Here is a 72,089-nt window from a genome sequence, read left to right as displayed (position 1 = left end):
CTAATGCTATATTTTTGCATTTGTTGTTGTTTAAAGTAAAATAGAACAACTTTCCAAGCTTGATCATGGAGATGAAGACATCGATTTTCTTAATTCATATGAGTAATTTTGAAGTTTGGAGGGAGGGAGCGATTGATGGATCTCTTATTTGGAGGAAGATGGGGCTTGTGCTGAGACAAGAAAATGGAAAACTATGGGAAGATCAAAATGTTTAGGTGGGAGGGGTACACAATAAATCAGTCTAATTTACAGAAAAGTTCCAAAAGATTTTCCATTTGCCACAATTAAATATTCTAATTTGATAATGTGAACATATCTTCAGTAGAGGGTAATTTTATTATAGTCTCTTCTTAAATAGAAGATTGCAGAATGCTGCTTACTCTTCAGTTGTGTTTCTTTCTAATTTTGCCCAGATACATTTTGGTTCCTGGTTTTATTGATTCTGTCTATGAGCAAATGGGACTGAGAACAAAAGTGAACATGTTTTGCTGATTAAAACCCTGTTCATGAACATTGGGATTTTATTAATTTGGTCTTACTTCTGAGTAATCTCACCCAGAGTACTTCCTATTGCACTGGTCTGAAGACATTTCTACCATGTACTCAATGGCAAGAAAACAATACTTTCTCAAATTTGCATGTGTCTGAACTGCAGAAATAGTCATAAGTATTTTCTTCTGCTTTTCTCTTGGCCAGCTATTAAACCATTCAATATTGTCAGTCAGTGCCGAAGAGGAAATTTGCAATTACTCACTGTCTAGACAAAGATTATGTGGAAAATAAAAGGGTGATTAGTGAATACAAGTAGTTCTTCAAATTGCCCATATATTTACATTTTCTATGAATTTTTTCACTATGGGCCTTCAATGAAGAGATCACTGTGCCACTGAATTAAATTACATGTTTTCGTATTAGCTATAAATTTTCTGCAATGGAGCTCCCCATGGATGGGCCCCAATTTAGATAGATTGAGCATCATTTCCTCCTTCTAGCATCATTTCCTCCTTCTAACCCCACCCCAAAGAAAATTAAATGCTTTTGTTTATTAAATTACAAATGCTTATTGTATAGATACAGCAGCATTTGTAGTAGTGCTTGTAAGAAATACTGGTGTTTCAGACCAAAGGAGGAGTAAGGCCTGGAAGCAGTGCTTGACTTTGGCATCTGTATGCACTGGGCACTTGGCAGGTCCCTGTCTCTCTTTGAACTTTATATCATTCATCTGTATGCTGGCAATGGTGCTATCTACAAGATCTACTAGGTGGTGTACAATCAACCAACAAAAGTAAAATAATATGTGTCATAAAAGTAAAATAATAAGTGCTTTTAAAACTCTAAGGCATCAGGGAAAAAGATGGCAGTGTGAGAAGGCAAGGCAGAAACATCCTCCCAATATCACGTAGGACACAGAAATACACCAAATAAAACTAAACCTGAAAACAACCTGAAGACTGCAGAACTAACTACCTACATCTGGGGAAGAAGACACGTCATAGAAAAAGTGTAAAGTGGTGAAGCTGCGATCTGGTGGGACCCAAGCCCTCAGCAGCCCACAGGTGGGAGGAAGAGGAATGGAGTGGGGAGGAAATAGGAGCCCAGGACCACTGAATAGCTGGTCCTGGAGATCTGCTCCAGGAACACTAACCCACATTATATGGTGCTCTGGTGATTAGTGGGGCTGGACAACAAAGAGGTGGGACACTTGGTGAGGCTGAGTTTCCAGCCACTTGTGGAGAACAGGTACACTCCACCAGTCCCATGAGACAAAAACAAAGTGGACGCTTTGAAAAACTTCCCAGCAGCAAGAGAATGCCAGAGGGGCAAGAATTACATAGTACTCTGTTTAGGAAAAAGGGCAGGTGGACAATACCTCCCTGGCCCACCCTCAGCCCAACAGGTTAGGAAAACTCAGGAGCCCCAGATGCTCCATTCCCCTCACTGGCAATGCAGCCTCAAGGCTCCTTCCTGCAGCATGTTTCCTGCTGGGTAGACAGAAGGAGACTCTCCCAGATTTCTCTGCCCCTTTTTGGGCCAGCTGGGGAACTGCCTGTGGAAGCCAGCCCCAGGAGCTCCTTCCTCCCATCAGGCACTGGTCCTGCTTTCCTGTGGTCCCTGCCATTGCTGCAGGTTGGGTGGTGGGCAGCTCTGCCCAGAGCAACTCCAGTGGCACAGCCCCAAGTGGTCAGCCTGCTCAAACAATCAGCACAGCCTGCACAGCCCACCTGGAATAGGTCACCACAAGCCAGATAGAAATGTGCTACACCCACTGCACACCAATAACAGGCTCCTGCACAGGAAATTGAGCTTCTGGGCACTGGAGAGCATCTCCTCCATAAAGCTATTATTCCATAGGAAACACTTAAAAGGCAGAGGTATTTTGTCCAAACAAAACTATGAGACAAAAGAGCAGAAAGAGGACTGAGTGAGATTGAAATCACAAGTCTTCTTGATAAAGACTTTAAAGTAAGTCTCATAAATGTGCTCATGGATCTACAGAAAAATAGTCAAGCTCTCAGGGAGGACCTCAACAAAAGATGACCTGCAAATCAGAGCTGAAGAATACAGTATCTGAAATGTAAAATACAATGGAGGGATTTAATAGCAGGCTTTCACAGGTTGGAGAAGTTGTAAATGATCTGGAAATTAGGGATTAAGGAAAGCCAGAAAACAGAAAAAAGGAATTTCTAGGAGTGAAAGAATAATAAGAGCTGTATAACCAATCCAAACAGAACAACATTCCCATAATATGGGTAGCAGAAGAAGAGTGACAAAGGGATAGAAAGTCTCTTTGAGGAAATAATTGTGGAAAACTTCCCCAGTCTGGGAAAGGACATAGACACTCAGGTATGGAAGCACAAGGAACCCTAGGAAGAGAACACCAAGACATATTGTAATTAAAATGGTAAAGATCAAGGACAGAGTATTGAAAGCAGCCAGAGAAAGAAAAAAGACTCTTATAAAGTAAACCCCATCAGGCTGTCAGCAGACTTCTCAGCAGAAACTATGAAGGACAGAAGGGAGTGGCATGATATATTTAATGTAATGAAACAAAAAATCCTCTGCCCAGGAAGAATATCATTTAAATTTGAAGCAGGTATTAAACAATTTTCAGATAAAAGTTGAAGGGATTAACTACCACTAAGCCAGCCCTATAGGATTATTAAAGGAATTGCTCTAGATGGAAATACTCCTAAGGCTAAATAGCTGTCACCAGAGAAAATAAACTCACAGTTCCCCATCCATATCAGTCCCAGCTCCCTAAGCCTGAGCAGAGGTAGTGGATGCAGGTGGAGGAGGGAGAGATTAGAGGGAGTGGGAGCTTTTATAACTCAGGTGAGCCTACAGTGTTCATTCCTGGCCAATTTTGGCAGTGCCCCAGTTCCTCTTAGCGTCTGTCCTCTGGATTCTACAACCTTGTGTGCAGGCTGTGAGCACTGCCTTGGGACTGATCCCACTTGGGAGTGAAATATGGGTCCCATGTTAGAGGCCTCAGCAGAAATTGTTCCCCAATGGCTACCTTGTCTCCAGCTATAGGATAAAATGAGGTATAACTGGAGGTTCCGTCAAATAGGCCCCTCCTGCTCCTTCTATTAATGGAAGAAGCCCAGTCCCTAGGATGTTTTCTCCTTTGAAATGTAGCTTACTGAAATGCTTCCAGAGTGCACTTGCAGCCCCAGATGTGACTGTCATCAATGCTTAACTGTCCTATCCACAGGGTGTCTCATTTCAAGAGATGAACATTGCAGGACAAGAGTGTCATTTACTCCCATGTCATTTACTCCCTACCTGCCCCTGAAGTCCCTTATGTTATTGCTGTGGAGACAGGTCTGGCTGAGGTGTGGTGACTTGCCCAGGATCCACAGCCCATCAGTGGGAGAGCTGGGACACAGATGCCTTCACCACTCTTGTCTCCACACCTTATTGCTCCAGGTGATGACTCCAAATTCAGTACTACCATAAAGTTGGGGTTGGGGCTTTGCAGGCAAGGGAAATGTTACAAAACATCCACAGTTTAGTGTTTCACTCACATAAATTCCATATATGAAAGGAAAAATCATGGAAGCAGAAAGATGAAAATTTTATACTTATTAGCAAAAAGCATATTTTTATGCAGCTTCTGGAGAAATTTTGTTTAAAATTACATTTGTAAAGGCCTCTGTTTATTGGTTAAATTCATATTATATGTTAGAAGAAATCTGTGATAAACTTGGAGAGTCTGGAATTTATTTTTGCTTCTTTTTGCAGTAGTGTGATTAAGAGGATTGTGCACTTAATTATATCATCTTTCACACCGAGTTTGTGAGACCCTAGAAAAGGAGAAAAGTAAATATGTGTAACATTAATATTAACACTTTTTAATGAGGAAGGATTTGGGAGGGAAAAAAACATTTCCACTGTCAGTATGTTGATAAATAGCTCCTGTGCTCCATTTAATGGAATCTAATTTCTCTTGGAATTTTAGTTTAAGTGGAACATTAGTAATTGCAAAAGAAATGGCATATACCTAGGTTTAGTAGTAACATATTAATATGCTGCTTCTACATGTAAAAGTAGAAATAATGAAGCATGCATTTTAAAATTATGTATTATGAGTAAAGTGTTTTATTAAAAATCTTATTTGTCTATGCTGATGGACAATGACTGTAATGGGGTATGTGGGGGGGACTTGATGATGGAGGGAGTCTAGTAAACATAATGTTCCTCATGTAATTGTAGATTAACGATACCAAAAAAAAATCTTACTTGTCTAGAATTACTCCTTAATTCTGAAAGCATTCTATGTAGGCTTTTTCTCTATACAGTAGTAAGATTTCATGCTATGATAAAGATTCACACAATATACTTGGTTCTTTTTACATTTATAATACTTTAATTTGCATTGCAATTATAAAAAAGTACTTTGAAGACTAATTCATCTTAATAGATTATGCAAATAGTATGAATTGATATATAGAGTGCTTTGAATGTATAAAAGAAAGGCTTCAGAAGTGATTTAGAGTTCAATAGTGTATATATTTATGGAATGAATTCCTTGTCATGTGCCCAGCACTGTGCTAGAAGCATCCAATAATATGTAATCATATGCTTGTGAAAAATCTCGCTGGTAAAAAAATTTTCCTTGTCAGTTGGTCTTTTAAGGACTTATGCTAATCATGCTTTCACTTGGCTTTTAATTACAAAATTCTTAAAAGTTATTAAGATTAATAAGGTTTTATTTATTATGAGAAATTGATAGAAGCTCCTTATAAACTTCTCAAATTGAGTTTAAAAGCAAAGACATATAACTCTAATTGAGCTTGCTTGTTCTGCCTTGGAGTGTTGGTCTGACATGTCCATTACTGAAAGGCATGGTAACATGAAGTGGCTTGGTGGGAATGCTGCTTCCCTGACAGCTGCTTCTCTTGGGGAAAACAGTAATTTGGGGGAGGATTCTAGGACAGTGCAGTTCCCCCTCCTCTGGACAGTTTAACCCTAAATCATGTCATTTTGTTATCAGATCATTGGCCTACATGTAGTCTGACCAGAGGGTAAAAACTACTTTATCTTTATTCTATTGATTTATTTGTTCTAGAATATTTGGAGTTTTGCTGACCTTTGTGGATTTGTCCCTCATCATTACAGACCTAATTGTCACTGATAACATGTATATTTCTTTGGAATTTCATTCAATTTCTTTAGCTATTGCTCTGTTTTATTTAATGGATGTTCTTCTTCAAGTATCTGTAGAAGGGTAAGTTTGATCAGTTTTTTAAAAACAGAGTGATTTTGCACTGCTATGAAAAGCATCCCCAAATAATTACTAGCTCACCCCACCAAATGAGTTCCTTTTCATCAAAACAATCCCCGTGAATGCATGACCCACAAGAGAAACAACAATCCAATCCCAGTTTCTACTAGTTTGTGCTTTAATATCATTGTTGCACCTGGTGCTCTGCTGGCCAACGATGTGTTCTAGATGGTGCTTTGGACAGGTAAAGCTTAATGGGTTTGCAAAGTGGGGCCAGGCAACTAATGTGTCTATATGTACATTATTAAAAGGAACATGAATGTGAAGTGTAGATACAAATCCTTTCATTAAGAGTTGAATGTAAATAAAGCTGGCAGTATATTAAGTACTGGGTATTAGATCATGAATAACTGCCTCCCTCAGTTAAAATAAAAAATTTTAAGCTACCCAAGAGATCTGGGCATGCTCATTATGTGAACTTGGTAATGAGTCAACAGCTGATTTTCTGTATTTGCTAGCTTTTTGCGGAGTCAAGTGGAGTGAACCAAACCTTGGAGCTGGATTGCTGTGGGATTCAGGAACCAAATCCCCCAACTTCACTTCCTCCAGAGCATTTCAGAAGGCAGCTTGTCTCCTCCTCTGCTGAACTTCCATACTCAGGCCTTTGAACGAAGGACAGCTGCCGCTCCTAGGTTACCGAGAGCCTGAAAGGAGCTACCCCAGAACTCAGAGCTTTCCCTGGAGCACCAACAGCCATGGCTGTGGGGCCAGTGCTGGGAAGGGAGGCGCGGTGGATGGAAGTACAGCTCGGCATGGAGGAGGCCACACCAACCCATTGGGATGCCCCTGTGGGATGAGTCTGTGGGCCACAGCAGTGCCCCCACCCCTCATCAGCTGCAATCCTCACAGTCCTGCTCCTCTGAGACTGGGACGCTTGGTGCTTCCCTGCCTGTGGTGCTGTCCAGCATCCTGCCTTCTTCTCCCTGCTGTATAAAGGCAGTGCAATGGTTTGCTTACATTTCTTACTATACTTAAATTGCCATATTGATGCTTTTGTCTTAAACATGTATAAAATAGTGAATATGAATATTTTCCCTTTAGTCTAGTCTATTAAATGCAGTTTAAATAATTCACTAGAGGAGAATTCTTAATGGGGATGAGTCAGATGATCTGTGCTCTTAAATTTTCCCTCTCTCTTCTTTGGGAGAGCATAAACTTGTTTGTTTTTGTATTACAGGATACGATTTTATTTTTCTGATAAACTTAACTCCTTAGATGCTGATATTATTGTGTTAACTCTATTGGTTGATATTGTTTATGTTTTTTATGACTTTAAGGTTCTTAAAGATATTCCCAGCTAAGAAACATACAATTCACCTCTCAACATTTTTATTTTTTATTTTGTTGCATTTTCTGTGGATTTTATTGTGTATAATCTTTTAAACTCTGAATGTGCTAATGTGTGCCAAATAAGCTGCTTGAAAATGAACTGTTTAGGTGAATTTCTGTATACTTTCAAACTAAAGGATAGTGGGATTTAGGGCCCAGGGAAGGGTGTAGAAGCTGAGTGATATTAGCTGAATGAAGAAGATGGAACACCCAAAGAAGAAACAGGGACTTTGCCTCTTGTGTTAACTTTAAATTCTCTACATTTTGACATCCCTGCTAAATTCCCATTTGAGCTTCAACCAAAAATTCCTTACACATGAAATTCCTGGGTTTTCCCTCTAACCAGGAGAATATTGGTTTGAGCATATGCAACATTTAGTGACTCCCGTGATAATTCTCTAAAAAGGGCAGATGGAAAAGAAAAACAGGTGATGGGAACAGCAGCATGGAGTAGTTTAGTTGAAATGAAGAAAGCTGAGGCAAAGCCAGAACTGCTGGGGATCAGGCAGCTGAGAGGCGTGTGGCAGGCCGACGGCTTCCTTCCTCCTCGTTGTGCTGTAGCAGCGAGGAAAAGAGCAACTGTGTCCTGGGGCGCAGGTGTCTGGGCTCACTCACTAGTCAGATAGTCACTCCTTCCTGGGACCTCACTTCAGGTCCCGACAAAACTTGACGTTACATGGTAAGCTTTTGGAGTTGTTTGAAAATAACTGGAGCTGATATGGTCCTCTGATTGGCAATCTCAGCATCACTTAAGAGCTTGCTAGAAATACAAGAGAAACACCTCAGTCCCCACTTTAAACCTATGAATTAGTATGCACACTCAACTTAGAGGAGCACTAGTCCAAACCCTCAGTTCTTAGCCATTGTATTTCTTTCTGATGAACAGAGAGACACGTTAGCACACTTTGGGATTATCTGTCTGCTGTCTGCTTAATGTGTGTTAGCAGCTGTAATGAACCTCTGTTAGTGATGGGAGTAATGAGGCAAACAAGAACCTTCAGTTTGTTTTGGTACAAAAAAGACTGAAAAGTGCTTTTCTTAAACCACAAAAGCTAAATCCACACATTTTTAGAGTCTATCATATAACTATTGCTCTGAACCAGTTTCTCAATAGACCTCTTGGTATTTTGGACCAGATAACTCTTTGTTATTGGGATTTCCTGTGCATTGGTTAGCAGCCTCTACACACTAGACACAAGTAGCACCCCTCACACACATTTGTGACAACTGAAATGTCTCCAGACATTACCAAATATCCCCTAGGTGGATGGGTGGGAAGCCTTGGCAACAGCTGAGGTATGCAAAACTGACCCTGGTTAAGCACTTAGTCTAGAACTTCTCTAAACTAACTCTGTATTGGCAAACTCTTGTTACTGAATCAAAAATGTATCTTTGTAATTTATTGTTAGACTGTCAATTTTATTTCAATTTCTATGACTTATTCTGTTAAGAATTTTTCATCTGGTTTATCAAAAAAGACATCTTGAAAAGCTGTGCAGAAGGATGGTAAGTGGCAAAACATGTTTGTAATTTCAGAAAAATGTTCATGTTTCAGTAAATACTGGCAAAGGTTGTATACATCTCTATAATATTTATTTTTATGTTAATTGGAAATTAATGTTTGTTTGAAAATCTTAAGTTTCAGAAAATAAACAGTGAAACAAGAAGGATGGATTTGACTTAGATCTCACTTACATTACTGGTTGGTGAAGTTTGTTGATTTACTTATATTAACTTCACATTTTTGTGTGTGTATAATTGTTTATTTTGTTCTTGCCTTATCTAAGCCATGTTCTTTCAAAGCATTCTTTGTCCATGAAGATATATACCACTGTTGTATTGTCACATATTTTTAGTTTACCTCTGACAATGGAAAAATTTCTATTGTCATCTTAAACAGGGCTTACAGTACAGGAAGGTGAATGAATTTTTAGCTAACTCCCTTTGTTTTGTTTAGAAGTTATTGAGTTTTAGTCGTCATCCTGGTTCCAGGAATCTTAGAGAGACCTGTTCTCTTCCTAGGATCCCAGAGAGTAAGGCCATTGCTGTGTAGATGTCAGGTTTCTGAGTCAGGAGCCCTGGAAAGCCCCCCGGGAGTCAGTGCCATTGCTGGAGCCCAGATCTCTCCCCTTTCTTTGGTATTTAAATAAGACCCCACCACAGGTGGGGCTTCAGACTGAGGTCAGAACAAACCTGTCACATATGGCTGGAACCAGGTGAGTCTTGGGAAAACTATGGAAGTTTAATGGTTTTTGGACTGGATACTTTAATGTTATTGTGATTATCCTGAGAGTAGTTAGCTTTTCTTCTGTCATTCTCAATCCTGTAAGTTCTTTTCCATGAAGAAGGAGTATGATTATATATAAGTTAAGTTCTCATATATTGTTTCATGTCCATAATGTCATTTGTAATAGTGACTGTTTTGTCTTCCAGAACATATTATTGCCATGTCATTCCCATCTTCTGGAAAGATGTCTTTTTATAGGAATCCCATCAAGGTAAGGGTATTTATGCAACAAATGCTCATATTTCACAATCAACGTATCTTGTGGAGTCATAAGTTTGAAACTGGCTCAGAGGTGGCAATATTCCCCTAAAAATTTACTCTTTCAGATAAAAAATTATAATGGATTGATACCAATTAGATTTTGCTGTGTTATGAACCACCCAAAAACCTAGTCACTTACAATCAACCATTCATGTAGTTCATGAGAAGTTGGTTTGTGAATTTGGGTTGGGCTTCACTGGGTAGTTCTGCTTATCAGGGACAGGCTTAACTAATCTCAGCTGGGCTACATCACACACCTGTGGACAGCTACTGGGTATCTGCGGAGAGCTGGTCTAAAATGGCATGGCCAGATGGCTCCATGTGGTGTCTGACACTCTAACAGTCCAGTCCAGTCTTGCTTACATGGTGGCAGTGGCAAGGGTCCCCCAGTAGCAAGAGGAACATGTCAGAGCACAGAGGGGCAGAGAAAAAGGTGAGAGAGCAGGAAGGCAAAGCAGAAACCTTCTTCTAAGAATACATAAAAGGAGAAAATACAGCAAATACAACTAAACTTGAAAACGGCCTGAAGACTGCAGAACAGATCACCTGGGGAACAGGTGTACCTGGGGAAGCAAACCACACAGAAAAGGGCAAAGTGGCAGAGTTGTGACTGAGTGGGACTGAAGCCATCCCTGCACCCTAGCCTACAGGCAGGAGAAAGAGGAGCAGAGTGGGGAGAGGGTAGGAGCTCAGGAGCTCTGCACACCTGGCCTGCAGATCTTCTCTGGGAGCATGAGTCCACATCACTTTGGGTTCTGGTGATTATCAGGGCTGGACACCAGGGGCAGGCAGAACACTCTGGGAGACTGAGCCTCCAGCCAGTATGGAGAGCAGGCTTGCTCTGCCAGCTCTGAAACCTAAATCAGAGGTGGCAGTTTGAAAGACTTGCCAGCAATGGGAGGGGTGCCAGAGGGGTTAGGGCTGGACAGAGCTCTCTTCTCAGGAGAAAGGACAGGTAGAGGATACCTCTGCAGCCCTCCATTGGTCATATAGATTGGGAACTCTCAGGAGCCCCAGATGCTCCACCCTGCTAACTGGCAGTGCATCCCTGAGGCTCCTCCCTGAGTGCACTGCTGGCAGCCAACCCACTTGGCCCACTGGCAGCATCAGACTTTGCTGCCTGGCAGGAAGAGGAAGACTCTCCCAGCTTTTTCTGCTCTGTTTCAGCCCAACTGGCGAGGTGCCTGCAGGAGCCAGACCCAAGAGTTCCTTCTTCCCTGTGGGTGTCCAAGGCTGGGGCTGCACATTTGGCCCCAGCAGAGCTGCACATCAGCCCACCCACCCCACTAACTCTGAAGCCCCTCCATTGCTTCAGGGAAGGTAGAGGTGGCCCCACCTACAGCAATCTCATCAGAGACTTCTGCACTGATCACAAACATGATGGCTGAAGCAAACTGCCCATGCAGACTCAGACCACTAGAGAAGACAGATAGAAAGGCAGCCCTGTGCACTGCATACCAACAGCTTGGGCTCCCACAAAGTAGAACCAGGCATTAGAGAGTAAATAATCTCAACCTTCTGGACACCATAGATGCCTTCTTCACAAAGCTTTACTCTGTAGGGCAGGAAACAGCAGAGCCATTTTATACAAAGGAAGAAACACAGAAACCCTAACAAAATGAGGAGGCAGAGAAACACATTCCAAACAAGACTACAGGAACAGGGCACCAGAAAGAGGGCTAAATGAAGTGGAGATCACCAATCTTCTTGATAAAGATTTCAAATAAAAGTCATAAACATTCTCACTGATGTACAGAAAAATATTCAAGATCTCAGGCAGAACTTCAACAAAGAGAAGACCTGAAATAGAGCCACTCAGATAATAAATTATAATGGATTGATACCAATTATATTTTGCTGTGTTATGAACCACCCAAAAAGCTAGCTGAAGAATACAGTATCTGCAATGAAACACAGTGGAGGGATTTAAGAGCAGATTACTGCAGGAAGAGGACACAGTGAATTAGATGGAAATTTCTAATTCTATAATTCTATAAATTCCAATTCTAGAGTTGGAGTTTCTTAGGAAGTGTGGGTCGTCACCCAGACTTCTCTAAGAAGGCAGAGTGCCGGAGTCACGAGGAACCTAGTACTAGGAATTTTCGGTGGAAGGAACGGAAGGAGGAGGGGGGGAAAGGGAGCGTTCTCATCTGCAAAGGAGTCACCTCGTTTATGGCTGTTGGAGGGGGGCCTGAGGGTCCGCCGCAGCCGTGAAGGCCTAAGGCGGGGAGAGTTCCCTCCTTGTTCCCGAGCGTCAGGGCCTTGCCGGACGATCATGGTCAATGGCGCTGTGATAGCTCAGGGAAGAGCGGCCCGCTCCGGGGGAAAACTTACCCAAAGGCCAGAGAGGAGTGGTGAGTGTGAGGAGCCAGCGCCGGAAAAAGAGGACGAGGGCAAGCTGCTGCTGGTGTCAGGGGAAGACGGGGCCCAGTTGGGGTGTCCCGTCTCCCGGGTTTCAGCACCAATGAAAGGAAAGGAGCGACACACAGAGCAGCAATTCACCAGAGAATTCCGCTTTATTAGGGAAAGGTGCTGGGTTATATAGGAAGGGGCATGGGGTGATTGTGGTGTCACTTCTATGGGGCTGGTGGCTATTGGCTACGTGCTGGGATTGGGAGAGGGGAGAGAGGTGATTGGGCTTCAGGTGGCGCCAGAGGGAACCGAGGACTCGGAAGAGAAGCAGGAGGTTCGCCATCTTATGGGTGGGGGCCCTTCAAAACGTAAAGGGACTGGGGAGGATGGGTGGGAAGGGAAGGACAAGGGAAATAAGGGGCATTACGATTAGCACACAACATGGGGAGGGGGCATGGGGAAGGCAGTATAGCATGGAGAAGACAAGTAGTTACTCTCTGGCATCTTACTACACTCATGGACAGTGACTGTAATGGTGGGGACTTGATAATGGGGGGAATCTAGTAACCAGTGTTGTTCATGTGATTCTATATTAATGATACCAATATATATATATATTATATATATGATAAAGGAACCATGAATATACAATGGGGAAAAGATAGCCTCTTCAACAACTGGTGTTGGAAAAACTGGACACCTAAATACAAGAGAATGAAACTGAACTATTGTCTAACTTTATACACAAAAGTAAACTCAAAATGGATCAAAGACCTGAATATAAGTCATGAAACCATAAAACTCTTAGAAGAAAACATAGGCTAATATCTTTTGAACATAAGCATGAACAATATTTTTCTGACACATTTCCTTAGGCAAGGGAAACAAAATAAAAAATGAACAAGTGGGACTATATCAAGCTAAAAAGCTTCTGTACAGGAAAGGACACTGTCAGCAGAACAAAAAGGCATCCTACAGTAATGGAGAATATATTCATAAATGATTTACCTTCCTGTGTTGGCAAGATAGTAACTGCATTCATGGGGGTGTGGGTTTAATAATATGGGAAAGTGTTGAACCACTGTGTTGATACTTGAAACCAATATAAGATTGTATACTAATGGTACTTTAATTTTTTTTAAGAAAAGGGAAATTTTGTGGATTCCTCAGTCCTGGTGGATTTTGTTTTGGTTTATGAGATCCCATGAATTTTTGCTTGTAAAAGACTATTTATGCCACCCACCCCAGTACTATGCAGACTCGAGTGATTATCTTCTTGACTTCCTCCTGACATGGATAACCAACTTAGTAAATCACTCACTTTGATGCCTGAATTTTTCTTTCTCTGTATTGCTCTGATGGTACTATACTAATCAATTTTTTATTTCTTTACAGTCACTTTTGGTGCACAGAGACGTGCACATGTGTGTTTCAGATGAATAAGTTTGCTGGAAATATTGTGTGTTAATATTACTTTGTTGTATTTTAAATTATTACATTAAATTAAGTTGTTTTATTTTAATAATCCACTATTTACTTATCTTAAAAGCAATATATCCACATTCTGTACATTCATTTTAGAAAAATAAGAAAACACATGAGCCAAAAATGTCTATATTACCACCACTTACATAAAATTTGATATAATGTTTTTAGCTTTTTCTATCATGCATATACACACATAACCATACCCTACTTTTTTGCATTTATTTATTTAAAGAATGCTTAGGTAAATTGTAATATTCAGACCATTATCTAAAAGACATTCAGAATTAGATCTAGATAAGAACCGTATGTTATTGTGAATTAATGATTTGGAACAAATTTACTCAAAGCTAGTTAAACATCTAATTTCCTTCTCTGGTACCTTTAAATAATGTGTACTAGTAATAGAGGCTAATCAGAGTGGTCAAGCATAACTTGGGCTATTTGAAAACCATCAGTGAGTTAAATATTTCAGAATATACATATCCTCATAGTCCTTGAATCTCTCCTAAAAGGTACTAAGTGAGGGACAAGTGAATGAAAGCTAATAACTATTTTAGGTTACTCCTAGGAAATGGCTGTGTTGGTGCCATGTGGATATATGTAAGATATGTGTCCATCTTTTTTTTGGGAAGTTGCATGATTCCTGAATACCAAACATCTAAACTACTACCAAGTCTATAATCTATGCAGTATGTACACGACTAGATGTTGCACTTATAGAAAACAGTTCACTGCATAGAAGAGGATGGTTCAGTTTTTATATTTCATTTAGTGAGAAGTATTTGGTGGTGGTGGAAAGTGAGTTAAAAAACCTCCATCTTGCACTGGCCCTATTTGGGAAGAAACGTGAGCTCCACAGCATAAATGCCCTGTGAGGTTAGTGCCCCAGGGCAGAGGTGGGGCCACTGTACAAGAGTCTGCGGGAGTGGTATTGGCTTTAGAAAAATATTTCCGTGTTTCCTGCCAGCTTGTGTTTTGAAGGCAAACAATTCATTACATGCACTCTCTAACTTTCTAGGAATGGGGTGTGAGGAGAGCAGGGCCCCACTGGGGGGAAAAATGAAAGCCCTGTAGAGAACAGATTATATCCCAGTTTATTGCTCTCTCTTGATTTTTTCTCTTCCTGCATATTAAATAGACATTTTTAGGAGGCAAGCACTTTGGTGGCCACATTGGCTTCTGTTCTGGGATGTCTAACTACCCAACAATGATGTAGTGAGCAGCCTGCTAGGAAATGTTAAGTAAAGCCTGTTAAACAAACCAAAAAGGTTGGGTTTAAGTTTCAAAATGGACAAAACACTATTATCCTTATGTTTTGAGACTGTAAGTTTCTTTTAGAGATCAGGAGCCAGTTAGAAAATTCTTTTTAAAGGTGGATAAGGAATTTCTAATAAGAAAACAGCTTACTCATAACTCGATCATGTAGTATATTTATTAGGTATAGAGATATGACCTATGTATCATTTATTTTAGGTGAAGGAGATTATGATCCTAAGTATTTCCATTATAGAGCCCATTGAATAATGATTGAAGATCACAATGTCCCTTCTCTGAGTTAAGTTTTATGCCAAGTTGGTTGTCAAAAAAGTGTTAAATACATTGGGCTTGATCTTTTGAAAGTATTTTAATTTAACTAAAAATCTTACATTTGATATCAGTGGGATGCTGGCATTCACCAAGGAAGTAGCTGAGTGGATGGCTCAAGATAATGAAAATATCATTGTGATTCACTTTAAGGGAGGCAAAGGTAAAAATATTTTTCTTTTTTAAAAAAAGATTGATAAATGTATTAAAATCCAAGAACAAGATACATACTGCAATTAATCGGTATGAATAGTTAACATTTTTTTCAATACTGAAGGAAGAGAAGGAGAGAAGAGAAAAAAGAAGGGAAGAAAGTAGGAATAAAAAAACTAAAAGTACAACATAGACAATACAGTCAGTGTTTCTGTGACATCTCCCCATTCGACAGATAGTAACCGCACTAGGTGGGGTGATCATTTAATAACCCATGTAACTGTTGAATCACTATGTTGTATACTTGAAACCAACATAGTATTATGTAACAACAGTACTTCAATTAAAAAAATACTAAAAAAGTTTGAGCATGTTTTTTCTTCATTGGTTGGTTTTCTTCATTTTTGACTTGCTAAATGTCTGTCAAAAAATAGTGTTTAACTTCTGAACCTGTCAGAGCACTTTTGTTTAAGATTGTTCTTAAAAACTTTGTAAGAACCTTTTAAGGCTCAGGGAGCCATCAGTGGGGCTGTTTCAAGAATCAGATCGACTGAAATTTTTAGTGTCATGATACAAAGAAGTTGATTCTGGTGGTCGTGAAATGAAAACAGTTGTTTATAAATCCAACTAATTTGAGTTAGATTTTCTCTTATTCAGCTTTAAGCTTTGAAAAATCATCTAGCATATTTGACAACTTTTGGCAAAAAATTACAGTTTTGGTGAGCTGTAAAACAGTCTTTTTGTATTGAATTCTGGGAAAACACTTTAAAACTGCCTCATAAAATTGAGTAGAATCAAGTTTTAGTCTTATTTGAAAACTAGTTTCAAGCTCATTAGTTAGTAGGCAAATTCTGTCTTTAGCTTCACCTTTATCTGTTTAGGTTGAAATATTCTGTATATATGCAATTTATATGAATAAATGAAGAATATAAAGGCTGAATCATATGAAATTTCCATTTTTTGACAATTTCTTACTTAAAAAAAGACCATGGCTCAACTTAAAATATTATAATCCAAGTGACTGACTTCAGTTTTCTTTTAATTAAAGCTAATTCCCTGCCTGAAAGAAAACATTCATTTCAAATTTAATCCTTTTCATTTTTCTGAGAGGGAACTTCTATTTTTCCCTGTTCACATGTCTCTCATTGATTTCCCTTTAAGACTGTCTGAAGTGCTGTTACTCAGCTCATATGCACCAAAGCAGCCTCTCTTTTCCAGTTTTCATTCACATTTGCTTTTCTCTCTTATTGGCTGGTACCTACACATTACCAGTAGTATCGTGATAACCAGAATATTTTATTATTGACTTAGAGAACTTCTTTATTCTTGGTGCTAATATTTGTGGGTAGCTTATGTTACAAATGCTATCTCCCACTTTTAAATCTATTGTCTTTTAAATTTGATTATGATTTGTCATATAGAAATTTGTGATTTTGAATGAGGTAAAATTTATTAATCTTTTTGTGTGTGGTTTATGCTTTTTTGTGTCAAGTTTAAGAAATCCACCCATATGCTGAAGTAGTGACAGCTTTCTATTTATAAAACATTAAAGTTTCATTTTTTCATTTAGGTCTTTAATTAACTGGAACTGGGGAGGGAGGTGTTTTTTCCCATATGGATAGACAGTTGTCCTAACACCATCCATTACACGCTCATTTATTTCCCAATGATTTGTAATCCCTTCTCACTCCATATACCAAGTTTCCATAAATGTTTGGGACTGTTTGAGTTCTCTATACCACACTATTGTAATTTTTATAGCTTTATAAGATACCTTGATAAAGTCAATTGTCTTGGCTCTTCTTGCACGTAATTTTAGCATCATTTTGTCAAGATGTACAATAAAATATGTTTAAGATTTTATCAGAACTTCAATAAATTTCTGGATTAGTTCAAAAGAACTGACATCTTGAAATATTGAGTTGTACATGGGATATTTTTCTCTATTTGAATCATCTGTTTATCAATAATATTTTATATTTTTCTTTATAATAGTCTTCATCTTTTGTTAAATTTGTTCCTAGACATATTGCTACTGCAAATGGAAGTTTTTTTCTTTTATTACATTTGGATTGTTTCTAGTTTTTACTATTATAAATAATGATGCTATGAAATACATGCTTCTTGTTGCACATGTGTCCACATTTCTGTTGAGCATATACCTTGGACTAAATTGTGTCCTACAGTAATGAATCTCAGACTTTAATAGATGATGTCATCTATTTTCCAAAGGGTAACAATTTACACTCCATTGGCACTGTATGAAATTCCCACTGTTCTACATTTTCAACAATAGTAGGAATTCTCAGTCTCATTGTCAGCTATTGACTGGGTGGGTAGTTTACCTCATTATGGCTTTCATTGTCATCTATGTGATTACTGATAAAATTAAAGCTTTCATAGATTTGTTAGCCACTTGGATATCCTTTTTGTGAATTATCTGTTTAGTTTCCCATTATTTTCTCTTCGATTTTTTTTCCAATTGACTTATAGGAGTTCTTTATATATTCTGGATTTCAACTGTTATTTGTTTTGTGTATCACAAGAAATACATACCTTTTCTTTCTTTTATGAGTATCTTTTGGTTAACAGAAATGTTTAGTTTTCATAGTCAATGTGCATTCTTCTTTCTAAGATTACTGTTTTTTGTTTCCTGATAAGAAATCTTTCCCAGAGTTTAAAAAGACATTTTACTGGAATATCTTATCAAAGGTTCATTCCATTTGGAATTGGTTTTTGCCTGTGGTGGGAAAGGGGTCACATTTCATCTTTTTACACATGGCTGTCCAGTTGTTTTAGCTCACAGATTAGAAAGACTTTCATTTCTTTACTGCACTGTGGGATATGGGTCAATTTCTGAACTTTCTCTTCTGTCCATTGCTTTCATCTGTGTGCCAGTATAGCCCAACTCTCTTACTTTCAATAGCTTTCTATTAAATTCTGATTTCCATTCAAAAGAATCCACCCATCTCATTCTTTTTAACAATTGTTTGAGTTTTTAAGACTGTCTACTTTTCCATATAAATTTTGGAATCAGCTAGTTAAGTCACACACCATACACACACCTGATGGAATTTTGTTTGACATTGCACTGAATCTATAGATGGAGGAGGAATGAAATCTTTACATTACTGAGTCTTTCAATCCATGAATGGCAATAGACCCACATTTAATTAGGTCTTCAATCTCTTTTTTCATTTCCTACTTGGAAAGCTTGTAATGTTAGATTTATTCCTAGATATTTGACATTTTTTATTCTATTATAAATGATATCCCTTTAAAATTTGATTCTATTATAAATGATATCCCTTTAAAATTTCTATTTTCTAAAATAAATAATAATTTATTGCTCTAAAAATAATAAATCTGTTGCTCTAAATGCAATTGAATTTTTTTGGTATCATTAATCTACAATTACATGAGAAACATTATGTTTACCAGACTCCCCCCATCACCAAGTCCCCCCCACAAACCCCATTACAGTCACTGTCCATCAGCATAGTAAGATGCTGTAGAATCAATACTTGTCTTCTCTGTGTTGCACAGCCAACCCCATGCCCCCCCATTACACATGCTAATCATAATGCCCCTTTTTCCTCCCCCCTTATCCCACCATTCCCACCCATCTTCCCCAGTCCCTTTCCATTTGGTAACTGTTAGTCCATTCTTGGGTTCTGTGAGTCTGCTGCTGTTTGGTTCCTTCAGGTTTTTTCGTTTTGTTTTGTTCTTATACTCCACATAGGAGTGAAATCATTTGGTACTTGTCTTTCTCCGCCTGGCTTGTTTCCCTGAGCATAATACCCTCTAGCTCCATCCATGTTGTTGCAAATGCTAGCATTTGTTTTCCTCTTATGCCTGAATAATATTCCATTGTGTATATCTACCACATCTTCTTTATACATTCATCTACTGATGGACACTTAGGCTGTTTCCATTTCTTGGCTACTGTAAATAGTGCTGCAATAAACATACGGGTGCATATACCTTTTTCAAACTGGGCTGTTGCATTCTTAGGGTAAATTCCTAGAAGTGGAATTCCTGGGTCAAATAGTATTTCTATTTTGAGCTTCTTCAGGAACCGCCATACTGCTTTCCACAATGGTTGAACTAATTTACATTCCCACAAGCAGTGTAGAAGGGTTCACCTTTCTCCACAAACTTGCAAACATTTATTGTTGTTTGTCTTTTGGATGGTGTGAGGTGATATCTCAATGTGGTTTTAATTTGCATTTCTCTGATGACTAGTGATTTGGAGCATCTTTTCATGTGTCTGTTGGCCATCTGAATTTCTTCTTTGGAGAACTGTCTGTTCAGCTCCTCTGCCCATTTTTTAATTGGATTATTTGCTTTTTGTTTGTGTGTGAGCTCTCTATATATTTTGGATGTCAGCCCTTTATCGAATCTGTCATTTGTGAAGATATTCTCCCATACTGTAGGATGCCTTTTTGTTCTATTGATGGTGTCCTTTGCTTTACAGAAGCTTTTCAGCTTGATGTACTCCCACTTGTTCATTTTTGCTTTTGTTTTCCTTGCCCGGGGAGATATGTTCATGAAGAAGTCGCTAAGGTTTATGTCCAAAAGATTTTTGCCTATGTTTTTTTCTAGGAGTTTTATGGTTTCATGACTTACATTCAGGTCTTTGATCCATTTCGAATTTACTTTTGTGTACGGGGTTAGACAGTAATCCAGTTTCATTCTCTTACATGTAGATGTCTAGTTTTGCCAGCACCATCTATTGGAGAGACTATTTCCCCATTGTATGTCCATGGCTCCTTTATCATATATTAATTGACCATATATGTTTGGGTTAATGTCTGGAATCTCTATTCTGTTCCACTGGTCTGTGGCTCTGTTCTTGTGCCAGTACCAAATTGTCTTGATAACTGTGGCTTTGTAGTAGAGCTTGAAGTTGGGGAGTGAGATCACCCCCACTTTGTTCTTCCTTCTCAGGATTGCTTTGGCTATTCAGGGTCTTTGGTGTTTCCATATGAATTTTTGAACTATTTGTTCCAGTTCGTTGAAGAATTTTGTTGGTAATTTGATAGGGATGGCATCAAATCTGTATATTGCTTTGGGCAGGATGGCCATTTTGACCATATTAATTCTTCCTAGCCAAGAGCATGGGATGAGTTTCAATTTGTTAGTGTCCCCTTTAATTTCTCTTAAGAGTGTCTTATAGTTTTCAGGGTATAGGTCTTTCACTTCCTTGGTTAGGTTTACTCCTAGGTATTTTATTCTTTTTGATGCAGTTGTAAATGGAATTATTTTCCTGATTTCTCTTTCTATTAGTTTATTGTTAGTGTATAGGAAAGCCAAAGATTTCTGTGTGTTAATTTTGTATCCTGCAACTTTGCTGAATTCCGATATTAGCTCTAGTAGTTTCGGAGTGGAGTCATTAGGGTTTTTTATGTACAATATCATGTCATCTGCAAATAGTGACAGTTTAACTTCTTCTTTACCAATCTGGATTCCTTGTATTTCTTTGTTTTGTCTAATTGCTGTGGCTAGGACCTCCAGTACTATGTTGAATAACAGTGGTGAGAGTGGGCATCCCTGTCTTGTTCCCGATTGCAGAGGAAGAGCTTTCAGTTTCCCGGTGTTCAGTATGATGTTGGCTGTGGGTTTATCATATATGGCCTTTAGTATGTTGAGGTACTTGCCCTGTATACCCATTTTGCTGAGAGTTTTTATCATGAATGGATGTTGAATTTTGTTGAATGCTTTTTCAGCATCTATGGAGATGATCATGTGGTTTTTGTCTTTCTTTTTGTTTATGTGGTGGATGATGTTGATGGATTTTTGAATGTTGTACCATCCTTGCATCCCTGAGATGAATCCCGCTTGGTCATGGTGTATGATCCTCGATGTATTTTTGAATTCTGCTTGCTAATATTTTGTTGAGTATTTTTGCATCTATATTCATTAGGGATATTGGTCTGTAATTTTCTTTTATGGTGGGGTCTTTGCTTGGTTTTGGTATGAGAGTGATGCTGGCTTCATAGAATAAGTTTGGGAGTATTTCCTCCTCTTCTATTTTTTGAAAAACTTTAAGGAGAATGGGTATTATGTTTTCTCTGTATGTCTGATAAAATTCCGCAGTAAATCCATCCGGCCCTGGTGTTTTATTCTTGGGTAATTTTTTGATTACCGCTTCAACTTTGTTGCTGGTAATTGGTCTGTTTAGATTTTCTGTTACCTCCTTGGTCAGTTTTGGAAGGTTGTGTTTTTCTAGGAAGTTGTCCATTTATTTTACATTTTCCAGCTTGTTAGCATATAGATTTTCATAGTATTCTCTGATAATTCTTTGTATTTCTGTGGGGTCCATCATGATTTTTCCTTTCTCATATCTGATTCTGTTGATGTGTGTTGATTCTCTTTTTCTCTTAAGAAGTCTGCTACGGGCTTATCTCTTTTGTTTATTTTCTCTATGAACCAGTTCTTGGTTTCATTTATTTTTTCTATTGTTTTATTCTTCTCAATTTAATTTATTTCTTCTCTGATCTTTATTATGTCCCTCCTTCTGATGACTTCAGGCCTCATTTGTTCTTCTTTTTCCAATTTCAATAATTATTGCTTTAGATTTCATTTGGGACTCTTCTTCCTTCTTTAAATAGGCCTGTATTGCTTTATACCTTCCTCTTATAACTGCTTTCACTGCGGCACACAGAAGTTGGGGCTTTGTGCTGTTGTTGTCATTTGTCTCCATATATTGCTTGATCTCTATTTTGATTTAGTCATTGATCCATTGATTATTTAGGAGCATGTTGTTAAGCCTCCATGTGTTTGTGAGCCTTCTTGTTTTCTTTGAACAGTTTGTATCTAGTTTTATACCTTTGTAATCTAAGAAGTTGGGTGGTAGAATTTTAATCTTTTAAAATTCACTGAGGCTCTTTTTGTGGCCTAGCATGTCATCTATTCTGGAAAATGTTCCATGTGCACTTGAGAAGAATGTGTATCCTGCTGCTTTTGGGTGTAGAATTCTATGTCTATTGGGTCCATCTGTTCTAGTGTGTTGTTCAGTGTCTCTGTGTCCTTATTTATTTTCTGTGTGGTGGATCTGTCCTTTGTAGTGAGTGTTGTGTTGAAGTCTCCTAAAATGAATGCATTGCATTCTATTTCCTCCTTTAATTGTGTTATTATTTGTTTCCCGTATGTTGGTGCTCCTGTATTGGGTGCATATATATTTATAATGGTTATATCCTCTTGTTGGACTGAGCCCTTTATCATTATGTAATGTCCTTCTTTATCTCTTGTGACTTTCTTTGTTTTGAAGTCTATTTTGTCTGATACTAGTACTGCAACACCTGCTTTTTTCTCCCTGATGTTTGCATGAAATATCTTTTTCCATCCCTTGACTTTTAGTCTGTGTATGTCTTTTGGTTTTGTGGTGAGTCTCTTGTAAGCAGCAAATTGATGGGTCTTGCTTTTTTTATCCATTCTAGTACTATGTGTCTTTTGATTGGTGCATTCAGTCCATTTGCATTTAAGGTGATTATTGAAAGATATGTACTTACTGCCATTGTCGGCTTTAGATTCTTGGTTACCAAAGGTTTACGATTAGCTTCTTTACTATCTGTCTTACTTAACTCACTTAATTGAGCTATTATAAACACAGTCTGATGATTCTTTGTTTCTCTCCCTTCTTATTCCTCCTCCTCCATTCCTTATATGTTAGGTGTTTTATTCTGTGCTTGTCTATGTTTCCTTTGACTGCTTTTGTGAGTAGTTGATTTTATTTTTTGCCTTTATTTAGTATTTGTTTGGTCTGCTTTCTTTGCTGTGATTTTATTTTCTCTGGTGACATCTATTTAGCCTTAGGAGTGCTCCCATCTAGAGCAGTCCCTCAAAAATACCCTGTAGAGGTGGTTTGTGGGAGGCAAATTCCCTCAACTTTTGCTTGTCTGGGAATTGTTTAATCCCTCCTTCATATTTAAATAATTATCGTGCTGGATACAGTATCCTTGGTTCAAGGCCCTTCTGTTCCATTGCATTAAATATATCATGTCATTCTCTTCTGGCCTGTAGGGTTTCTGTTGAGAAGTGTGATGACAGCCTGATGGGTTTTCTTTGTAGGTGACCTTTTTTTCTCTCTGACTGCCTTTAATACTCTGTTCTTGTCCTTGATCTTTGCCATTTTAATTATTATGTGTCTTGGTGTTGTCCTCCTTGGGTCCCTTCTGTTGGGAGTTCTGTGTGCTTCCATGGATGAGCAACTATTTCCTCCCCCAGATTGATGACGTTTTCAGCAATTATTTCTTCAAAGACACTTTCTGTCCTTTTTTTTCTCTCTTCTTCCTCTGGTACCCCTATAATGTGGATATTGTTTCATTTGAGTTGGTCACACAGTTCTCTTAATATTCTATCATTCCTGGAGATCCTTTTATCTCTCTCTGCATCAGCTTCTCTGTGTTCCTGTTCTCTGATTTCTTTTCCATTAATGGCATCTTGCACCTCCTCCAGTCTGCTCTTAAGTCCTTCCAGTGATTGTTTTATTTCTCTATTTTCCCTCCCAACTTTATCCAGTAGCTCTTTTGTATTTCTCTGCAGCTCGGTCAGCATGGTTATGACCTTTATTTTGAATTCTTTTTCGGGAAGATTGGTTAAATCTATCTCTCCAGGCTCCCTCTCAGGGGTTGTCTGGATTATTTTTGCCCGCATCAACTACTGCTTTTTCATGGCAATAGAGGTAGTCGTGGGGCATTGACACATGTGTCAGCTGGGAGTACAAAGTCCCTTCCTGCTTGGTGGTCGCCTTCCTCTCCTGTGAATACTGTGACTGCTAGTGGCTTGTGCTGGGCAGCTGCACACCAATGGGGCCTCTGAGTCTGGCCTGGGTGGCTGCAGAGGAGGCTCTGAACAGTTGCTATGGGCACAGCCACACTCAGGCCGCTCCCCTGCTATGGTGGGGTCACACCAGAGGGGGAATGAACAGGAGGCTGTTTATCGCTGTGAGAGGCCTCAGAGCTGTGCTGCCTACCAGGGGGTTAGGGCGCCTGGAGTTCCCTGGGATTCCCAGCTGCTGGGCTGAGTGTGCTGGGATGCTTCCGTCCAGCTGTGAGTTCCCTGTCTCTTTAAGACTTTCAAGAAGCACTCGCTTTTCTTTTGTTCTGGTGGCGCTGGCTGCAGGGACCCGCTCGCAGGTTTTACTGTTCTGTTTCCCTAATACCCAGCACACCACACAATGTGTGTCTGCACTCCCAGGGCGGATGACTAGGGCTGGGTATTTAGCAGTCCTGGGCTCCCACTCCTTCCCCACTCTGACTCCTCTCCTCCCGCCGGGGACCTGGGGTGGGTGGGGTACTTGGGTCCTGCCGGGCCACAGCTTGTATCTTACCCCCTTCATAAGGCACTGAGTTCTTGCAGATGTAGATGTAGCCTGGCCATTGTACTGTATCTTCTGGTATCTCTTTTAGGAAGAGTTGTATTTGTTGTATTTTCAAAAATATGTATGGTTTTGGGAGGAGATTTCCCTGCCCTACTTACACCTCCCTATTCCAGCTTACTTTTTAAAATTTACCCACATGCTGCTTTAATCAAGTGATTTACCACCTGGGCAATTGATATGGCAAGCAAGCCCAGTGATAAACAATATAGTAAAAATGGGAATAGACCCACCTTGAAGGTAAGATTGCATTTTAAAACTCAGTTAGTTGAAAAGTATGTTTCTTAACATACATGTTAGCAAGCAAACAATAATAGCCCACCTCGGGGGCAGGACAGGCAGTCTTGTTTGATAGCTCCCAGACCAAGATTCCAGTATCTAGCAGTAAATCTCTTGTGTTAAGTCCTAACAAGTCTGCATCCCCACTCCTTTGTCACATTCCTGAAAAATCCTTAAAAGTGGGATCTCTGAACCTTTCAGTGTGCCTTTCTCCCTGAGGTCACCCACACTTTCTAAGTGTGTAGACTTTCTTTCAATAAAACTTAAACCTTTCAAGGCACCTCTCCTCCTGAGGTCACCTGCTGCACTTTTTCTCTCTTTAAATAACTCTAAATAAAACATTTACTCTGCTTCACTACTATGTCTTCACCCTTCAATTCTTTGTCATGGTGAGGACAAGAACTGAGGAAAATATGCAATGCATCCCCCAAAAAAAAAAGGGGTGTTCCCCACTAGGGTCAGGATCACAAGGAAGAATGAGCACAGGACAGCACAGAAAGGGGACGTGGAGGCATGAAGAAATGTGTAACAGTGACACAGAGGGTAAGAGCTTGCAGATGACAATAGCAGCTGCTCATCTTCAAAACCAAGAGAAGGAAGAAGGAAACAGGAATGATGGGTGTATTAGGTTGTTACAAATCAAAAAGAAGATATCTAATAAAGATAGAATAGAAATGACTGAAGGAAGAATAAACATTATTTGATAGCAATCAATTACACAAGTCTTGACAAATGAATGAAATAATTAAAAAGGATCCACAGTAAAATAACACTAAATTAAAATGGACCTTCTCTTCCTTTAGAAGTAATAACATAAAATGTACAAAGAATTGTGGAATACTTTAATGTGTATATGTAGGACAAATGGATTACTTTCCAAGAAAATACCATAAATACATGGAAATAAGGAGTAAATACTGATTAATCAGTTTTAATACATAAATTATATGTCAGAGTCTTTCTTTAATACTGATTTGTGAGCATTGTCTCAATGTGTTAAGGGAAACAGAGTTCCTTTCTGGTGTAAATAGAGAAAATAAGCCTGTGCACATGAACCTCATAGGCTCAATAATGCATATCAATGCAGAAAGGCCTGAAAATTCAATCTCCAATTTTCATTAGTGTATCTATGCAAAAATATTAATGTGTTTTTAGTGATGCATCTTTGTCTCTTCCTTGGCCATCACTGGTGTGATTCAATGAGAGAACACTTTGTTAGGTGGGGTTCACACCACTAATGAAAGGATAATCCAATACTAGAAAAAATATTACTTTCATACAATAATTAACAGATCCAAATATTAGGTTATATAAATCCCTGAAACATGCTTGATTTTTAAACATAAGAACTTGAAATATCTTGAAAGTGTTTGGGGGTGTAATTCTGGTTAATTAAGAGAATTTCAGCAAACCAGTGCCCAGCAAACAGCAGGGGCAGGGCTATTCACCCGGAGGCTGGGAGCAGGGCTGGCCAGGTCCACACGCCCCCCCACAGGAATGCACAGGGGAGAGCAGCGGACAAATGCGAACAGTGGACTGAAGAGCTGCAAGGGCTTTTCTCACCTGGGAATGCCTGCAAACACTAAACAGCAGGAGGACCTATTTTAACAATCGTAACTCACAGGACTATGAAGAAAAGCAGGCAAATCTATGCTGAACATGCTAAAATCATTATCTCACTTAGCAATGATTTAAAAGCATACAAGTTTTCCACATCAACAAAATACTGAGTCCCATTTAAAACTTTAAAACTTATTGAGGTCAAAACATTGCCATGCTGAAAGGCTGGCAGACCAACTTCTCAGCCACAGAGACAGAACTTTAGAACTTTGTGACTCCAGAACTTTGATGCACTCCAAACTTAAAAGACACATATGAGGTGTCACATATAAAATGAGAATTTGCTGACAGTCAATTTTTATTTTGGGTGAGAACAAAGTGAAAATAACTGTGAAAAGAAAAGGAAGTAGAACAGCATCGAGTTAGATATGAAACTGTAATTTTCAAACTTTAAAGTAAATTAACTTGCTGCCACAATTTCAAATAGTATAAAATGGTGGACTGGTACACGAAGTATTTTAATAATAAAATAGGGGTGGCCCTCCAAGCAAGACAAAAGGCAGAGGATATAGACGGAAGTTTGATGTTTCATTACAGAACTCTAAGTAGAAGACAAACATGCACAAATACTGATCTGTGTGTGTATGCATGTTTGTGTGATTAAACTGCAGAATAGGAACTACTGTGTAGCACACTGGCAGAGCTGCCTGTTTCTGAGGCCCCAGTGAGTGAGGGACCAGCCACAGGGAGGACCCCAGCTTCAGCTGGCCTGAGACCTGGGCTGCAGACTGGGTCACCACTGTGGATGGGGAGGCAGCAACAGGGAGGCTTGTCCAGCAGCTGCTGGGCCCTGGGGGAACAAATCCAGAGCCTGGGAGAGGAAACAGTGAGGCTGGGGAGCATCCGATTGCAGGGGAGCCATGCCTGGTCACCTCAGCCCGCAACTGAGAGTCATCCCTGTGGCAGCAGAGGTATGTGAAAATTCAAATAAGTATCTAAAAATACATATAAAAGTGAGCTAAATAGGAAATGTCATTTTACAAGCACAGGTGTATAAAGTAAGAGTGTTCATTTTTATTTATTTATATAAATATTTATTCTTATATAAATATTTATTTATTTATTATTTTATTTTATTATCATTAATGTACAATTACATGAGCAACATTATGGTTACTAGACTCCCCCTATTATTAAGCCCCCCCCACATACCCCATTACAGTCACTGTCCATCAGCGGAGTAAGATGCTATAGAATCAACTACTTAAATTTCCTGTACTATACTGACTTCTCCGTGGGACCCACCCCCCACATTACGTGAGCTAATCGTAACACCCCCTTTCCACACTTCTCCCTCCCTTCCCAACCAGACTTCCTAGTCCCTTACCCTTTGGTAAATTGGTGATGGGAAGAGCATACTAAACATAATGTTAACCATGTAATTGCAGATTAATGACAAATAAACAAATAAATAAACAAAATCAATAGGTAAATAAATAGTAGAATGCAGCATCCCAGTTTAAAACGACATGTGCACCCCTGTGTTTATCACAGCACTATTCACAATAGCCAGCCAGCCAAGCTAAGTGTCCATCATTAGATGAACGGTAGAATATTATACAGCTATATGAAGAAAAATCCTACCATTTACAACAACATGGATGGAGATAGAGGGTATTATGCTCAGAGAAATAAGCTGGGTGCAGAAACACAAGTATTAAATGATTTCACTAACCTGTGGAGAAGGAGAATGAAGAGAAACTGAATGAGCAAAACAGCACCAGACTCACAGAACCCAAGAATGGACTAACAGTTACCAAAGGGTAAGGGATTGAGGTGGATAGGTGGGAATGGAGGAATAAGTGTGTAGGGGGGAAGAATGTGCACATTACATTTAGCATGTATAATGTGGAAGTGGGGCATGGGGAGGGCTGTACAACACAGAGAAGACAACTAGGGATTCTACAGTATCTTACTATGCTCATGGACAGTGATTCTAATGGGGTATCTGGGGGGCATCTTCGTGATGGGGGAGTTTAGTAAATTACATGTTACTCATGTAGTTGTAGATTAATGATAAATAAATAACAAATAAATAAGTAAGTAACTAACTAAATACATACATAGATACACACATACAGAAATAAATAATAGAATACAGCAGCCCAGTTAAAAAAGACACATGCAGCCCTATGTTTATCACAGCACTATTCACAATAACCAATCTACAATTATATAAGCAACATTATGGCTACTAGACTGCCCAAATCATCAAGTCCCCCAAGCATACCCCATGACACTCACTGTTCACCAGCATAGTAAGATGCTACAGAATCACTGCTTGAATTCTCTGTACTATCCTGACTTCCCCATAGGACTCCCCCCCACATTATGTGAGCTAATCGTAATGCCCCCTTACCAGCCTGCAACCGTCCTTCCCAACCAGCCTTCCTAGTCCCTTACCCTTTGGTAAATTGGTGATGGTGGAGTCTAGTAAATATAATGTTCCCCATGTAATTGTAGATTAATGGTAAATAAATAAATAAATAAATAAATAAATAAATAAATAAATAAATAAATAAGTCGGTCAGTAAGTACATACATACATACATACACTTATAAATAAATAAATGAATAATAGAATACAGCAGCCCAGTTTATAAAAGACATGTGCATCCCTATGTTTATCACAGCACTATTCACAATAGCCAAGCTGAGTGTCCATCAGAAGATGAACAGTGGAATAGTATACCGCCATATGAAAAAAACAAACTCTACCATTTTCAACAACATGGATGGAGCTAGAGTGTATTATGCTCAGTGCAATTTGCCAGGCGGAGAAAGACAAGTATCAAGTGATTTCACTAACCTCTGGACAAGGACAACCAAGAGAAACTGAATGAGCAAAATAGAACCAGATTCACAGAACTCAAGAATGGACTAACAATTACCTAAGGGAAATGGACTGGGGTGGATAGTTGGGAATGGAGGGATAAGGGGAGAGCAAAGAAAGTGTGCATTGCGATTAGCATGTATAATGTGTGAAGGGGTTCACAGGGAGGGCTGTACAACACAGAGAAGACAAGTAGGGATTCTACAGTATCTTACTATGCTCACGGACAGTGACGACAATGGGGTATCTGGGGGCACCTTCATGATGGGAGGAGTCTGGTAAACTTAATGTTACTTATCTAATTGTATATTAATGACAGAAAGATAGACAGATAGATAGATATACAGATAATAAATGAATGAATGAATGAATACATACATACATAAAGAAAGAAAAAAGAAAGAATGCAGTAGCCCAGTTTAAAAAAGACATGTGCACCCCTATGTTTACCACATCACTATTCACAATAACCAATCTACAATTATATAAGCAACATTATGGTTACTAGACTGCCCAGATCATTAAGTCCCCCCGATATACCCCATTACAGTCACTGTCCATCAGCATAGGAAGATGCTATAGAATCACTACTTGAATTCTCTGTACTATACTGACTTCCCCGTGGGACCCCTCCCTCACATTATATGAGCTAATCGTAATGCCCCCTTTCCACCCTTCTCCCTCCCTTCCCAACCAGACATCCTAGTCCCTTACCCTTTGCTAAATTGGTGATGGGGGGAGTGTACTAAACATAATGTTACTCATGTAATTGTAGACTAATGATAAATAAATAAATAACAAATAGATAAGTAAGTAACTAACTAAATACATACATACATACATACAGAAATAAATAATAGAATACAGCAGCCCAGTTTTAAAAAGACATGTGCAACCCTATGTTTATCACAGCACTATTCACAATAGCCAAGCTAAGTGTCCATCACAACAGAAGGGAGAGGGCCAGGCAAACAGATCCTGAGTGCCCAGCATGGAAGAGGAGGGGATGTTTTCACAATAGACTGCCACGCAAAGGCCAGAGTTCCTGGCCACGATGGAGCACAGTCTGATGTGTCTCAGTGACTCTTCTGCACAGGGCCCAGCATGGCTTGGAAAATTTACTACGTGAAAACATCTGCTCTAAAGCTGCACTGGGTGTTATTCAAGCCACCTCTCAAATAGCAGCAATGCTTACATAAAGGACATTAATTTGCCCCCAAAGCCCTGTTTCTTCTACCTTGATTTAGCAGTTCTCACTAAGAGCAGTCTGTTGTCCTCATCCCACACAAGGTCCCAAGATTTGGGGTTCTGCTGCCCCTACAGGTTTGCCTTTGGTAGCCCTTCCAGGAGAAAAGCTCCCCAGGAAGGAGACAGAGCTTTATTTTTATCCCAGTTAAAGTCCTGATCCAATCCATTAGTCGCTGAGATAACCTTGGTCCAGGCCATTTCCTGGAAAAGCTATATAACCAGCTGGGATTAATGAACTCTCCCTTCCATTAATTCCTGGGAGAGGCCATTGGCCTGAATTGTTACTTAATTACTCTTCTGTGTGCAGCTTTATAAACTTTGAAATGCCTTCTTTCAGGAAGAAGGGAGACGGTAATGGGGGTCATCAGAGGCTGTTAATTTTTACAAATAGTTTGATAGAAACTACAGTATGTTAAGAAGTCACTCTTGTCCACAAACCAACTCAATACAGTCCTGAAGTAGAGATCCCAAACTTCCCAGGTTTCCTTGACTTATGTGAAAAGTCACAAATTGTACAGAATGTGGCCAAAGTGCACAGACTCATGTATGCAGGAACATATTCTTTACATAGTGCAATTGATTTTATCTTCCTCTCTCCCTGCTCTGACTGAAGTTGGCAGGAAATATAATGGGGCCAGCTCGAGATATCATGGACTTTTCCCAGTTAAAAATCTCTTATGGGTAATTTCTCAGTATTTTGGACAGATTCTCCCTCTCCAGAGTTCTCTTTTTTCCCAGAATAGTGGCAGCTGCAGGAAAAGCTATGTATCCTCAAAGCATCAAAGGAGGAGCTTTGTGTCCTCACGCCTCCTGCTGGTGCCCTGGGTCTGCTGGCCCTTTGGCTGCGAGCTGGCCCTTTGGCTGCAAGCTGGCCCATGCTTCTGCTGGCCATGGGCCTTGTTTGCTATTGCCCTTGGTCGTGAGGCCTGAGGATTCTGTGTTCACCTCAGCACAACTGAAGGTTTCCTTCCCATTGATTAGGCCTCTTAACACATCCACACCACACTTCTGGGCCTGGCAATGCTCAGTGCTTGCTTTCCCTGCACCACCCTATTTAAAAGTTCAATTCCCTCCCACATAAACAGTACTCACTGAATTTCCTCTCACCCTCTTCACCTATGTTTCTTCATAGCATTCCCCTTTTTTATCATACCAAATAAAATTAATGTACTCATTTATTGCATTGTGTTACCCCTCCCGCCTTCACATACACACCCTACAATGTAAACTCCATGATGGCAGGTGTCTGGGCTGTTCTGTTCACTCTGTCTCCCTCATGCTTAGAACAGTGCCTGGCATCCATAAGTGCTCTTCTGATGTTTTAGCGTGTGTCAGATGAATGAGCGGTTATGGGATCAGACTGCTGCCTTAGGACCCAGGATCCCATAGCCACACTTGGACAGAGAGGAAGCTCAATCTGTGAGAAAAATAAAACACAGGGACTACCCTTCATACTACCCAGAAATCACAACCATTGAACTGACTACCACCAAATGGAAGACTCAGCCATAAAACACACACACCCATCTAGCCTTGGAACTCTGCATGAATGACCATTGTCACCCACCCCACTGTGACATGCTGCCCTACCCATCCTATGTCAGTAGCAGAGTCCTGACCCTTTGGAAGGTTCTGACACTCTACTGGTTGGTGCCAGTGGGGAAACATTAGACTTCAGAAGCTGCATATCTAAGGTAGAATTAGGAAGCCATTTATATCAGAAGGGGGACAGAATTTATTGAAGAATTGGAGGAAAAGAGGAAACTAAGGTACAGAATGAACCAAATTATCTACATCTGCTTGGTTTTTCTGAGCCCTATTTAATACTAAAGATCTTAATATCTGAAGATCCTTACAGAGTCATGGCTAGAGGTCAGAAAGATTACTTTTCAGGGTGGTTATGCACCTACATTCATGCCCATGGGGCCTTAAGGAAAGCAGCTGGGCACAGAGCAAAAAGGGACTTAAGAGGAATGGATGACCTTTATTGATTCTAATTACCTGGAGCAAAGTTTGAAAGGGTTCTTGTTCTAGAGAACCATCTCCACATATACCCACTAGAAGGACATACATTGAATTTTTCAGCATTATCCCTGTATCCTCACTGTATCCTTACCTGAGGTACAGTCAGATCAGGGACAGAAGAATTAAAGGGCTGGGTTTTGTCATGGCCAAAACCTAGGGGGTTGGAGGGAGGAAATCGGCTGACTTGATTTTGTCCCTATTCTTTGGGACGCTTGGCTAGTTACTCTATGTTTCACAAATGGACCCATTTCCCCAATTCATCCAATACATCTTTGCTGGTATTTTAGGGAACCTACAATGGAAGAACCTGAGGAGGATCAGCTAGGTCACGAGTTAGTATCATGATTATGCAAAGCCACATCCAAGGACCAAGGTGTGAAGCAGGTCTGCTCTTCATGACTTCCCTCATCTCCCCCCTACCCTGAAACCCTTGTCTATCCATCCCCCTGATGACACCACCCCAAGCACTCCATGTCCTCCTAAAATGACAACTATTGTAAGTCCTGCATCCAATCAGCCCTTCCAAGGAAGGACTTACTTTGCCAAAATCATCCCTCATTCCTACTCAAAACAAAAGACCTCTCCCTCAGACTTTATTCCCAGTTAATTGTTTCAAAGAGAAACCAATTAACTGACACACAACAAAAAGAAAAAGTTATTGAGAGCTTCCCATTTGCCAGGTATCCTCTCTAAACCCCTGAGGTGTTACCATTATTACATTCAAATTTACTTCAAAAAAGATGTTTGTATTCTTGAAAGTGAATGCCTGGATCATATGTGTGTGTACTCGGTGGAGTAACTCCCACGGTAGATTCTCAAAGGAGATTCTCAAAGGCAAAGGAGAAATTTTGAGATGCGAGGGGGGAGGGAAAAAGAGAAGCCCCATCTGCTGGTGGAGAGCTCTTGCGGCATAAGGCAGGAACCAACTCTCAGTGATATGCCAGGTGCCTGGTTGAAAATACTCAATGGAAGTGTATTTCATGAGCAGATTTTGTGCACCATTTGCCTGAGAAACCATCCTCTCCAATACAAGAGGCTATTAAGGAAGCAAACTTCTCTTGGAACCAGGAAGGTGTACTATTATATTGAGCACTTTGATCAAGAAAGCCTGGGAAAATCCTCTCTTGCTGACTGAGTTGAGAATTACTGCAACAAATTGTAGGGCATGATTAAGAAATACAATTTCCTATGAAGAAGGAAAGGTGTGCTCCCAGAAACAGCCAGGTTGTTGAATTACATGTCTCCTAGATGCCCCTTCTGGCCCAAAGGTCCCTGACCTTGAGATAACTGGCCCTTGTTCCTTTCATGGGCTGAATCTATAGGTCAGAGGAGGTGGAAATCTTAAGACTGGCCCAGTCAAAGAGGAACATTGACAGTTTGAACACAGACCTTGAAAGAGATTTGCAAAGCATAGATGAAGAAAATCAGGAACTTCTTCTCAAAATCCACAAGAAAGAAGATGAAATACAGTGGTGAGTGCTGGGGTTTCTTGAGGGAAGTTCCCAATCCAAGGAATGGGATAGAGGAGAAGAGACAAACCTGAATTTTCCTACCTGCTCTAGAGACCTATATCTTATGTAGCAGTTTCTTCTTCATTCTTTGGCATTTTCTGTGGCTCAAACCATGAATTATAGCAAGTTTCAGAGAGATTCTTAAAAGATTGGATGGTATTCACCTGAGCTGAAAGAACACTAGGGTGTTTGACTTGGGAATCAGATCAAACTTTGATGTGATTTTTTTTTCCTGACTTTGAAGTGATTATGATGGTAAGGACCCAGGAAAGATGGGTTTCCAACTTGAGAGCCATATTTATTGACACTGAAGTACCCTTAAAACTGATAGATGTGATTTTTTCAGTTCTGAAGCAGTCTGTTCCTCACACTATGTGCTTATGTCATTCAGGCTGGAAAGTGAGATCACTCAGCCCAAAGACATGACAGAAGATGATGAGTGGGAGAAAGAGAATAGTACCACCATGGAAAGTGAAAGAATGTTCCAAGACCTGGAATAAGAAATAGCCAGACTTGTAAGCACTAAGTTGGGAAGAGCCATCTGATAGGTTTTCTTGCTCAGCTTGTCTCTCATCAGTCATCAGATAAGCTAGTCTCCTCTTTTTTACATGCAAGGAATAGTCAAAAGACATGGTAAAGTATGTGTTGAGGGCACAGTTTCTTTGGTAATATTTCATATTGGGAAGCCCTGCATGTGGGCATGTCTATCTTGGTGAGTTGGTGTAGATACGTATGTGGAAGTCAAACCACAGGTCCTTTACCTGACAATATGCAGTGAGGTAGAGTTACTGCAGGAAAACAGCACCAGTTGAAAAGGAGAACAATCAACTGAATAAAGATGGGAGGTAGCAGGGAGCTCCACACCTATGCTCTGCTCCTTTCTCTCAACAGGAAAGGAAAAATGAGACTCTGGTCTACAGTATAAGAGAACTTCAGAAAAAGGTGGGATGGGGCTCTAGTTTTCCCCAGGTTCCCTGCAGCGGCTCCAGTTGTCAAAGGGACAAGGGAGGAAAAATGATCATAGAGGATCCCACATGTCAGAAAAGTCTGTGCAGGGGGCGGGTTCTACCCCTGCCCCACTCTCCCGAGCCTGAGCCTCATACCTGAATGCCATGGACTTCCCCTGCAAGCATGAAGTGAAGGGAGTGGGTGTGACATTTGGGCTATTTGGTGATCCTGTGGGTTTTTCATTCTATGACAAGAAAATGGAATCCACTGACACTTTGTCAGAAGGTGAAAGGTTAATTTTATTTTCAACAGAGACTTAAAAAAATTTTAAATCCCAAGGGCTTTCCCTCTTCTTATCCAGGCATTCACTCCACCTCAACTCCTGCTCAAAATACAGTGGGTTTCCTATGATGGCCCTACTTTCTGACCCATGCCTGCAGCCCTCTATAGCCCAGAATGGCATAGGGTTCAGGGAAGTACTCCTGCTGGGGCAGACTCTAGCTCTGGTGGCCAAGAATAGTGAGAAGAAGACAGAGGTAGAATAAAGATGTTTCCAAGGGCACCTAGTATCCATTAAGGGACCATCTCCTGGCAGCTTTATCTAGGCCATGTTATTGGCGCTACACACCAGTGTGTTTGTCTTCTAGAATTTTTTATTTGACACATTTTTATTTGAAATATGTATTTATTTAAAATCATAGCTTACAAGGAAATCGCAAAAGGCAACCAAGTGTGAACAGGGCCATCTAAAGGGGGCACCCAAAGAGTCAAAGATATATGAAAAAGCAATCTTGAGTGGGTTTGGGTTAAGTGACCAGGAAGCAAACTTTTAAGTGGAAACAACTACCAAAACTGGGATAATAAATTATTTGTAGTTTTAGCCCATGTCAGACTTAAGCCTAGGCTACTGAGTACTGAATTCTTTTCTGTCCTTGGTAAGGAATTTCACTCTGAAGCCATACATTTTGTTTCTCTTCCTTCAGGAAGATCAGAACACAACTGCACAATGCATATGTAACACTGAAGTCCCTGGTTTATATCCTGGTCCCAGCACTTAGTGAGGTATATGAAGTTGGGCAATTTAATCAGCCCCTTTCAGCCTCAGTTTGAAAACTGAATGAAATTGTATATTTTTAAAATACTCTTTCCTTTTTTTTGAAGAGTAAAAACCTTGAAACATCACATATTTAAAGTGATTATTTAAAAGTCTAGCTGAGGCAAATGTATGGATTCATAGAGCAGAGCTAGGATTTGTCAGTCTACTGTGTGCTAGGTCTGATCAAAGATGCAAAAAAGGTGGGCTTACTTTTTTATTCAGAAAGCAGGTACAATTCTTACTTGATACTTTCTGTACAATTCCATCTTGCCCTTGCCTTATTTCTCTTTAGCTTCTTAAGCTCACACTTAAGCCCATGCTACATCTGTGGAGCCCCTGCAGAGATGGACACACTGAAAATAGAAATAGAAAGTTAAAAATAGAGAATTACTTCCCTATTTCATGTCAGCCAAATTAGTACTGATGGCCACAAAAACAAAACCAAACATTAAGTCCAAAGCCACCAAAACAGCTTGCTTGACCATGCCTGTCCAGGAAATGTATCTGGAAAGGAAGAAATGTGGAGCCTGCATGTGCTTCGGGATAAACTTGGGGCTCAGGTTAAAAGGGCTTATGAAGGCCCTTGACTAGCCTTGCCATATAACTGCATTTGCTTCCTTCTGCTCAAAACAAGTTTTCTTGACAGTAGCCCGCCAGAGCCCATGGCGAGGCTTTCAGTCTGGTGATGCTGTGTCACCTCAGCTGAGCCGAAAGACTATAGGTAGTTCCAGGTATTGTCAGAACAATGGCCATTATTTTCCCAGAAGCTATTAGCCCACCTCCAAAGAGCTCTAAAGCATTATTGACCCTTTAAATTACTCCCATTTGCCTACATGTGTTGTAGAATTCTCAAGTGATTTCTCTAATTCTATGAAATACATAGCATCTCTTGCTTCTATTGGTCTTACATCCTGGTAATCAGCTCATCAGTTTAATGGTATGCCTGCTGCACCTCTTTGTGTCTCAGACCACCATCCTGAAAATACAGCCCTTAGCACATTTGGCTCTCTGGCCCTGGAAATAATTGACTGAAGATGAAAGGAACTGTTGAAAGTCTTCAGATGTGAAACAATGGTACCTAGATTAAAGTGGGAACAGTAGAGCTAAAAGTGGAAGGAAGGAAAAATGCAGGCTTGTCTGCTCTAACTAGGGAATATACCCTGAGCACATCAATTCCTCTGTTACTATTACCCTTCTGAAAGCCACCATAAGCCCTTGCCTAGATGCCAAATTAGCCTCTTAGTCTTCCTGCTTCTGCTCTTTCCCTTAATCTACTTTTCACACATAGAAAAGACTTATTCTTTAAAAACACAAATCAGATTATGTCCTTAGTACTTTGAGTTCACACCTGGCTTCTCACTGCAATTAAAATAAAGAACCAAACTCTAGAAGCTATAAGGTGTTACATAATCTCATCCATGTCAACCTTTCCCCACCTCATCTCCTCCTTACCAGGTGTTTCCCCACGCTCCAGCCACATAACTTCCACATACATACTAAATATGTGCTCTTTCACAGTCTTGTCTCTTGCTGCAACCCTGCAAGGGACATATTTTTTCCAGATCTCCATTTGGCTAATATTTACCATTTAGACTTCAACCCAGTATCATCCCATCAGACAGGACTTCACCTACAATAGCTCTCATGTCATCGCTATCACTGCATTTCTCTGTTTGTATTTCTTTCATAGCATTTATCATTATCATGTTGACTTATCTGTCAATGTCCCCAACTAGAATGTCAGCTCTGTGAGGCAGAGATTCTGCCTGTCAATCCTGTTCACCACAATATCCTTTCTGCTCTCATGGCCCTCTACCCATCACTCCAACATAGTGACCAATATAGAATAGGCTTTCATCAAACAAGGAAGGAAAAGAAGGAAGAAGGAATACGGGGAGCAAAAAAGGAGTGAGCGGTAAGTATATAAAAGGAAAAGGAAGAGTGAAGTTTCTCAAGATTGATGTTTTTCCTAAGAGAAATAGCTAACAAGGAAGGAAGCTAAGAATTGTAGTTTAAGCGTGAGTGGAGCCCTGATGAATGCTAAGGGCTTGGGAGTGTAGAAGGGTAGGTTCACCAGAAGGACATGGCATGGTTTGACTCTCAATTAAAAAGACATCTGATATCATACCTGAAGCACGTCAACCACCTGTAAGACAACCTTTGAGACAGCATTTCAGAATGGAATCCTGCTTGCACCTTGAGTTACCCATCCCCTTCCCTTTCTATAGGTTAAGTTACAACAGCTGGAAGCTTCCTGTGCTGACCAAGAGAAGGAACTGGCCAAGGTGATGGTAGTAATTTCAGTATTACTTCTCCCAGAGGAAGGAAAAGTTGATGTTCAGCTAGATGATGTAATACATTCTGCAAATGATTGACTTATATATAATAAGGTTCCAGATCCAGAACCATTAAGGAGTTGAGGAGGGGATGAAGGAAAGGAAGATAAATGCAGTCTCCTAGGTTTTCTTCTCTTCAATAATTTTTACAGGAAATGTTTCATTTCTGTATCTTCAACAAATTAGTATCTATTCTTTTCCCAACTGTCCCAAAATAAAATTCCCCCCAAAATAAAGCTTATCTAGCCTCAGAAAAGAAATGAGTTCATATATACAGCAAAAACATATTTAGAACAATTAGAAAACTACATTTAGGGTCTGGGATTTAGGAGGAAACAAGTATACTCCGGTTCTTAGAGAAATTTCCTGAAAGAAATTTAAGACTGAGTTTTGGTTTCCCAGGTAATAGAAGACTATGCATTGGTGGCCCAGCTCTGCAAAGATCAGGTCATCTGCATTAAGGTACAGTTTCTCAGTAACGGGACAGAAAAGGGTTTGTAAGGTACAGGATAATATGAAACCAGGCTTTTCAAAGAACACGTTCTGGAACAATATTAACTCTTCAAAGTGGCATTACAAAGGGACTTTGGGTCCCTGACAACCCACCACCAATATCATTCTGTTACAGCCCTGGTCTCCTGACCTCTCTGCTCTTAAATTCATAATGAGCACTTTTCCTTTCATGACGCCAATTACCCAGGGACCTGCCTGGGAAGGTAGGAAGTGTAGCAAGTGATCAGGAGTGGTGGTGGGTGTGGGGGCTGGAAAAGGAGACCAAACATTCATGTTACCACATAATAATACATGCTTCTTATGATTAGAAAAAGTGTAAGGCTTCTAATTAGTAACTGTCGTTTCTTTTATTTCTCTTGGAAGAAGTACCAGGAAACTTCAAAGAACATTGAGGAAGAGGTAGAGACTTGGCTCCTTGAGAGAGAAGTGTGAGTTTTGGCAAAAAAAAAGGAACTTCTTGGTTTTAGTGGTAACTCCATCTCAGCCTGGGTCAGAGCAAACATTCCTCTGACCAGTTCCTGCTTGGGATTGAGTGAGCCCAACATCACATCTCTCTCCCTTCTGTTAGTGATTGTTTGACTCCCACTAAACCACACCAGCTTTAAAATGCAGGTCCTTCTTCCATCCTCCTTAAAAAACCACAGAAACACATCTCCCTTCATGCTTTTATCACATTTTCAATTATTCAGGTTTATATTAAGGGCAGGAACATCTGATTTTAAAAGGGCTGGTGGTCAGGCACTCTGATGAGTAGGACATTCCTACTTCACAGAAAAGCCCTTTAAACTAATACCACCCTCATTTCCCCAAAAACATAGAGAGTCAGTCAAATAAGATAGGCATGAAACTAACCTCTAGACACACAAAGGCTACCATATTACAAAACTCAAACTGTACACTATATTAACTACTAAACTATGATCATTAAAGGTTAGAAATGATAAGACAAAAGCCCCTCCTTTCTGAGTTTGTCTAGAATTTAAATGGTGAGAAAACAAAGTAAAATCTCTCATTCTCATTTCTTGGCCCCTTTCTGGAAGTTAAATCTTAACTTAGTCAAGAAGTACTTACATTTATTAAATATTTTAGACTCTTGGGATCAAGGTAAAGAGACCCAAACTTCATACCACCTCTAAATAGCCCAGGTATGCATTGTGGCCTGGGAGGGCCACAGGGTACCAGGACTTGGAATTCTGAAGGATACCTTCAAGTTTCCTGAGAGCCTTCTTGAACATTAAGTATGGCTTCACAGCTAAGCGAAGTTTCTAGAACAGAGCTGCCAGTAAAACGTTGTGCCATCCAATAAGTAGCCACTGGCCACCTACTGAGTACCTGAAACATGGTTACTGTGACTGAGGAACTGATTCTTTTCTATTTTAATTAATTTTAATGTTCATAGCTACATGCAGCCACTGGATTCCATAGTGGACAGCACAGCTTTAGAATATGAAACTTTAAAAATAATCATTATGTGGTATGAATATTCGGGTGTACTTTATTCAATCCCTATCTTGGTTCATTTCCCCCTAGAGCAAAAGTCTTGAGCATGAACTCCACAAGAAAAGAATACAACAGTCAAAATAATAAGGTGAGCGTTCCACCCTGTGTCCTCTCAGGGCCACTGCCTGTCAGAGTTTCCAAAACACTGTAAGCCATGAAACATACACAAAGCTTCCCATGTGCATTTTCCAAGAACAGTACTAGATATAATTTCAAAGCATTCCAACCTGAAACAAAGAAGACAACTGTCTTCCCTCTCTTACAGCCATGTAAATGACATGTCCTCGTAGAAACTAATCTAAGACCTAAAAAGGTTCAGAATGCAAGCAAGAAGGAACATTAACTGAGGGTATGCTCTACAGGGAAGAGGCTACTATATGACACATACACCACACCACCCACCTCCTGCAATCACAGAACTCTTTCCAAATGATCCCAACATGGTCCCGAATCTTTCAAAACACAGAGCACCAGGGTTATCTGTGACTCACTATCTGATCAGAGTTGCCCCATGAGTTAACATAAGAAGTCATCACTTTTTTATGACACAGCTCCAAGTCTGTTCATGTTTAACATTGTGATGTCACCAGCACATATGCAAAGGTCAGAAGGACATAGAATTGGATGCAGAGCATCACGGCTCTTTGCCTGTTTGGCATTTTGTGGCAGCAAGTTCACAGGGCTAAAAGATAAAATTTTATTTAACTTTACTTTTGTAATGTATATTGGTTTGAGAGGCAAGGTTGATATTCACCAGAAAATTTTTGGCACGAAATATACGGTCTTGATAATCTCAGAAAGAAAAGAAGTCTTCTTTTCCTAAAAAGCAAACATCAATAATCCACCATTGTCCCAGGGGTCACCAGATGTTTGGGTATATGTCAGACATGCCCACAGTGACCATGACTCCAATTGTCCTGAGCAAGTTATTCTGGCCCCTCTCTTGCATATTCCACTCAGCAAAAAAGTTAACTGGACCCTGAAATTAATTGGACTCCCCCTCTCTAGAGAGAGGCTTAGCTTACTTTATAATATGTCCCCTCATCTATCCCCAGTGGTTCATCAGAGGAAAACCTGAGTGTCTTCACTAAGATTATCAGAGTCCCATGACGGTCCCGTGCCCTGAGTTTGAGCCGTCTTTACAGAGACGCTCCCTGAGCACTGATTAGAGGGCATTTCACCTCATCTGACTCAAGCTATAGAACCAAATTTGTAAAACATAAAGTTTCTCATGATTTCAATTCTATGAGCCTTATTTGCACAATTTTAAAATGTGATCTTAATTCCTCTGTCTTTTAATCTCCCAAGGAAGTTAAAAGGAAAATGAAATAACTAAGAAAATATTTCGTAAAAGAAATGCCACAGAAATTCAGGATATATCTTCATCTTTACATTTTATACCTTTTAAAACTTACCTCAGAATATATTTGTGTGGTTTCCATAGCTTGTTCATTCCTCTAAGGGTTGCTGGCTGAACAGAAGGTAAGCAAAGAGTTATGAGAGCCCAGAATGTGGATTCCCAGAGGTCCCAGGCTTCAGGCCTGGCCCTACCACTGACCAGCTATATAACCTTGGGCAACAGACTTTATGTTTCTATGCCTTCCTTTATTCCTATCAGTATATAAGAAGGTGATACAAAATTATATATAAATATGTAAGTGTATATATATATGTATATATAAATAATGCACACACATATATGCATATATATGTATAAACATTGTCTTTGAAAATTTCATCTGTTTATGCTTATGAAAAAAATTTGTATGGTATCTAAACATAACATATAACTAATAGCTCACTGAATATTACTTGACAATGATGACAGCTTCCAGAAATTGCTTATTTATCAATGTCCTTTCTTCTTCTCCCAGGACAATTCTCTCCAAAAGAAGGGAATATGGCTCTGTGAAAGGCAAGTAAATATCTTTGAGCAAACCTCCTGAAAACTGGGAGATCTACTAGCCATCCTGCAGATGACAAGGAGAACCTTGTATACACACTCACACACATTCTCTCTCTCTCACACACACACACACCACAAACACACACACACACAGACACAGAGTCAACAAACTAGTGTCATCAGTGACCACATTTCTCAGTTCTAATGCTATGACTTCTTGCCTAAAGGCAATTACGAATCTCATTTTCCAGTATTTGCAGCCAACAGCCTAGTAGTGATCAGAAACGGGAATCTTATCACCTAAAAGAGATGTGGCAAATCTCATACTTACTCCCTCTTCCCTTAACAATCTGAATTCATTTGATGTATCTGGATCCCCAGTAGAATCAGATTAGAAATGGGGTTCATAAGCATAGTGATTGGGTTTTCACCCTATTGTATGAGACATGCCTCCCTCAAACCTTGTTACAATGTCAGCTCTTTACCCCCACATGAAAAATATATACAGACATAGGGAGAGAACTTCTAAATGCAAGTATACTGCTGCCTAATAACAGATAAAAGAGGAAATGATTGTGAAAAAGAGATAAAGCACCTAACGGTATCCAGCACATCATAATTGCTCAAAAATATTTATTAACCTGAGTAAGAACTCCAAGATTCAAACAACTGAGTGCATATTAGTTCTGAAGGAATCACTGTGACAGCAAAAATCTGTATTCATGTAGCCCTTGCATTTTCAAGAAAAGGTCAAATTATGTTCAATATAATCTGCTTAAGAAGGCATACAGAAACATGGATTCAAAGTGGTATAAAATATGATTTAGAAAGAGTTCCATCAAAATGATTAACATAAAATTATTGGTGTTTAAAGGTATTTCCAATTGTCTAGAATATTGGCTTAAGGGGGATATCCCTTCATACAAGGTAAATGAAGTACTACATATTTTGATATCCCTAAATATAGTGTTCCTAGAACAACTAGTAGAATTTTTCCTAGAACTCCTACGACTGCCTTCACCTATACTTTTAACACCAGTGCCTAGAATGGAATCGCCCATATGGACTCCCAAGGACTGTCTGCCTTAATGAGAGTTGGTAATCTGGAGGAGAATGTACAAGTTTAGTTCAGCAAACTACAAATACCTTCCCTCTTGTTTTACTCGATCATTCTGTGGGGCACTGGCATGCTGGTTGTTAACTCAAGAGATTAAAAAGTTGGTTATTCCTAAGATTTTCCTTGGGAATGTCACCCAGAACCTCCTTATGAATATTGTATCTAGCTTCAAGGAGATTTGTAGGAAGGAGGAAGGAGGTTTGTAAAGGGTTTCTGATTCTAATTCTAAGATATTTTACTAGAATAGATCCTGGATCCTGGCTCTAAGATTAACTCTAGAGAAAGACTTCAGAGAATAGGTGGGGAAGGGGTTCTCTCTGACTAGTGAGTGCAGGTGGTAATGAATTTGTCCTGGGACTGGAGGCAGCCCAGAACAGCTGGATAAGGTTAATGTAGGAAGGAAACAGTGGCAGTTTGCTCATGCAAATCATAGGAACACAAGAAGGGCAAAAAAGTTAATCATTTAAAGAAGAAATCAAGGCGGAGCCAACATGGCGGCGTGAGTAGGACAGTGGGAATCTCCTCCCAAAAACATATATACTTTTGAAAATACAACAAACACAAGTAGCCCTAAAAGAGAGACCAGAAGACGCAGGACAGTGGCCAGATTGCAGCTACACCAGTGACAACCCAGGGACTGGTGAAAGGGGTAAGATACAAGCCCCGGCCCGGCGGGACCCGAGCACCCCTCCCCCCAGCTCCTGGTGGGAGAATAGGCAGAGCGGGAGGGAGACGGAGCCCAGGACTGCTGAACACCCAGCCCAAGCCACCCCCACCAGAGCACAGACACAGTGCGTGGGCGGAGGGCCCTGGATACTGGGGGAACAGGGCAACAAGACCTCTGAGCGGGTGCTGAAGCTGATGCCCCTGTGACAAAGAAAAGTGGGAGCTTTTTGAAAGTCTTAAAGGGACAGGGACTTAACAGCTTGACGGAAACAACACAGGTCATAGTCCAGCAGCTGGAAATTACAGGGAAAACCGGGCGCACTAACCCCCTGGGAAACAGCTCTGAGACCCTTCACGGAGGTAAACAGCCAAACAGCCCCCCCATCCATTACCCCTCCGGGCGCTGCGAAAGCAGAGAAGCAGCCTAAGGCAAAACGCCCACAGAAAGGGAAATTCCTCCCTTCCGGCCAGGCAAGACTCAAAGACCCAGTCTACACACAATTACCCAACACAAGCCACTAGGGGTCGCAGTTGTCCCAGTAAAGAAAGGCCAGTAGCAAGTGAAAATTTTGGCCCTCCCAGCTAACAGTCAATAGCACCTGTCAACATGAAAAGGCAAAAAAATATGATCCAGACAAGACTAACCCAGACAGCTTCGGCATCTGCTACATCTTCCCCTGAGAAGGAATCTGGGGAGATAGATTTAGCCAGTCTTCCTGAAAAAGAATTCAAAACAAAAGTCATAACCATGCTGATGGACTTGCAGAGAAATATGCAAGAACTAAGGAAGGAGAATACAGAAATAAAACAAGCTCTGGAAGGACTTCAAAACAGAATGGACGAGATGCAAGAGACCATTAATGGACTAGAAAACAGAGAACAGGAACGCAGAGAAGCTGATGCAGAGAGAGATAAAAGGATCTCCAGGAATGAAAGAATTTTAAGACAGCTGAGGGACCAATCGAAAAGGAACAATATACGAATTATAGGTATACCAGAAGAAGTAGAGAGAGAAAAGGGGATAGGAAATGTCTTTGAAGAAATAATTGCCGAAAACTTCCCCAAACTAGGGGAAGAAATGGCCTCCCAGACCACAGAGGTACACAGAACTCCCATGACAAGGGATCCAAGGAGGGCAACACCAAGACACATAATAATTAAAATGGCAAAGATCAAAGACAAGGACAAAGTATTAAAGGCAGCCAGAGAGAAAAAAAAGGTTACCTACAAAGGAAAACCCATCAGGCTATCATCAGACTTCTCAACAGAAACCCTACAGGCCAGAAGAGAATGGCATGATATACCTAATGCAATGAAACAGAAGGGCCTCGAACCAAGATTACTGTATCCAGCACGAATATCATTTAAATATGAAGGAGGGATTAAACAATTCCCAGACAAGCAAAAGTTGAGGGAATTTGCCTCCCACAAACCACCTCTACAGGGCATCCTACAGGGACTGTTCTAGATGTGAGCACTCCTAAAAAGAGCACAGAACAAAACACCCAACATATGAAGAAGGGAGGAGGAGGAATAAGAAGGGATAGAAATAAAGAATCATCAGACAGTGTTTATAATAGCTCAACAAGCGAGTTAAGTTAGACAGTAAGATAGTAAAGAAGCTAACCCTAAACCTTTGGTAACCACAGACGTAAAGCCTGCAATGGCAATAAGTTCATACCTTTCAATAATCACCCTAAATGTAAATGGACTGAATGCACCTATCAAAAGACACAGAGTAATAGAATGGATAAAAAAGCAAGATCCATCCATATGCTGCTTACAAGAGACTCACCTCAAACCCAAAGACACACACAGACTTAAAGTCAAGGGATGGAAAAAGATATTTCAAGCAAACAACAGAGAGAAGAAAGCAGGTGTTGCAATTCTGGAATCAGACAAAACAGACTTCAAAATGAAGAAAGTAACAAAAGACAAAGAAGGACATTACATAATGATAAAGGGCTCAGTCCATCAAGAGGATATAACCATTATAAACATATATGCACCCAATACAGGAGCAACAACATACCCGAAACAAATATTAACAGAACTAAAGGAGGAAATAGAATGCAATGCATTCATTCTAGGAGACTTGAACACACCACTCACTCCAAAGGACAGATCCACCAGACAGAAAATAAGTAAGGACACAGAGGCACTGAACAACACACCAGAACAGATGGACCTAATAGACATCTACAGAACTCTACATCCAAAAGCAACAGGATACACATTCTTCTCAAGTGCACATGGAACATTCTCCAGAATAGACCACATACTAGGACACAAAAAGAGCCTCAGTAAATTCCAAAAGATTGAAATCCTACCAACCAACTTTTCAGACCGCAAAGGCATTAAACTAGAAATAAACTGTTCAAAGAAAGCAAAAAGGCTCACAAACACATGGAGGCTAAACAACACGCTCCTAAATAATCAATGGATCAATGACCAAATCAAAATGGAGATCCAGCAATATATGGAAACAAATGACAACAACAACACTAAGCCCCAACTTCTGTGGGACACAGCAAAAGCAGTCTTAAGAGGAAAGTATATAGCAATCCAAGCATATTTTAAAAAGGAAGAGCAATCCCAAATGAACGGTCTAATGTCACAACTATCAAAATTGGAAAAAGAAGAACAAATGAGGCCTAAGGTCAGCAGAAGGAGGGACATAATAAAGATCGGAGAAGAAATAAATAAAATTGAGAAGAATAAAACAATAGCAAAAATCAATGAAACCAAGAGCTGGTTCTTCGAGAAAATAAACAAAATAGATAAGCCTCTAGCCAGACTTATTAAGAGGAAAAGAGAGTCAACACAAATCAACAGTATCAGAAATGAGAAAGGAAAAATCACAACAGATCCCGCAGAAATACAAAGAATTATTAGAGAATACTATGAAAACCTATATGCTAACAAGCTGGGAAACCTAGGAGAAATGGACAACTTCCTAGAAAAATACAACCTTCCAAGACTGCCCCAAAAAGAAACAGAAAATCTAAACAGATCAATTACCAGCAACGAAATTGAAGCGGTAATCAAAAAACTACCAAAGAACAAAACCCCCAGGCCAGATGGATTTACCTCGGAATTTTATCAGACATACAGGGAAGACATAATACCCATTCTCCTTAAAGTTTTCCAAGAAATAGAAGAAGAGGGGATACTCCCAAACTCATTCTATGAAGCTAACATCACCCTAATACCAAAACCAGGCAAAGACAGAAACAAAAAAGAAAACTACAGACCAATATCTCTGATGAACGTAGACGCAAAAATACTCAACAAAATTTTAGCAAACCGAATTCAAAAATACATCAAAAGGATCGTACACCATGACCAAGTGGGTTTCAATCCAGGGATGCAAGGATTGCACAACATTCGAAAGTACATCAACATCATCCACCACATCAACAAAAAGAAAGACAAAAACCACATGATCATCTCCATAGATGCTGAAAAAGCATTTTTTTTTTTTTTTTTTTTTTTTTTTTTTTTTAGATAATTATTTTTTATTGAAGGGTAGTTGACACACAGTATTACATTACATTAGTTTCAGGTGTACAACACAGTGATTCAACATTTATATACATGATAATTCTAAGTACCAGCTATCACCATACCAAGTTGTTACAATATTTTGACTATATTCCTTATGCTATACATTACATCCCGGTTGCTTATTTATTTTACAATTGGAAGTGTGTACTTTTTCTTGGTTGTTGTTGTTAGGGCATCTCTCATTTTTATTGATCAAATGGTTGTTAACAACAATAAAATTCTGTATAGGGGAGTCAATGCTCAATGCACAATCATTAATCCACCCCAAGCCTAATTTTCGTCAGTCTCCAATCTTCTGAAGCATAACGAACAAGTTCTTACATGGAGAACAAATTCTTACATAATGAATAAGTTACATGGTGAACAGTACAAGGGCAGTCATCACAGAAACTTTTGGTTTTGCTCATGCATTATGAACTATAAACAGTCAGTTCAAATATGAATACACATTTGATTTTTATACTTGATTTATATGTGGATACCACATTTCTCTCTTTATTATTTTTAATAAGATGCTGAAGTGGTAGGTAGATACAACATAAAGGTAGAAAACATAGTTTAGTGTTGTAAGAGAGCAAATGTAGATGATCAGGTGTGTGCCTGTAGACTATGTGTTAATCCAAGCTAGACAAGGGCAATAAAACATCCACATATGCAGAAGATTTCTCTCAGAACAGGGGGGGTGAGGTTCTAAGCCTCACCTCTGTTGATCCCCAATTTCTCACCTGATGACCCCCCAGCGACTGTGCCTGTCTTAGGTTGTTCCTCCCTTGAGGAATCTTACCCGTCTCTGGCTAACCAGTCATCTTCCGGGGCCACACAGGGAAATGTTAAGTTGGTAAGTGAGAGAGAAGCCTTATTGTTTGAAATGGTTAGCTTTTTATTTCTTTGCATATTTATGCCCTGTGGCTTCTATGCCCAGCATTTGTCTTGAGGTATCTTTACCACTTGGAGGAGTTATGATACTCGGTAAATTTGATATGAGGCACGAATTCTATTTAAGAATTCGTTGTAATTAGGAAGGAAGAAGAAAAGCTATAGAAGTAGCAGGCGGGAGAAAACATGGGAAGATTGATTATTTCTTTGACATATCTTCTTGTAGAGTAACTTCAGCATGTCTATATTTTAAGCTACTACTTAAATTGCGCACACACATTAACATAATAGGAGTATAGTTACATAACCAAAGCATACCTGTAATTACCAGCCATCTCCAGTGAAACCAAGAAAACCAGTTAGGCACCCTAGGCATTTGTGAAAACTTATCAATGATATGATGGTTATTATCTAACTGAATTTGAATAGTTTGAGAAAAATCAGACAAATTAAAACAACCCATTCCTGGGCACTGTTCACATCCCATATGTTCTTTTAACAGTAAATAGTCTGTAGTTGTAAGATTTTGGAGCGCTACAATTTGCACTTCTCCTAATTCTTGGTTGAGTTCTAACAGTATAGATCCAGTCAAATTTGCTGTTTTACTGTATGCACAGGCCAGCTTAGATATCTCCTTCATTCCCATGGCAAGTCCAGGAGCTGGTGGGATGAGTGCATCTACAGCTGTAGCAGTGCGTGGATCTTTGTTGGGGTTTTTTGATGATCATCTTCTGGCATGAGTCTTCCCGAGAGTGCTGATGTTGGAAGTTCTCTTTCATATCGTTTCTTAGTTCATTTTCGGGGTAGCCAAATTAGGCTTTGATCCTCTGTATAAACACAAACAGACCCTTTGCCTACACTTTTATATGTCCTTTATATTATTGTGTAGAACTCATTAGAGGTCACCACATAGGAACTGCATTTTTTTTTTTTTAATCATTAATCTACACTTACATGACGAATACTTACGAATACTTTGTTTACTAGGCTCTCCCCTATACCAGGTCCCCCCTATATACTCCTTTACAGTCACTGTCCATCAGCGTAGCAACCTGTTGTAGAATCACTACTTGTCTTCTCTGTGTTGTACAGCCCTCCCCTTTCTCCCACCCCGCTATGGATGCTAATCTTAATACCCCCCTACTTCACCCCCCCTTATCCCTCCCTACCCACCCATCCTCCCCAGTCCCTTTCCCTTTGGTACCTGTTAGTCCATTCTTGAGTTCTGTGATTCTGCTGCTGTTTTGTTCCTTCAGTTTTTCCTTTGTTCTTATATTCCACAGATGAGTGAAATCATTTGGTATTTCTCTTTCTCTGCTTGGCTTGTTTCACTGAGCAAAATACCCTCCAGCTCCATCCATGTTGCTGCAAATGGTTGGATTTGCCCTTTTCTTATGGCTGAGTAGTATTCCATTGTGTATATGTACCACATCTTCTTTATCCATTCATCTATCGATGGACATTTAGGTTGCTTCCAATTCTTGGCTATTGTAAATAGTGCTGCGATAAACATAGGGGTGCACTGATCTTTCTCATACTTGATTGCTGCATTCTTAGGGTAAATTCCTAGGAGTGCAATTCCTGGGTCAAATGGTAAGTCTGTTTTGAGCATTTTGATGTACCTCCATACTGCTTTCCACAATGGTTGAACAAGTTTACATTCCCACCAGCAGTGTAGGAGGGTTCCCCTTTCTCCACAGCCTCGCCAACATTTGTTGTTGTTTGTCTTTTGGATGGCAGCCATCCTTACTGGTGTGAGGTGATACCTCATTGTAGTTTTAATTTGCATTTCTCTGATAATTAGCGATGTGGAGCATCTTTTCATGTGTCTGTTGGCCATCTGTATTTCTTTTTTAGAGAACCGTCTGTTCAGTTCCTTTGCCCATTTTTTAATTGGGTTATTTGTTTTTTGTTTGTTGAGGCGTGTGAGCTCTTTATATATTCTGGACGTCAAGCCTTTATCGGATGTGTCATTTTCAAAGATATTCTCCCATACTGTAGGGTTTCTTTTTGTTCTATTGATGGTGTCTTTTGCTGTACAGAAGCTTTTCAGCTTAATATAGTCCCACTTGTTCATTTTTGCTGTTGTTTTCCTTGCCCGGGGAGATATGTTCAAGAAGAGGTCACTCATGTTTATGTCTAAGAGGTTTGTGCCTATGTTTTCTTCCAAGAGTTTAATGGTTTCATGACTTACATTCAGGTCTTTGATCCATTTTGAGTTTACTTTTGTATATGGGGTTAGACGATGGTCCAGTTTCATTCTCCTACATGTAGCTGTCCAGTTTTGCCAGCACCATCTGTTGAAGAGACTGTCATTTCGCCATTGTATGTCCATGGCTCCTTTATCAAATATTAATTGACCATATATGTCTGAGTTAATGTCTGGATTCTCTAGTCTGTTCCATTGGTCTGTGGCTCTGTTCTTGTGCCAGTACCAAATTGTCTTGATTACTATGGCTTTATAATAGAGCTTGAAGTTGGGGAGTGAGATCCCCCCTACTTTATTCTTCTTTCTCAGGATTGCTTTGGCTATTCGGGGTCTTTGGTGGTTCCATATGAATTTTTGAATTATTTGATCCAGTTCATTGAAGAATGTTGCTGGTAGTTTCATAGGGATTGCATCAAATCTGTATATTGCTTTGGGCAGGATGGCCATTTTGATGATATTAATTCTTCCTAGCCATGAGCATGGGATGCGTTTCCATCTGTTAGTGTCCCCTTTAATTTCTTTTAAGAGTGACTTGTAGTTTTCAGAATATAAGTCTTTCACTTCTTTGGTTAGGTTTATTCCTAGGTATTTTATTTTTTTTGATGCAATTGTGAATGGAGTTGTTTTCCTGATTTCTCTTTCTGTTGGTTCATTGTTGGTATATAGGAAAGCCACAGATTTCTGTGTGTTGATTTTGTATCCTGCAACTTTGCTGTATTCCGATATCAGTTCTAGTAGTTCTGGGGTGGAGTCTTTAGGGTTTTTTATGTACAGTATCATGTCATCTGCAAATAGTGACAGTTTGACTTCTTCTTTGCCAATCTGGATTCCTTGTATTTTTTTGTTTTGTCTGATTGCCGTGGCTAGGACCTCTAGTACAATGTTAAATAACAGTGGGGAGAGTGGGCATCCCTGTCTAGTTCCCGATCTCAGCGGAAATGCTTTCAGCTTCTCGCTATTCAATATAATGTTGGCTGTGGGTTTTTCATAGATGGCCTTTATTATGTTGAGGTACTTGCCCTCTATTCCCATTTTGCTGAGAGTTTTTATCATGAATGGATGTTGAACTTTGTCAAATGCTTTTTCAGCATCTATGGAGATGATCATGTGGTTTTTGTCTTTCTTTTTGTTGATGTGGTGGATGATATTGATGGACTTTCGAATGTTGTGCCATCCTTGCGTCCCTGGGATGAATCCCACTTGGTCATGGTGTACGATGGTTTTGATGTATTTTTGAATTCGGTTTGCTAAAATTTTGTTGAGTATTTTTGCGTCTACGTTCATCAGGGATATTGGTCTATAGTTTTCTTTTTTGGTGGTGTCTTTGCCTGGTTTTGGTATTAGGGTGATGTTAGCTTCATAGAATGAGTTTGGGAGTATCCCCTCCTCTTCTATTTCTTGGAAAACTTTAAGGAGAATGGGTATTATGTCTTCCCTGTATGTCTGATAAAATTCCGAGGTAAATCCATCTGGCCCGGGGGTTTTGTTCTTTGGTAGTTTTTTGATTACCGCTTCAATTTCGTTGCTGGTAATTGGTCTGTTTAGATTTTCTGTTTCTTTTTGGGTCAGTCTTGGAAGGTTGTATTTTTCTAGGAAGTTGTCCATTTCTCCTAGGTTTCCCAGCTTGTTAGCATATAGGTTTTCATAGTATTCTCTAATAATTCTTTGTATTTCTGCGGGATCTGTTGTGATTTTTCCTTTCTCATTTCTGATACTGTTGATTTGTGTTGACTCTCTTTTCCTCTTAATAAGTCTGGCTAGAGGCTTATCTATTTTGTTTATTTTCTCGAAGAACCAGCTCTTGGTTTCATTGATTTTTGCTATTGTTTTATTCTTCTCAATTTTATTTATTTCTTCTCTGATCTTTATTATGTCCCTCCTTCTGCTGACCTTAGGCCTCATTTGTTCTTCTTTTTCCAATTTTGATAGTTGTGACATTAGACCGTTCATTTGGGATTGCTCTTCCTTTTTTAAATATGCTTGGAGTGCTATATACTTTCCTCTTAAGACTGCTTTTGCTGCGTCCCACAGAAGTTGGGGCTTAGTGTTGTTGTTGTCATTTGTTTCCATATATTGCTGGATCTCCATTTTGATTTGGTCATTGATCCATTGATTATTTAGGAGCGTGTTGTTTAGCCTCCATGTGTTTGTGAGCCTTTTTGCTTTCTTTGAACAGTTTATTTCTAGTTTAATGCCTTTGTGGTCTGAAAAGTTGGTTGGTAGGATTTCAATCTTTTGGAATTTACTGAGGCTCTTTTTGTGTCCTAGTATGTGGTCTATTCTGGAGAATGTTCCATGTGCACTTGAGAAGAACGTGTATCCTGTTGATTTTGGATGTAGAGTTCTGTAGATGTCTATTAGGTCCATCTGTTCTAGTGTGTTGTTCAGTGCCTCTGTGTCCTTACTTATTTTCTGTCTGGTGGATCTGTCCTTTGGAGTGAGTGGTGTGTTGAAGTCTCCTAGAATGAATGCATTGCATTCTATTTCCTCCTTTAGTTCTGTTAATATTTGTTTCAGGTATGTTGGTGCTCCTGTATTGGGTGCATATATATTTATAATGGTTATATCCTCTTGATGGACTGAGCCCTTTATCATTATGTAATGTCCTTCTTTGTCTTTTTTTACTTTCTTTATTTTGAAGTCTGTTTTGTCTGATACCAGAATTGCAACACCTGCTTTCTTCTCTCTGTTGTTTGCTTGAAATATCTTTTTCCATCCCTTGACTTTAAGTCTGTGCGCGTCTTTGGGTTTGAGGTGAGTCTCTTGTAAGCAGCATATGGATGGATCTTGCTTTTTTATCCATTCTATTACTCTGTGTCTTTTGATTGGTGCATTCAGTCCATTTACATTTAGGGTGATTATTGAAAGGTATGAATTTATTGCCATTGCAGGCTTTAAGTTTGTGGTTACCAAAGGTTTAGGGTTAGCTTCTTTACTGTCTTACTGTCTAACTTAACTCGCTTGTTGAGCTATTATAAACACAATCTGATGATTCTTTATTTCTCTCCCTTCTTTTTCCTCCTCCTCCCTTCTTCATATGTTGGGTGTTTTGTTGTGTGCTCTTTTTAGGAGTGCTCCCATCTAGAGCAGTCCCTGTAGGATGCCCTGTAGAGGTGGTTTGTGGGAGGCAAATTCCCTCAACTTTTGCTTGTCTGGGAATTGTTTAATCCCTCCTTCATATTTAAATGATATTCGTGCTGGATACAGTAGTCTTGGTTCGAGGCCCTTCTGTTTCATTGCATTAAGTATATCATGCCATTCTCTTCTGGCCTGTAGGGTTTCTGTTGAGAAGTCTGATGATAGCCTGATGGGTTTTCCTTTGTAGGTAACCTTTTTTTTCTCTCTGGCTGCTTGTAATACTTTGTCCTTGTCTTTGATCTTTGCCATTTTAATTATTATGTGTCTTGGTGTTGCCCTCCTTGGATCCCTTGTCATGGGAGTTCTGTGTACCTCTGTGGTCTGAGAGGCCATTTCTTCCCCTAGTTTGGGGAAATTTTCAGCAATTATTTCTTCAAAGACATTTTCTATCCCCTTTTCTCTCTCTACTTCTTCTGGAATGCCTATGATTCTTAAATTATTTCTTTTATATTGATCACTCAGCTCTCTTAAAATTCTTTCATTCCTGGAGATCCTTTTATCTCTCTCTGCATCAGCTTCTCTGCGTTCCTGTTCTCTGTTTTCTAGTCCATTAATGGTCTCTTGCATCTCGTCCATTCTGTTTTGAAGTCCTTCCAGAGCTTGTTTTATTTCTGAATTCTCCTTCCTTAGTTCTTGCATATTTCTCTGCAAGTCCATCAGCATGGTTATGACTTTTGTGTTGAATTCTTTTTCAGGTAGACTGGCTAAATCTATCTCCCCAGATTCCTTCTCAGGGGAAGATGTAGCAGATGCCGAAGCTGTCTGGGTTAGTCTTGTCTGAATCATATTTTTTTGCCTTTTCATGTTGACAGGTGCTATTGACTGTCAGCTGGGAGGGCCAAAATTTTCACTTACTACTGGCCTTTCTTTACTGGGGCAACTGCGACCCCTAGTGGCTTGTGTTGGGTAATTGCGTGTAGAGTGGGTCTTTGTGTCTTGCCTGGCCGGAAGGGAGAAATTTCCCTTTCTGTGGGCGGAATTTGTCTCAGGCTGCTTCTCTGCTTTCGCAGCGCCCGGTGGGGTGATGGATGGGGGGGCTGCTTGACTGTTTGCCTCCGTGAGGGGTCTCAGAGCTGTTGCCCAGGGGGTTAGTGCACCCGGTTTTCCCTGTAATTTCCAGCTGCTGTACTGTGACCTGGGTTGTTTCCGTCAAGCTGTTAAGTCCCTGTCCCTTTAAGACTTTCAAAAAAGCCCCCGCTTTTCTTTGTCACAGGGGCATCAGCTTCAGCACCCGCTCTGAGGTCTACCCCCTGTTCTCCCAGTATCCAGGGCCCCCTGGGCATATACTGTGTCTGCGCTCTGGCCCGGATGGCTGGGGCTGGGTGTTCGGCAGTCCTGGGCTCCGTCTCCCTCCCGCTCTGCCTATTGTTCTCCCGCCGGGAGCTGGGGGGAGGGGCGCTCGCGTCCCGCAGGGCCGGGGCTTGTATCTTACCCCCTTCGCGAGGCGCTGGGTTCTCGCTGGTGTAGCTGCAGTCTGGCCACTGTCCTGCGTCTTCTGGTCTCTCTTTTAGGGCTAGTTGTGTTTGTTGTATTTTCAAAAGTATATATGTTTTTGGGAGGAGATTCCCACTGTCCTACTCACGCCGCCATGTTGGCTCCGCCTCTGAAAAAGCATTTGACAAAGTTCAACATCCATTCATGAAAAAAACTCTCAGCAAAATGGGAATAGAGGGCAAGTACCTCAACATAATAAAGGCCATCTATGAAAAACCCATAGCCAACATTATATTGAACAGCGAGAAGCTGAAAGCATTTCCTCTGAGATCGGGAACTAGACAGGGATGCCCACTCTCCCCACTGTTATTTAACATAGTACTGGAGGTCCTAGCCACGGCAATCAGACAAAACAAAAAAATACAAGGAATCCAGATTGGCAAAGAAGGAGTCAAAATGTCACTATTTGCAGATGACATGATACTGTACATAAAAAACCCTAAAGACTCCACCCCAAAACTACTAGAACTGATATCGGAATACAGCAAAGTTGTAGGATACAAAATCAACACAGAGAAATCTGTGGCTTTCCTATACAGCAACAATGAACCAATAGAAAGAGAAATCAGGAAAACAACTCCATTCACAATTGCATCAAAAAAAATAAAATACCTAGGAATAAACCTAACCAAAGAAGTGAAAGACTTATACTCTGAAAACTACAAGTCTCTCTTAAAAGAAACTAAAGGGGACACTAACAGATGGAAATGCATCCCATGCTCATGGCTAGGAAGAATTAATATAGTCAAAATGGCCATCTTGCCCAAAGTAATATACAGATTTGATGCAATCCCTATGAAACTATCAGCAACATTCTTCAATGAACTGGAACAAATAATTCAAAAATTCATATGGAAACACCAAAGACACTGAATAGCCAAAGAAATCCTGAGAAAGAAGAATAAAGTAGGGGGGATCTCACTCCCCAACTTCAAGCTCTATTATAAAGCCATAGTAATCAAGAAAATTTAGTACTGGCACAAGAACAGAGCCACAGACCAATGGAACAGACTAGACAATCCAGACATTAACCCAGACATATATGGTCAATTAATATTTGATAAAGGAGCCATGGGTATACAATGGCGAAATGACAGTCTCTTCAACAGATGGTGCTGGCAAAACTGGACAGCTACATGCAGGAGAATGAAACTGGACCATTGTCTAACCCCATATACAAAAGTAAACTCAAAATGGATCAAAGACCTGAATGTAAGTCACGAAACCATTAAACTCTTGGAAGAAAACATAGGCAAAAACCTCTTAGACATAAACATGAGTGACCTCTTCTTGAACATATCTCCCCGGGCAAGGAAAACAACAGCAAAAATGAGTAAGTGGGACTATATTAAGCTGAAAAGCTTCTGTACAGCAAAAGACACCATCAATAGAACAAGAAGGATCCCTACAGTATGGGAGAATATATTTGAAAATGACACATCCGATAAAGGCTTGACGTCCAGAATATATAAGGAGCTCACAAGCCTCAACAAACAAAAAACAAAAAACCCAATTAAAAAATGGGCAGAGGAACTGAACAGACAGTTATCCAAAAAAGAAATACAGATGGCCAACAGACACATGAAAAGATGCTCCACATCGCTAATTATCAGAGAAATGCAAATTAAAACTACAATGAGGTATCACCTCACACCAGTAAGGATGGCTGCCATCCAAAAGACAAACAACAACAAATGTTGGCGAGGCTGTGGAGAAAGGGGAACCCTCCTACACTGCTGGTGGGAATGTAAATTAGTTCAACCATTGTGGAAAGCAGTATGGAGGTACATCAAAATGCTCAAAACAGACATACCATTTGACCCAGGAATTGCACTCCTAGGAATTTACCCTAAGAATGCAGCAATCAAGTATGAGAGAGACCAATGTACCCCTATGTTTATCGCAGCACTATTTACAATAGCCAAGAATTGGAAGCAACCTAAATGTCCATCTACAGATGAATGGATAAAGAAGATGTGGTACATATACACAATGGAATACTACTCAGCCATAAGAAAAGGGCAAATCCTACCATTTGCAGCAACATGGATGGAGCTGGAGGGTATTATGCTCAGTGAAACAAGCCAAGCAGAGAAAGAGAAATACCAAATGATTTCACTCATCTGTGGAGTATAAGAACAAAGGAAAAACTGAAGGAACAAAACAGCACGAGAATCACAGAACTCAAGAATGGACTAACAGGTACCAAAGGGAAAGGGACTGGGGAGGATGGGTGGGTAGGGAGGGATAAGTGGGGGAGAAAAAGAGGGGTATTAAGATTAGAATCCATAGGGGGGTGGGAGAAAGGGGAGGGCTGTACAACAGAGAGAAGACAAGTAGTGATTCTACAACATTTTGCTACGCTGATGGACAGTGACTGTAAAGGAGTCTATAGGGGGGACCTGGTAAAGGGGAGAGCCTAGTAAACAAAGTATTCATCATGTAAGTGTAGATTAATGATTAAAAAAAAAAGCAGTTCCTGTGTTGTGACCTCCAATGAGTTCTACACAATGATATAAAGGGCATATAAAAGTGTAGGCAAAGGGTCTGTTTTTGTTTATACAGAGGATCAAAGCCTAATTTGGCTACCCCGAAAATGAACTAAGATACAATATGAAAAAGAACTTCCAACATCAGCACTCTCGGGAAGACTCATGACAGAAGATGATCAGCAAAATAAAAAACCCCAACAAAGATCCACGCACTGCCACAGGTGTAGAGGCACTCATCCCACCAGTTCCTGGACTTGCCATGGGAATGATGAAGGAGATATCTAAGCTGGCCTGTGCATACAGTAAAACAACAAATTTGCCTGGATCTATACTGTTGGAACTCAACCAAGAATTAGGAGAAGTGCAAATTGTAGCACTACAAAATCTTACAACCACAGACTATTTACTGTTAAAAGAACATATGGGATGTGAACAGTCCCCAGGAATGGGTTGTTTTAATTTATCTGAATTCTCTCAGACTGTTCAAGTTCAGTTGGACACTATCCACCATATCATAGATAAGTTTTCACAAATGCCTAAGGTGCCTAACTGGTTTTCTTGGTTTCACTGGAGATGGCTGGTAATTACAGGTATGCTTTGGTTATGTAACTATACTCCTATTATGTTAATGTGTGTGCACAATTTAATTAGTAGTTTAAAACCTATCCATGCTGAAGTTACTCTACAAGAAGATATGTCAAAGAAATAATCAATCTTCCCATGTTTTCTTCCACCTGCTACTTCTATAGCTTTTCTTCTTCCTTCCTACTTACAACCCTTAAATAGAATTCGTGCCTCATATCAAATTTACCGAGTATCATAATTCTTCCAAGTGGTAAAGATACCTCAAGACAAATGCTGGGCATAGAAGCCACAGGGCATAAATATGTAAAGAAGTAAAAAGCTAACCTTTTCAAACAATAAGGCTTCTCTCTCACTTACCAACTTCACATTTCCATGTATGGCCCCGGAAGATGACTGGTTAGCCAGAGACGGGTAAGATTCCTCAAGGGAGGAACAACCTAAGACAGGCACAGTCGCAGGGGGGCCGTCAGGTGAGAAATTGGGGATCAACAGAGGTGAGGCTTAGAACCTCACCACCCTGTTCTGAGAGAAATCTTCTGCATATGTGGATGTTTTATTGCCCTTGTCTAGCTTGGATTAACACATAGTCTACAGGCACACACCTGATCATCTACACTTGCTCTCTTACAACACTAAACTATGTTTTCTACCTTTATCTTCTATCTACCTACCACTTCAGCATTTTATTAAAAATAATAATAATAAAGAGAGAAATGTTTTATCCACATATAAATCAAGTTTAAAAATCAAATGAATATTCATATTTGAACTGACTGTTTATAGTTCATAATGCATGAACAAAACCGAAAGCTTCTGTGATAACTGCCCTTGTAATGTTCACCATGTAACTTATTCACTATGTAAGAATTTGTACTCCATGTAAGAACTTGTTCGTTATGCATCAGAAGATTGGAGACTGACGAAAATTAGGCTTGGGGTGGATTAATGATTGTGCATTGAGTATTGACCCCCCTATACAGAATTTTATTGTTGTTAACAACTATTTGATCAATAAATATGAGAGATGCCCTCACAATATATATATATATATATATATATATATATAACACACTTCCAATTGTAAAATAAATAAGTAACCAGGATGTAATGTATAGCATAAGGAATATAGTCAAAATATTGTAACAACTTGGTATGGTGATAGCTGGTACCTAGAATTATCATGTATATAAATGTTGAATCACTGTGTTGTACACATGAAACTAATGTAATACTGTGTGTCAACTACCCTTCAATAAAAATAAATAAATAAATAAAAAATAAAGAAGAAATCAAGACCACTATAGGGAAATTTAGAGAAATGTATTAAGAAATATTAAGAGTATCATGAATGAAAGAATATAAATACCATGGTCATGGATAGGGAGCCTTAGTATCAGAAATACATCAGTTGTTGAAGAAACAAAACAGCAGCAGAAGCACAGAAACCAAGAAATGACTAACGTTACCAAAGGGAAAGGGACTGGGAAGGACGGGTGGGAAGGGAGGGATAAGGACAGGAAAAAAGAAACGGGGCATTACGAGTAACATGTATAGTTGGGGGGGGCATGGGGAGGGATGTGTAACACAGAGAAGACAAGTAGTGATTTTACAGCATCTTACTATGTTGATGGACAGTGACTGTGAACGGGTATGTGGGGTGGGACTTGGTGAAGGGGGGAGCCTAGTAAACATAATGTCCTTCATGTAATTGTAGATTAATGATACCAAAATAAAACTAATTTAAAAAAAAAGAAATACATCAGTTGTCTCCAGTTGATAAATAGTCAATTCAATTCCAATCAAACCCCCCAAAAGATTTTTCATGGACTTGAATGAAATGATTCTAAAATATACTATATTTGAAGGAGTAAAGGGTCAGTGATAACCTGTCAATTTTAAAGAAAAGCAAGAGGTGGGGAATATGCCATTTCAGATATCAGAACTTACTATGAAGCTACAATAATTATGATAGTGTGCTATTGGGACCAGACTAGGAAAACTGAACAATGAAACAGAACAAAAAAGAGCTTAGAAACAGTGCACATTTAGACCTTTGATATGTAACACTAATTATATGTCATAGGGGAAAGGAAGAATTGTTCAAAAATATGGTAGGGAAAAACGTTATCCAAATAAAGGCCAAAAATGATTTCAGATCACTAACATTCAGCATATATAAAAAGCAAGCCCCATGTGTTAAAGACTTAAATGCCCACAAAAAGAAAGAAAGGAATCTTTAAAATTCAGCATGAGTTATCTATTCCCACTTAACAAATTACCCCAAAACTTACTAGCTTCAAATAATGAACATCATCCCATAGTTTCTGTGAGTCAGGAATCCTTGAGTCATTTAGCTGGGTACTTCTAGCTCAGGGTGTGTTGTGAGGCTATAGATAGGATGTTGGCCAAAGTTACAGTAATTATAAGGCTTGGCTGGGGCTAGAGGATCTATTTCTACAGTGAATTTTTTGCTGTATTTTGGCAACAGGCCTCAGTTCCTCATCATGTGAATGTCTTCACAGGGCTGGTTGTGTATCCTCCCAATATGACAGCTCGTCTTCTCCTGAGAGTAAGGAAGAACCTGCATTTTCTTTGGTACCTTGTCTAGGAAGTCATACACTGTCCCTTCCACAATATTGTATTCTTCAGAAATGAGCCATTAAGTCCAGTCCACATCCCAATGAAGGGAAATCTCATAATGAGAGGAGAATCAAAGAATTTGTGAACATATTTTTAAAATGCTACAAATTCTCAGTGAAGATAGAAGTATCTTTCAGGCCTTGGTATAGGGCATGGATTTTTAACATGACATAAAAAGGATTGATTCTAATTAAAGGAAAGGTTGATAAACTAGACTTTATTAAAAATTATTAACTTTTGCTCTTCAACACTGAGAGCAAGTGAATAGTCAGAAAGTAGAGGGAAGTTATTCAAAGTACACGTGGAAAAGGATTCATATCAAGAACATATAAAGAACTTTTACCATTTAGTAAGAAAATCTCAAACAACCTAGTAGATAAATGGGCCAAAGGAACACATAAGACCAATAAACCTATGCACAGATATTCAGCATCACTGTTCATCAGGGAAATACAAATCAAGACCGTAATGAGAAATTACTTTACACCCATTTGATTAGTGAAACTTTAAAAATCTGATGCTAAGTGTTGGAGAGGGTGTAGATCCATAGAAATGTATACTCTGCTAGTGGGGTATAAATTGGTGTGACTACTTCACAAGATAATTTCAGATAATGATAAATACTAAGAGAAAATAAAACACAGTGATGGAAGACAGTAACTAGCAAGCCAGCACAAGGGAAGGACCACAATTACAAGGGGCTGCTGGGAACGGAGACAAGATTTAGTGGGAGACATTTGAATATCAAGAAGGAGCCAGGTGTGCATTTAGGTATGACTTACTATTTTGTTCCTGGTTTTCTAACATCTGGCTAACAGTTTCTTGACTATCTCTTTTCAGGAGTTTTCAATTTCTTTTTCATTACCCTATTTTTCATCACACTGCTGGGCTACTTGTTTTTCCACATAAGCTTTATAAATCCAGATCTCCTAATCAACATACTACCCCAGATACTGAACAGGAGCACCTTGTGGAGGCTAAGAAGCTTCCTCTTTGAATCTCTCACACTTCAGACTGAGAACTTGTTGCCCCACTAATCCCCAAAAAACATCCTTGGAAAAAGAACACAAGTGGTACCTGACTGTGTACACTAGGAGATGGTGGAACTTTTAGAGGGAAAATGTTTTCTACAGTTTTCCCTTGAGGTTTGCCTACTGATTACCTTTCCTCCCATGCTGTCTTTCCAAGATCGACCTTGCCCAGTAAACATCCCTGTCAATAGATTTCAGGGGCTATAGGATAAGCGAAATAGTAGGAAATAGTAAACAAAGTAGACCATTTTCAGAACAATGTTATAGATGCTAAGCAAAGTTAGAGTCCATCAATACTTCCAGTTAATCTTAAAAATGTAAGAGACTGGATTACTGCAATGCAGATGGCTCACTACTGATAATTAGAACTCTATAGCAGCAAGTGACCTTAACTTAAGCTAATTTACAAATTACAGCAAAATTAAAAAAAGATATTGCCTCATGGAACTAAAAACCTGAGGTTTCAGGCATGGCTGAATGCAGAAGTTTCACCAGTGTCCTCTGGGCTTCATCTCTCTCCCTCCTTTCTCTGAATGGGCATTGCTCCTTCAAGTGGCAATATTCTGCCAATAACCTAAATCCCACGCTACCAGATTAGCAACTTCAGCACAATCAGTCTTTTCCAACAGCTACAGCAGGAAAGACCAAAGAGTCTGTATTGGCTGAGGTCAATTGCCTATCCCTGTCCCATAATCAGCTGATCATGTGTCAGCAAAGTCATCCTTTAATGAAAGGCTTAAAGGCATCTTGTACCACAGATAAATATTTCAAACAGAAGTAACCAAATGGAAAAAAGTTAGGCAACTTTCTTAATATGGTAAATTGCCTAGAATGAGTAAATTCTTTCTTAACCCAAGGCCTCAGAGAAAACAAAATCCTTTTCTCCTGGCAATTACTAGAGTAATGTGCAAATATGCATTGTCTGACAATACAAGTCATGGAGTTTTTTACCTGGCACCCTAAATGGAAACACCCTCCACCATCTCAAAGAGCAGCACTGCATGCGTGGCTTATTCCCACACTGAGTGGCAGTGGCATTCTAGGGTCGAGTAGAATCTGGCAGTTTATGCCCAGTAGGTGTGGCTTTAATAGGTGTTTCATTAAACCAGGTTTTGTTCTTGGCACAAGGGGAGGATAAGGTATGGCCAGCTCCCATTTACCATTGTCCTGCCACATGATAGAGCAAGAAATCCCCTCCTCTGCACTCATGAATTTGAGACTTAAAATCATGAGAGAAAAAGTGTTTTCACACATTGTGATTTCAGAGTCACTTAAGAAAACTTAAAAAAATTTTTCCTTTCATGCATATTTCATTATTCATCACTATGTTTTATCAACTGTAGCTAAGTGAAATAATGCTGAGAAAACAGTTCAAAAGTTGTTAGGAAGGACACAAATCCCTAATAACATCTTGAAGTCCATAATTGCCCTTGTTGTTGGTTAAAGCAAAGGTAAATGTTGACTATATCATTCAGGGTCACACCCAGAATACATAATTGAGAATGAGAATTCAGAGAGTGGAGAGAACCAGCAAGAACAGTTGTTCCCAGAATGTAAAGTGAGTCAACAAAGAAAAACAGTTTTCACTATGTGACATCATTCCTGTAGATGGAGATTCTGACAACTTTAGATGGTTTTATTAAAAAGATGATGATGATGGAGGGGGGAGCAGGGAAGGGAGGAAGGAAGGAAGGAATAAGAGAAAGGAAATGAGGCTGATCCCATAGCAGTGTAAACTTCCGACACTGAACTGCTGTTCTGTTCTACATGAGTACTTCACTGCAGCCATTGACTGTGCTTCCTTTAATTGTATAATACCGAGAAGCAGAAGTTTTCTAAAGACAAGCTTCAGTGGTTAAAATCACTGTTGTAAAAATTCCTTCTGCTAAGGAGCAAAACTAATGTAAGCTCCTCTGTGTTTGCATTGAAAATAGGGAAGGAGCATTCACATGCAGTGTGGGATTGGAGCCTAGGAACAGATGCGGGGGAGGTCAGCTGCTGTGGCTGGGCTGTCTTGATTCTCCTGCTGAATATTTACAGCTGAGACTGGCTGCAGGTGTCAGGAGATGGCCTCCCAGTATCTTGACTATTGCAGCTTGCTTTGTCTCTGGAGCAGTGCACTCTTCCCTCGTGATTTGACTATGGCTGAATGGCTCCCTCAGAAACAGCAGAGGGCACTGTTCCATGGTAAATGCAGGCTCTCCTCAGAAGCTGTTTCTTTACCACAGGTACATATTGTACCCCTGCAAAGTGCTGACCAGATGGGGGCGGGTCTGTGATAACAGCAAAACTCCCATTTTTCACTGGGTCATCAGCCAGATCTGGGATTGAACATCAAGAGCACAGATGATATAGTCTCCTACCCCAGGGGCTGAGTCACCACCTACAATGATCATCTGCCTAGTATCTTCAGAATATGTGTTCTAAGTGGAAGGATTTCCTCACACGGTCTCTGCCCTTATACGTATGCCCACCATGGAGCAGAATTCCACAGTTTGATAAATTCCAAAAAGAGATATCGCTCCACAGTGCTATTTACATTGTTTTATAAATAAATAAATTTAAGATTCATGGAGACAGAAAAAGGATGTATGTTGCTATTTGTTGTACAGATACTGAATCACACCCCCGTTGGTCATGTTTATTGTTTCAAAATCCCCTTTCCTCCTGACTCTGGAATCCATCTGCCTTCCTCTTCCCGCACACAGCTTTAAAAAAAAAATTGCTGCTAAAGCCAGTCATCTCTCCCTCTCAGACTGTATTTTCCACTGAAGAGAACCAAAGCTTGGGAGTTAACCTGTAAAATAAGCTGAGTTCGTCTGACCACACACCCTAAGATGTCTCCGCAGACCCAGAAATAGTTTGCCATGACACTTATCCAGCCCCTTTATAACAAACATGGTGTTAATGCCCATCAATTCCATTTATTGAGCACTTATTATGTGCCAGACACATCACTAAGTGTGTTTCACTTGCATTATTATATTAAGTGCTCAGACTCTTCCTAGCTAGATACTATTATGCCAGTTTGCAAACCAGGAAGCCAATTCAGAAAGCAAATAAATGGAAGTCATGAGTTCAAAGAACCAGGATCAGTGCCTGAGTCTGGCTCCAAAGCCTCACCTGTAAAAAAACCCTATTGCTTTTTGACAGCAGACATTGACTGGATAGCTGGCCAGGGAGAGGTTGGTATACAGTCCGGAGTGGTGGGATGTTCACCCACCTGTGAAGGGGGGAATCCCAGCCATAGCTGCATTTATAGAACTACACACCAGAGAAACTCTCAGACAAATCATTGAGTTGTAGGATTGACAGGGAATTTAGAGACTGTTCATTCATTCAGGCCCAGTAAGATACTTATTTACCCCCCGCCAAATCATATAACTTGCTAGTGACAGAATCAGGATAAGAACATGGTCTCTTGAGTCTTTTTTCCGTAGCCCTTCTAGTAAACTAGCATTACCCAACTCTTTATGCTGGGGCACTGACATAATGGAGATTTTGTGGCAATTGTTAATTAAGCCCAAACCAATTGTACCCTCCAGTCTACTAAGGTAAAGTCATAATTCTTACCTCTGGGGAAATAAACTGTTTCTCTCCCTGCTCCTATAGAAACTAACTGGGGACGGTTAAAAAAGTAAACGTGACACTTGGAATACATGAACCTTTTTTTAGCAAAGCACATTAATAAGTCTTGAATTATGCAAAGTGTGAACTGTGGGGGTGGATGAATGCTAGAGTGCAAATGCTCTTTGTAATAATAAAATACAAGGAATTTTTCTCACATCTGGGAAGAGGAGAAGCAGGAGAGAAAGCTGAATAACAAGATGAAACACTGAGATCCAAGTTGGTAGACCCAGACAAGAGAATTCCTGGACACCTGGAAGCCAATATTCAATTTTAGATTATTTTCTAAGTAGCACTGCAATGTATGCTCCCACGCACTTACTTCAGTCAACAGTAAAATCTACCACACACAGTTGTACATATTTGACCCTACAAGTTGCCTTTTGTTAATTCTTACAATTGAATTTTGGGAGAAAAACAGCAGTCATGCCACAAATTTGAATGAATGTTGGATTAGAATTAAACAACACTAAATTATTTAGTGGAGAGGTAATTAGGATAAAAGATTTGCATAAATAGGAAAAGAACAAAAGGCAATCTTAGCTAGAATTCAAGAATGTGGAGGCTCCTGGTGCCACCTAGATTGTAGAAGAATCTTCTCCATTTCTTCTTCCCTCTTAATTCTCTCTAAAGAGACCAATGGCAAGGAGATTTCCCCTAAGTTTTCTTCTAAAAGCTTTATGATTTCAGGTCTTACATCTAAGTCTTTTGAGTTGATCCATTTTGAGATTATTTTTGTGTATGGTATAAGATAAGGGTCCAACTTCATTCTCTGGCATGTGGATCCCAGTTTTCCCAACAGTAGTTATTGGTGATACTATTTTATTCACATTGTGCATTCTTAGGGCCTTTGTCAAAAATTGGTTGACCATATATGTATGGGCTTAATTCTGAATTCTCTATTCTGTTCCATTGATCTGTGTGTGTTTTTATGCCAATAACGTATGGTTTTGATTATTACAGCTTTATAACACAGCTTGAAATCAGGATGTGTGATGCCTCCAGCTTTGTTGTTCTTGCTCAACATTGCTTGAGGTATTTGGTGACTTATGTGCCTCCATATGAATTTCAGGATTGTTTCTTTTTCTGTAAAAAATATCATTAGAATTTTGAATAGAGATTGCACTGAATCTGTAGATTGTTTTGAGTATTAATTCTCTAACCCATAAACATGAGTTTACTTCCATTTAACTGTCTTCTTCAAGTTCTTCAATTGGTGTTTTAGTCTTCAGTGTATAGGTCTCTCTCCTCCTTGGTTTAATTCATTCCTAAATAATTTATTCTTTTTGATGCTATTATAAATGGGACTGTTTTTAAAATTTCTTTCTCAGATATTTCATTGTTAGTGCATAAAAATGCAATTTTAATATATTGATTTTGCATAATGCAACTTTACTGAATTTAGTTTAACAGTTTTTTGGTGACATTTTTAGGGTTTTGTATATATAAGATCTTGTCGCCTATAAATAAAGACAATATTACTTCTACCATTCTGATTTAGATTCCTTTATTTCGTTTTCTTGCCTGACTGCTCTGGCTAGGACTTCCAGTACTATGTTGAATAAACGTGGTGAGAGTGGGCACATTTGTCTTGTTACTGATCTTTAGAGAAAATCTTTCAGCTCGTCACCCTTGAATATATGTTAGCTGTGGGCTTGTCATATTGGCTTTTACTATGTTGAGGTACATTTCTTTCAAACCTAATTTGTTGAAAATTTTCATGAAAGGATTTTGAATTCCATTAAATTCTTTTTCTGCATCAATTGAGTTGATCGTATGATTTACCCTTCATTTTGCTAATGTGGTATATCATATTTGATTGACATATATTGACACATACTTCTATCCCTGGAATAAATCCCATTTGATAATGGTGTATGATCCCTTTAATGTGCTGTTGAATTTGGTTTACTAGTATTTTATCAAGGATTTTTGCATCTATGTTCAGCAGGGATATTGGTCTATGATTTTTTCTTGTAGTGTCCTTTTCTGACTTTGGTATGAAGGTAATGTTGACCTTGTAAAATGAGAAGTGTCCTCTCTTCTTCAATTTTATAAGAGTTTAAGTTGATATTAATTCTCCTTTAAATTTAAATGGTTGGTAGCATTTGCCAGTGAGGCTATCAGATCCTAGGCTTTTCTTCACTGTGAAAGTTCTAATTACTGATACAATCTCCTTACTTTTTATTGATCTATTCAGATTTTCCATTTCTTCATGATTTAGTCTTGGTAGATTGTATGTTTTTAGGAATTTATCCAATTTGTTGGTATATAATTATTCATAGTAGTCCCTTTGATCCTTTATGTTTCTATGGTATCACATAGTTTTAATGTCCTGTCTTTCATTTCTGATTTTATTCTAGTCTTCTCTCTTCTTAGTCTAGCTAAAGGTCTGTTAGTTTTCCTTATCTTTTCAAAAACCAACTCTTAGTTTTGTTGGTCTTTTCTATTGTTTTCCTAATCTCTTATTTCATTTATTTCTGCTATTTGTTATTTATTTCCTTCATTCTATAAACTGTGGGTTTTGCTTATTCTTTTCATAGTTCCTTGAGACACTAAAAGCACAGACAGCAAAAGCAAAAATAAACAATTGGGACCACACCAAACTCAAAAATGTGCATAGAAAGGGAAACAATCAACCAAATGAAATGATAATATACAGAATGGAATTACTTTTGCAAAATGTATATATGATAAAGAGTTAATATCCAGAAATTTTTCTAAATTTAAAAATGGGCAAAGGACCTGAATAGGCATTTCTTCAAAAAAGACATAAATGGCCAACAGATATATGAAAATATGTTCAACAACACAGATTATCAGGGAACTGTAAATCAAAAACTTCATACCTGTTAGGATGGCTATTAGCAAAAAATCAAAAGTACTGGTGAGGATGTGGAGGAAATAGAACACTTGTGCACTGTTGATGGGAATATAAATTGACACAGCCATTATGGAAAACAGTATGAGATTCTTCCAAAAAAAAACTAGAACTACCATATGATCCAGCAAACTGACTTCTGGTTACATATCTAAAGGAAAAAAAATCATTATTTGAAATAGATTATCTGAACTCCCATGTTCATTGCATGGTATTTACAATAGCTAAGATATGGAAACAAAACCTAAATGTCAGCCAACACTGAATGGATCAAGAAAACGTGGTATATACAAAGAATATTATCCAGCCTTTTTAAATAAAGAAAATCCTCCCATTTGAGACAACATGGATGAACCCGGAGGGCACTGTGATAGGTGAAATAAGCCAAACATGGGCAAATATTGCATAATCTCATGTGCACATGGACTCTAAAAAAAGAAAAGGAAGAAAGTTGAACTCATAGTAACAGAATAGGATGTTGGCTGCCAGGAGCTGGGGTACAGGGAAAGAAGAGAGATTTTTTTAAATTCAGAAATTGTCCTCTCTCACATCCCCCACATACACAGCAAGTGAATCATATGGATGGTCATTGAATTCCACCAGACATTAACTGTGAGGTGGTAGGGGACAGTAGTGTTAATTTTTCTTCTAAAATTAGAATGATTTTCCCTGGTTTTTATCATTGGGTTCCATGCTCCTGTAAAAATATTTTAATGCAAATATTTTCTTTCATCCAAAGCCCATAATATTCATAAATATCTACTGGAGTTCTAGCAATACATCATAATTTTTTTAAGTTCTGTGGATAACTATAAGAACTGCTGTGCTCTACCATGACATAGAAATTCTTTTATTAGAAACTTGAAAGTTCCTTTCATTCTATTTTTTAAGAAAATAAGTAGGTTGACTTTTTCACCTCTAGAGACATCACAGAGAAGCACACAATTTCAAGGCAGAATAGTGATCCATATTACCTAGGGTCCCTTTAAATTCAGAACCTGTGTTCATTCAGATGTGTGTAGACTAAAGTCCTGCCTTGCTCATTCCCATCTCTTCATTGAAACATGGCTTCAACTCAGCCACCCTGTTACCCTCTAAAATCTAAGTTTTTGAAATTGCATTTATCTAAAGTATATCCTGAAAATCAATTTCTCATGAATGTATATTAGGCTTCAATTTTAATCCAAATTTTACTACATTCTCTGTAGAAAGAATATGTATTGTCTGGAGCCTCTTCTACTCAAGACATTGATTATTCAGGAAGAAAGCAATACACCTTCATCATCCTTCAGGTTCCAAAATGTGTAGGATTTTGGAACTAGAAAAAAAATCCAGGACAATTGAATCCCAGAGAAGTTATGTGATTTACTTTAGTTTACATAGATAACTAGTACTGGAAGGTAGAACTCACAGATTCATAAAAATTCAGCTATAAAAAGCAAAACATTTTTTATTATAGTAAAATACATATAACATAAAATTTACTATCAGCCATTTTTAAATACAATTCAGTGATATTTAAGTACATTCTTGTGCAGCCACCTACACCATCAGAACATTTTCTTTCTCCACCAAGATTTTCAGAATTCTTTTGATCTTGAAAAACTGAATCACTATGCCCAATAAACAATAATTCTCTATTATCCCTCCTCTCTAGCCCCTGGCAATTCTAGGTGCCTTATATACCAGGAATCATACCACTTTTATCATTTTGTGACTGGTTTATTTCACTTAGCATAATGCTCTCAAAGTTCATCCATGTTGTAGCATATGTCAAATGTCCTTCATTTTTAAGGCTAAATAATATTCCTTCTTATGGATATACCACTGCTGCTTATCTATTCATCCATCAATAGATATTTGAGTTGTTTCCACATTTTAGCTATTGTAAACAATGCTACTGTGAACATGGGTGTACAAATACCTCTTCAAGACCCTGCTTTCAATTATTTTGGATATATGCCCCAAAGTGAATTGCTAGATTATATGGTAATTCTATTTTTTAATTTTAAGGACCTGTCATATTGTTTTCCACAGCAGTTACACCATTTTGCATTCCCCCCAAGAGTGCATAAGTTTTCTAATTTCCCCACATCCTTGTCAGCACTTGGATCTTCTGTTAGTGTTTTTTATATAGTAGCCATTTTAATGGATGTGAGGTGGCATCTTTTTTGTGGTTTTGATTTGCATTTCCCTAAAAATTAGTGATGTTGACCATCTTTTCATGTGCTTATTGGTCATTTGTATATCTTCTTTTAAAAGTGTCTTTTCAAGTCTTTCATCCATTTTTGAATTAGGTTATTTGCTTTTCTGTTGTTGAGTTTTAGGATTCTCCATATATTCTAGGTATTAATCCTTTTACAGACATATGATCTGCAATTTTTTTCCATTCTGTGGGTTGCCTTTTATTCTATTAACAGTGTCTTTGATGATAAAAGTTTAAAATTTCCTGAGGTCCAATTTCTCTCTTTTTTTCTTTTGCTACCTGTGCCTTTGGTATAATATCCAATAAATCATTGCCAAATCCAATGCATTGAAGCTTTTTTAGTACATTTTATTCTAAGAGTTTTACAGTTTTAACTTTCATGTTCAGGTCTCTGATACACTTTGAGTTAATTTTTGTATATGGTGTTAGATAATGGTACAACTTCATTCTTTGGCATGTGTGTAATTGGTTTTACAGGCATCATTTGTTGAAAATTGGCCATTCCCCATTGAATGATCTTGACATTCTGATGAAAATTATTTGTGTATATATTCACAGATTTGTGTATATATTCACAGATTTCTGGGCTCTCTCTTATGATCCATTGGTTTATATGCATGTCTTTATGCCAGTACCACACTGTTTTCATTGCCATAACTTTGTAGTAAGTCTTGACATCAGGAAGTGTAAGTCCTTCAACTGTGTTGAAGATTTCTCAAGATTATTTTTGCTATCCACTGTCCTTTGAGATTCCTTATAAATTTTAGGATGGATTTTTGTATTTCTCAAAAACAAATCATTGGGATTTTGGCAGAGACTGCATTGAAGGCATATCTCTTTGGGCAATATTGGCATCTTAACAGAATTTATGAACATGAGATGTCTTCCCATTTATTTATGCTTTCTTTAATTTCTTTCAGCAATGTCTTGTAGTTTTCATTGTATGAGTTATTCACCTCCTCCATTAATTCCTAAGTATTTTGTTCTTTTCAAAGCTATTGTAAATGGACTTTCCTCATTTCCTTTTCAGATTGCTTTATTTTTAGTGTTTAGAAATGCAACTGATTTCTGTGTGATTTGATATTCTGATACTTTGCTGAATTTATTAGTTCTAGCATGTC

General features: G+C 39.2%; 2 pseudogenes; both read left to right on the top strand.

The window, feature by feature from the left end:
* The first annotated feature begins 32,970 nt into the window (after nt 1-32,970).
* Nucleotides 32,971-62,260, top strand: LOC118912233 (transmembrane and coiled-coil domain-containing protein 5A-like; annotated as a pseudogene).
* Nucleotides 42,825-42,936, top strand: LOC118912636 (small nucleolar RNA U13; annotated as a pseudogene).
* Nucleotides 62,261-72,089: the final 9,829 nt, after the last annotated feature.

Source organism: Manis pentadactyla, chromosome 6 (genome assembly GCF_030020395.1).
Source record: "Manis pentadactyla isolate mManPen7 chromosome 6, mManPen7.hap1, whole genome shotgun sequence".
Lineage (NCBI taxonomy): Eukaryota > Metazoa > Chordata > Mammalia > Pholidota > Manidae > Manis > Manis pentadactyla.
The sequence above is the reverse complement of the archived record's forward strand: the minus strand, read 5'-3'. Positions and strand labels throughout refer to the sequence as shown.